This window comes from Musca domestica, unplaced genomic scaffold (assembly GCF_030504385.1).
Source record: "Musca domestica strain aabys unplaced genomic scaffold, Musca_domestica.polishedcontigs.V.1.1 19, whole genome shotgun sequence".
Classification (NCBI taxonomy): domain Eukaryota; kingdom Metazoa; phylum Arthropoda; class Insecta; order Diptera; family Muscidae; genus Musca; species Musca domestica.
Genome location: NW_026712245.1, coordinates 3,266,066 through 3,338,154, shown reverse-complemented (window position 1 = coordinate 3,338,154; position 72,089 = coordinate 3,266,066). Strand labels below are relative to the sequence as shown.

Below are 72,089 nucleotides of genomic sequence, written 5' to 3'. Positions count from 1 at the left end.
TTTTTAAAGAATATTCTTTCAAGGACCATCAGACCAATAAACGTGAATTTTTTAAAGAATATTTTTTCAAGGACCAACTGACCAACAAACGTGGATTTTTAAAGAATTTTTTTCATGGACCATCCCAACAATAAACATGGAGGTTTTAAAGAATATTTTGGAAAAGGACCAACAGAAACGTGGATTTTTTTAAAACATATTTTTTAAGAACCAGCAGAAACGTGGATTTTTTAAAAAAATATTTTTCAAGGACCAGCAGAAACGTGGATTTTTTAAAACATATTTTTTAAGAACCAGCAGAAACGTGGATTTTTTAAAAATTATTTTTTCAAGGACCAACAGAAACGTGGATTTTTTAAAAAAATAGTTTTTCAAGGACCAACAGAAACGTGGATTTTTTAAAAAAATAGTTTTTCAAGGACCAGCAGAAACGTGGATTTTTTAAAACATATTTTTTAAGAACCAGCAGTAACGTGGATTTTTTAAAAATTATTTTTTCAAGGACCAACAGAAACGTGGATTTTTTTAAAGAATATTTTTTCAAGGACCTACAGAAACGTGGATTTTTTAAAAATTATTTTTTCAAGGACCAACAGAAACGTGGATTTTTTTAAAGAATATTTTTTCAAGGACCTACAGAAACGTGGATTTTTTTAAAGAATATTTTTTCAAGGACCTACAGAAAGGTGGATTTTTTAAAAAATAGTTTTTCAAAGACCAACAAACACGTGGATTTTTTAAAGAATACTTTTTCAAGGACCATCAAAAACGTGGATTTTTTAAAGAATATTTTTTCAAGGACCAACAAACACGTGGATTTTTTAAAGAATATTTTTTCAAGGACCAACAAACACGTGGATTTTTTAAAGAATATTTTTCAAGGACCAACAAACACGTGGATTTTTTAAAGAATATTTTTTCAAGGACCAAAAGACACGTGGATTTTTTAAAGAATATTTTTTCAAGGACCAAAAGACACGTGGATTTTTTAAAGAATATTTTTTCAAGGACCAAAAAACACGTGGATTTTTTAAAGAATATTTTTTCAAGGACCAACAAACACGTGGATTTTTTAAAGAATATTTTTTCAAGGACCAACAAACACGTGGATTTTTTAAAGAATATTTTTTCAAGGACCAACAAACACGTGGATTTTTTAAAGAATATTTTTTGCAAGGACCAACAAACACGTGGATTTTTTAAAGAATATTTTTTCAAGGACCAACAAACACGTGGATTTTTTAAAGAATATTTTTTCAAGGACCAACAAACACGTGGATTTTTTAAAGAATATTTTTTCAAGGACCAACAAACACGTGGATTTTTTAAAGAATATTTTTTGCAAGGACCAACAAACACGTGGATTTTTTAAAGAATATTTTTTCAAGGACCAACAAACACGTGGATTTTTTAAAGAATATTTTTTCAAGGACCAACAAACACGTGGATTTTTTAAAGAATATTTTTTCAAGGACCAACAAACACGTGGATTTTTTAAAGAATATTTTTTCAAGGGCCAACAAACACGTGGATTTTTTAAAGAATATTTTTTCAAGGACCAACAAACACGTGGATTTTTTAAAGAATATTTTTTCAAGGACCAACAAACACGTGGATTTTTTAAAGAATATTTTTTCAAGGACCAACAAACACGTGGATTTTTTAAAGAATATTTTTTCAAGGACCAACAAACACGTGGATTTTTTAAAGAATATTTTTTCAAGGACCAACAAACACGTGGATTTTTTAAAGAATATTTTTTCAAGGACCAACAAACACGTGGATTTTTTAAAGAATATTTTTTCAAGGACCAACAAACACGTGGATTTTTTAAAGAATATTTTTTCAAGGACCAACAAACACGTGGATTTTTTAAAGAATATTTTTTCAAGGACCAACAAACACGTGGATTTTTTAAAGAATATTTTTTCAAGGACCAACAAACACGTGGATTTTTTAAAGAATATTTTTTCAAGGACCAACAAACACGTGGATTTTTTAAAGAATATTTTTTCAAGGACCAACAAACAGGTGGATTTTTTAAGAATATTTTTTCAAGGACCAACAAACAGGTGGATTTTTTTAAGAATATTTTTTCAAGTACCAGCAGAAACGTGGATTTTTTAAAAAATATTTTTCAAGGACCAACATACCAACAAACTTGGATTTTTAAAAAAATATTTTTCAAGGACCAACAAACACGTGGATTTTTTAAAGAATACTTTTTCAAGGACCATCAAAAACGTGGATTTTTTAAAGAATATTTTTTCAAGGACCAACAAACAGGTGGATTTTTTTAAGAATATTTTTTCAAGGATCAAAAGAAATGTGGATTTTTTAAGGAATATTTTTTCAAGGATCAAAAGAAATGTGGATTTTTTAAGGAATATTTTTTCAAGGATCAACAGAAACGTGGATTTTTTAAGGGTTTTTAAAAAATATTTTTCAAGGACCAACATACCAATAAACTTGGATTTTTTAAAAAATATTTTTCAAGTACCAGCAGAAACGTGGATTTTTTAAAAAATATTTTTCAAGGACCAACATACCAATAAACTTGGATTTTTTAAAAAATATTTTTCAAGTACCAGCAGAAACGTGGATTTTTTAAAAAATATTTTTCAAGTACCAATAGAAACGTGGATTTTGTAAAAAATATTTTCAAGGACCAGCAGAAACGTGGATTTTTTAATAAATATTTTTTCAAGGATCATCAGACCAATAATCGTGGATTTTTTAAAGAATATTTTTTCAAAGAACCATCAGACAATTAAACCTGGATTTTTTAAAGAATACTTTTTTAGGGACCTTAAGACCAATAATCGTGTATTTTTAAAGAATATTTTTTTAGAAGACGTTAAGACCAATAATCGTGGATTTTTTAAAGAAATAATTTGTTCAAGGACCTTCAGACCAATAAACATAGATTTTTAAAGAAATAATTTGTTCAAGGACCTTCAGACCAATAAACCTAGATTTTTAAAGGACCTTCAGACCGATAAACGTGGATTTTTTAAAGAATATTTTTGCAAGGAACAACATACCACCAAACTTGGATTTTTTCAAGGACCTTCAGACCGATAAACGTGGATTTTTTTAAAGAATATTTTTGCAAGGATCAACATACCACCAAACTTGGATTTTTTCAAGGACCTTCAGACCGATAAACGTGGATTTTTTAAAGAATATTTTTGCAAGGAACAACATACCACCAAACTTGGATTTTTTCAAGGACCTTCAGACCGATAAACGTGGATTTTTTTAAAGAATATTTTTTCAAGAACCATCCGACCAATTATTTATGATTATTTATTCTAGGAGCAACAGACTATTAGACCTGAGTTTGACTATGTTCTTTTTAAAGGATCGATAAAGTTATACCGAAAGTATTTTACAAATAGTGGTACTATTTAGTTTCATGCGGAGAGTTTTGGCGACAACGGCGTGGATTTTTTAAAATATTTCTTTAAGAATTTTTAGATTTTTACAGCCACCATCGTGGGACTTTTGTGGATTTCTTAAAAATACTTATATTAGGTATTTCGAAGAATTTTAAATCCATTATTGTGAAACTTTCCTGGATTTTTAAGAAATATTTTTTCAAGGGCCTTTGTGTATTTTTGAATATCAAGGCTTTCGCAGATTTTCTAAAAAACTATATTTTCAAGGATCAACGGAGTTAAAACCTGGACTTTTCAAGAATATTTTTCAAGGACCATTTGGGCTATACTTCCTCACGGAATATCTGAGCAATCAATGTGGACTGTTTAGAATATTTTTTTAGATATGTGCCAACAAAATGTTGTTTTAGAAAAAAGTTCAAGGAATTGAACCACAAAAATCTGCAGCCATACATTGAATAGCACCCAAATGCACCCAAAACAAGTCACTGTTAGGGGAGAATTTTGGTCAATAGGCAAATTGGGTCATTTTTCTTCCAAAAATCCGAAAGAAGTAACCGTTTCGTTATCGGACCATGTTGAAAAAATGTTTGTTCACGAAAATTGAAGAGGAGGATTTTGGCAACATTTGGTTTCAACAGAACGGCATTACGTACCACACACCCTATTTTTAAAACAAGGGTATAAAAACCTACACCAAAGTACAGGTCGCATTTATTGCCCGATCCAGATGAAATTTTGCACAGATCATATGTTTGGCCCAAGGACGAACCCTATTGAAATTGGAGATAATCGGTCAAAATGTATATATATTTTCGTCCGATTTGCCTTTTATTGTGCACCAAACGTGTAATATCAGCCTGAATTGTATAGAATTTTGCATATACACCATATATAACTTCGTCCGATTTACCTTTTATTGTGCACCAAACGTCTAATATTTGTCCAAATGGGATGAAATTTGGCGCTTACGACCGAATTGAGTCTAGAAGCTAGTATGTCAAATTTGGTGAAGATCGGTTCAGATATAGCTATAGCTTCCATATATATACTTCATCCGATTTGTTATATTTGTTACCCACAACCGTAATATGCATTCCGTAACAACGATATTCAGGGAAATATATCAAATACAGCTCAGAAATATCTTTGCCAAATTTTATCGAGATCGGTTCAGATTTGCATAAAGCTCCCATATGTATCTTTATCCGATTTCAAATTTATTGTGCACCAAATGGGCAATACAATTCCGAATTTAAAATATACAAATGCTTCGGCATATTTAGTCCTTTGAACTTTAAATTATAATTATAATCATAGCGTGTATGACTGAATTCTCCCATAAAAACTTTTAATTGTTATGTGGAGCTCTACTAAATTAGCAAAGTGGTGTAGGGTATCATAAAGTCGGCCCCGCCCGACTTTAAGACTTTCTTTACTGGTTAAAATGTAATGTAATGTATCAAAGCAGTGATCGTGGTGCTCTTCTTTCATTGCAAATATTATTCGTGGATTTTTGGAGTTTTTCCAAGATTTATTCGGGATTTTTATGAATATTTTTAAGGGCTTTTATACATTATTGAAAAGGTTTAATATTGGATTTTTAATATTTTTTGAAGTCCTTAATTGAGGTGTAATCGTTAATTTTTGAACATCTTCGTCGGACTTTTGGGATTATTTTTAAATAATTTTCAGAGGTTTGTTTCATGGACTATGAAAGTAATTTCTAAAAAAGTATTTTGAGGGATAACCAAAGTCTATGTTTTTATTTGTTCCCCCAAAAAACTAATGGGGCAGGAATTTTTAATTATAAGCCAGTCGGGCTCAACTTCATATTTGTCTCAAATATTTGGAAATATTTTTTTCTAAGGACTATTTTTTTCCTGGTGCCACTGTGCCCAGTTCCCCTCCTGATAATAATAAATATCAAAGTGACTTATGTTTTTATTGGTGGTGGTTAAGTCGATATTGATAATAGTTCTTGGTGCTGTTGTTGTTGTTCTTGTTTTAGTTGTCGTTTATTTATTCTTGCCGACATTGGTGTTAGTGTTTTGTAAGCCGTGTCATTATCAGGATGATGACGATGATTATTTTTGATTTGTTGGCTGGCTTTTTTGTTCGATAGCCATTCTTATGGATGCAAGTCTTAACAGGCGGCAACGATTGAAATTAAAAAAAAAAAAAACAGAACAGAGAAAAGGTGAAATTTATACCAATGCTTTGCCGCTGGTTGGTGCTCAGCAGGATAATTTTATACAAAACACTTGGATGAACAACAATGAACTACAAAAACGAAAAAAACAACAAACGTTCTTTTTTGTTCACCTTCACCATTGTCGCTCGTCATCATCACCAATGGCAATTGTTAGCGACCGTTTGCTCCTGGCAAACGGGGGAGGCGGCCCCTTTTGATTGCACCAAAATTGTATCCTGTTAAAAGTGTAAAACATGGCCTAAAAACAATGCAGATCAAATAATAAAAACATCAGAGAGCGAGAGAAGGAAAAAAACCTGAACAGTAGACGGGAGAAACAAAAAAGACACAAAACATATTTAGCCAGCATTGTTGGGTTACATGACAATAGCATAAACTGACACAATAAACGTCATCATCAGTATCCTTCGACCTAGAATGACGACATCATCCAACCGACAACCACAATGGGCTAACAAGAATACACGTGCAAAATATTGATCAGCTTTTCTTACATTGGCCGTCTTTTCTTGGTTCTTGGTCCAACGCCTGCTACTGCTGCTGCTGCCGCTGAAGAAAAGGAAGAAGAATGAGCTGCAAAAAAAGGTGTTAACCAACAACCGAATGCGGCTGCAATCAAAAAGTCAATATCGTCACCACAAAAGAATCTCAACGATCGGTTGGCTAACATCTTCATTTCGGGGTGTTGACTGACGACTTGTCCCACAATGGACAAGATGACACAATTGCTGAATAGAAACGATATTCCAAAATATGGACAAGATGTTTTTATATACCATCGTCTTTCTATTCAACTGAAGGAATTCATAATGAAATAAAGGCTGATTACAAAATATGTTGAAATAATTTTTATTAGAAAACCTGAAATTAATTTAAATGGCAAATGCCACAAACAGCTGTCAATGTGGCATCAATTGTGACCATGGCTCAGAGGTTCCGCCCAAAAACGACCAAAAAAGAAAAATCCATGTTTTTCATTGGCATGTGTTCTCCTTGGCTTTGATTAAGTTGGATGGCAGGAATATACTAAACAAATTTGCAGGAATATACAAAATATTAAATACTTTACAAAATCCAAGTTTATAAGTCTGATGGTTCATTAAAAAATCCACGTTTGGTGGCTGAAGGTCCTTGAAAAAAATATTTTTTAAAAAATCCACGTTTACAAGTCTGATGGTCCTTGAAAAAAATATTTTTTAAAAAATCCACGTTTACAAGTCTGATGGTCCTTGAAAAAAATATTTTTTAAAAAATCCACGTTTACAAGTCTGATGGTCCTTGAAAAAAATATTTTTTAAAAAATCCACGTTTACAAGTCTGATGGACCTTGAAAAAATATTCTTTAAAAAATCCACGTTATTCGTCTGATGGTCCTTAAAAAAATATTCTTTAAAAAATCCACGTTATTCGTCTGATGGTCCTTAAAAAAATATTCTTTAAAAAATCCACGTTTACAGGTCTGATGACCTTTGAAAAAATATTCTTTAAAAAATCCACGTTTACAGGTCTGATCGTCCTCGAAAAAAATATTCTTCAAAAAATCCACGTTTACAGGTCTGATGGTCCTTGAAAAAATATTCTTTAAAAAATCCACGTTTACAGGTCTGATGGTCCTTGAAAAAATATTCTTTAAAAAATCCACGTTTACAGGTCTGATGGTCCTTGAAAAAATATTCTTTAAAAAATCCACGTTTATTGGTCTGATGGCCCTTGAAAAAATATTATTTAAAAAATCCACGTTTATAGGTCTGATGGCCCTTGAAAAAATATTCTTTAATAAATCCACGTTTATAGGTCTGATGGCCCTTGAAAAAAATATTCTTTAATAAATCCACGTTTATAGCTCTGTTGGTCCTTGCACAAATATGTTCTTTAAAAAATCCACGTTTATAGGTCTGTTGGTCCTTGAAAAAATATTCTTAAAAAAATCCACGTTTATTGGTCCGATGGTCCTTGAAAAATATTTTTTAAAAAACCATGTTTATTGGTCCGATGGTCCTTGAAAAAATATTCTTTAAAAAATCCACGTTTATAGGTTTGATGGTCCTTGAAAAAATATTCTTTAAAAAATCCACGTTTATAGGTCTGTTGGTCCTTGCAAAAATATGTTCTTTAAAAAATCCACGTTTATAGGTCTGTTGGTCCTTGCAAAAATATGTTCTTTAAAAAATCCACGTTTACAGGTTTGATGTTCCTTGAAAAAATATTCTTTAAAAAATCCACGTTTATAGGTTTGATGGTCCTTGAAAAAATATTCTTTAAAAAATCCATGTTTATAGGTTTGATGGTCCTTGAAAAAATATTCTGTAAAAAATCCACGTTTATAGGTTTGATGGTCCTTGAAAAAATATTCTGTAAAAAATCCACGTTTATAGGTTTGATGGTCCTTGAAAAAATATTCTTTAAAAAATCCACGTTTATAGGTCTGATGGTCCTTGAAAAAATATTAAAAATCCACGTTTATTGGTATTTATTACTGGTCCTTGAAAAATATTATTTAAATACCCAAGTTTTTTGCCCTGTTGGTCCTTAAAAAATATTCATAAAAAATCCACGTTTATTGGTTTCAGGGTCCTTGAAAAAAATATTCTTAAAAAAATCCGCGTTTAATAGTACAAAAATATTCTATAAAAAATCCAAGTTCTATGAAAAAATATTCTTTGGTCCTTTAAAAAAACACGTTTATTGGTCCGATGGTCCTTGAAAAAATATTCTCTAAAAAATCCAGGTTCTATGAAAAAATATTCTTTGGTCCATTAAAAAAACACGTTTATTGGTCCGATGGTCCTTGAAAAAATATTCTCTAAAAAATCCACGTTTGAATAAATATTCTCCAAAAAAATCCACGTTTGAAAAAATATTCCTTAAAAAATCCACGTTTGAAAAAATATTCTTTAAAAAATCAACGTTTGAAAAAATATTTTTTAAAAAATCCACGTTATTCGTCTGATGGCCCTTGAAAAAATATTATTTAAAAAATCCACGTTTATAGGTCTGATGGCCCTTGAAAAAATATTATTTAAAAAATCCACGTTTATAGGTCTGATGGCCCTTGAAAAAATATTCTTTAATAAATCCACGTTTATAGGTCTGATGGTCCTTGCAAAAATATTCTTTAATAAATCCACGTTTATAGGTCTGATGGTCCTTAAAAATATATTCTTTAAAAAATCCACGTTTATAGGTTTGATGTTCCTTAAAAATATATTCTTTAAAAAATCCACGTTTATAGGTCTGTTGGTCCTTGCAAAAATATGTTCTTTAAAAAATCCACGTTTATAGGTCTGTTGGTCCTTGCAAAAATATGTTCTTTAAAAAATCCACGTTTATAGGTCTGTTGGTCCTTGCAAAAATATGTTCTTTAAAAAATCCACGTTTATAGGTCTGTTGGTCCTTGCAAAAATATGTTCTTTAAAAAATCCACGTTTATAGGTCTGTTGGTCCTTGCAAAAATATGTTCTTTAAAAAATCCACGTTTATAGGTCTGTTGGTCCTTGCAAAAATATGTTCTTTAAAAAATCCACGTTTATAGGTCTGTTGGTCATTGAAAAAATATTCTTAAAAAAATCCACGTTTATTGATCCGATGGTCCTTGAAAAATATTTTTTAAAAAACCATGTTTATTGGTCCGATGGTCCTTGAAAAAATATTCTTTAAAAAATCCACGTTTATAGGTTTGATGGTCCTTGAAAAAATATTCTTTAAAAAATCCACGTTTATAGGTTTGATGGTCCTTGAAAAAATATTCTTTAAAAATTCCACGTTTATAGGTTTGATGGTCCTTGAAAAAATATTCTTTAAAAAATCCACGTTTATAGGTTTGATGGTCCTTGAAAAAATATTCTTTAAAAAATCCACGTTTATAGGTTTGATGGTCCTTGAAAAAATATTCTTTAAAAAATCCACGTTTATAGGTTTGATGGTCCTTGAAAAAATATTCTTTAAAAAATCCACGTTTATAGGTTTGATGGTCCTTGAAAAAATATTCTTTAAAAAATCCACGTTTATAGGTTTGATGGTCCTTGAAAAAATATTCTTTAAAAAATCCACGTTTATAGGTTTGATGGTCCTTGAAAAAATATTCTTTAAAAAATCCACGTTTATAGGTTTGATGGTCCTTGAAAAAATATTCTTTAAAAAATCCACGTTTATAGGTTTGATGGTCCTTGAAAAAATATTCTTTAAAAAATCCACGTTTATAGGTTTGATGGTCCTTGAAAAAATATTCTGTAAAAAATCCACGTTTATAGGTTTGATGGTCCTTGAAAAAATATTCTTTAAAAAATCCACGTTTATAGGTTTGATGGTCCTTGAAAAAATATTAAAAATCCACGTTTATTGGTATTTATTACTGGTCCTTGAAAAATATTCTTTAAATACCCAAGTTTTTTGCCCTGTTGGTCCTTAAAAAATATTCATAAAAAATCCACGTTTATTGGTTTCAGGGTCCTTGAAAAAAATATTCTTAAAAAAATCCGCGTTTAATAGTACAAAAATATTCTATAAAAAATCCAAGTTCTATGAAAAAATATTCTTTGGTCCTTTAAAAAAACACGTTTATTGGTCCGATGGTCCTTGAAAAAATATTCTCTAAAAAATCCACGTTTGAAAAAATATTCTCCAAAAAATCCACGTTTGAAAAAATATTCTCCAAAAAAATCCACGTTTGAAAAAATATTCCTTAAAAAATCCACGTTTGAAAAAATATTCTTTAAAAAATCAACGTTTGAAAAAATATTTTTTAAAAAATCCACGTTATTCGTCTGATGGCCCTTGAAAAAATATTATTTAAAAAATCCACGTTTATAGGTCTGATGGCCCTTGAAAAAATATTCTTTAATAAATCCACGTTTATAGGTCTGATGGCCCTTGAAAAAATATTCTTTAATAAATCCACGTTTATAGGTCTGATGGTCCTTAAAAATATATTCTTTAAAAAATCCACGTTTATAGGTTTGATGTTCCTTAAAAATATATTCTTTAAAAAATCCACGTTTATAGGTCTGATGGCCCTTGAAAAAATATTCTTTAATAAATCCACGTTTATAGGTCTGATGGTCCTTAAAAATATATTCTTTAAAAAATCCACGTTTATAGGTTTGATGTTCCTTAAAAATATATTCTTTAAAAAATCCACGTTTATAGGTCTGTTGGTCCTTGCAAAAATATGTTCTTTAAAAAATCCACGTTTATAGGTCTGTTGGTCCTTGAAAAAAAAATTCTTAAAAAAATCCACGTTTATTGGTCCGATGGTCCTTGAAAAAATATTCTTTAAAAAATCCACGTTTATAGGTCTGTTGGTCCTTGCAAAAATATGTTCTTTAAAAAATCCACGTTTATAGGTTTGATGGTCCTTGAAAAAATATTCTTTAAAAAATCCACGTTTATAGGTTTGATGGTCCTTGAAAAAATATTCTTTAAAAAATCCACGTTTATAGGTTTGATGGTCCTTGAAAAAATATTCTTTAAAAAATCCACGTTTATAGGTTTGATGGTCCTTGAAAAAATATTCTTTAAAAAATCCACGTTTATAGGTTTGATGGTCCTTGAAAAAATATTCTTTAAAAAATCCACGTTTATAGGTTTGATGGTCCTTGAAAAAATATTCTTTAAAAAATCCACGTTTATAGGTTTGATGGTCCTTGAAAAAATATTCTTTAAAAAATCCACGTTTATAGGTTTGATGGTCCTTGAAAAAATATTCTGTAAAAAATCCACGTTTATAGGTTTGATGGTCCTTGAAAAAATATTCTTTAAAAAATCCACGTTTATAGGTCTGATGGTCCTTGAAAAAATATTAAAAATCCACGTTTATTGGTATTTATTACTGGTCCTTGAAAAATATTCTTTGAATACCCAAGTTTTTTGCCCTGTTGGTCCTTAAAAAATATTCATAAAAAATCCACGTTTATTGGTTTCAGGGTCCTTGAAAAAAATATTCTTAAAAAAATCCGCGTTTAATAGTACAAAAATATTCTATAAAAAATCCAAGTTCTATGAAAAAATATTCTTTGGTCCTTTAAAAAAACACGTTTATTGGTCCGATGGTCCTTGAAAAAATATTCTCTAAAAAATCCAGGTTCTATGAAAAAATATTCTTTGGTCCATTAAAAAAACACGTTTATTGGTCCGATGGTCCTTGAAAAAATATTCTCTAAAAAATCCACGTTTGAAAAAATATTCTCCAAAAAAATCCGCGTTTGAAAAAATATTCCTTAAAAAATCCACGTTTGAAAAAATATTCTTTAAAAAATCAACGTTTGAAAAAATATTTTTTAAAAAATCCACGTTTGGTGGTCTGATGATCCTTGAAAAAATATTAAAAATCCACATTTATTGGTTTGTTAGTCCTTAAAAAATATTCTTTATAAAATCCGAGTTTATTGGTCTTTTGGTCCTTGGAAAATATTCTTTAAAAATCCATATTTACTGGTCTGCTGCTCCTTAAAAAAATCCACATTTATTGGTCTGTTGGTCGTTGAAAAATATTCTTGAAAAAAATCAACGTTTATTGGTTTTGGGTTGAAATATTAAAATCATTGTAACTCTCAAAAACCCACAACGAATTCAGTCATTTTTTCCAAACAGGGCACATTTCAATATATTAGTTTCCGAAAAAAAATATTTTCCGAAATTTTTGTTCATTACTTCACTTAACATGATTTTGACCTAAGAAAATCCTATGATTGTAAATATATATTTTCTAGTTTTCAGCATTAGATCAGATTCAAATATTAATTTAATGGAAGCACATAAAGCAATAGCACGGGCTAATAACCTTCCCATGCAATGTATTTTAAAATGTTAAACTTCATTTCTCCAGCTTCTTTGGTGTCAAATTACACAACTTGCCTATATCTAAGCCATGCTGATCACTCAATCTTCATTACACGGTTATCTATACAAACATCGAAGTTAATTATGGACAATATGCTGCCGATATTCCCATTAATAATTATGGAATTTCCTTTATAATTAAATTAATATTATTTTTTTGAATATCTTTATTTTGTTGATAAATATTTCACACACACACACTCACACACAAAATTTAATAGGAAATTTACATAAATATTCACAATTTGTCTCAATTAGTTTGAAAATATTTAAGATAAACAAAAGATATGAAAATGAAAAGTTTTCATAAATTTATAACTCAGCCAGCCAGCTCATCACCAGTGGAGAACAACAAACAGTAGTCGTTGCGCTGTTTGAGTATATTGGGCATATTATTAACACTAAATCCAAAAAAAAAGATATAAACCGAAACTTAATGACTGGGGATTAATCATATTTAAGATTAAGATGTCGACGACAGCGGCAGCTGGTGTGAATATAAAAAAATATATGTTTTATGACGGAAGAGATTTCATTTGGGAAAATAATTTGTAGCATAGAGAGCCTACAAATACTAATACACATTCCACGCGGTTACTGGATTTGTTTTCTGGTCATATCCCCAGATATGTGATGTTTTAATTAGATTATTAGTTACTAGCAAGTGCCCGCGAAAAGTCCACCGTAAGGTTTTAGATTCGTTCCAAAATTTCGTGTTAGGACTTTTTAGTACGCAAAATGGACAATTTTTTTAGTTTTAAAGAAATGTTTTATTAAAATTTCATACATCGTACTAAATCTTCAGACTCTCAAGTTTTTATATATTATTCAAGTTTTTCCTTTCTTGCAAAAATGAGAAGAAAATATTTACCTTTTAGACAAAAAATATTTGAACATTTTTTCATTTTAAAGTTAACCGAGGAGGATATTAGTAAAACCATTGGAAAAAACAATGGAACCACTTCCAAAAATTCTTTCCAAGACTATATTAACGTGTCTATACAGGGTGAGATAAAAAACTGCAACAAAGTCAAAAATCATAATTTTTACTTTTTTTAAATTTTATTGAACGAAAGCAAAAAAATTTGAAATAACATCAATTTTTACAATAACTTTAAATTTGTTCGAATTGGTCACCTTTGGCACGAATTATGGCCTTCCAGCCAATGAAACCGTCACACGCTGCCCGAATGTTGCTCTGCGGTATTTTGGCCCATTCCCGGCGAAGCACTTGCTTGAGGTAATCGACACTTTGGTATTTTTTAGTGCCAACCTTGCTTTCCAAAATGCTCCAGACACAAAAGTCCAACGGATTGGTATCCGGAGACTTTGGTGGATTTTGGAACCTCATTTTGTAACCTTTCTTGGGTGGCGCGTGCTGAGTGCGATGGTGCTGAGTCCTGTTGGAATGTCCAAGGTCTGCGTCCAAAATGTTTGCGTGCTCAAGGCTTTATGCCACGGTCGATTAATACAAGCGGAGGTCGACCATCGGCTGTTATGGCGGCCCACGCCATCAGCATGGCCGACGCTTGAGTCCTGGTGGCCAACCGAAGCTGCACATTTTCAGCTGCCCTCTTTGGCAAGTAAACACGATAATTTTATTTGTTTACAAAATGCTGGACAACGAATGTTTTCTCATCGGAGACGTTGAAAAAAAAATCGGCAGTTCACCACTTTCGGCCAAGCGAAGCAAGTCTTAAGCTCTTCTGAGTCTATTTTCTTTCCGTTGCCATGGTACAAGACACAAAAGATTTATTCACATCTAAATGCTGGAGTGCTCTAACGATAGCCACTTCTGGTTTTCCAGCCAAATAAAAAGAAATCACACTATCACGCTTGAATTCCATCACGAATAACCTTTTTTTCTAGAAAATTCTCACCAAAATGTTTTTGTACGCTTGTAAACAATTTAATGAGCTTACACAGGAATAATTTTAACAGCTGTCGGACGAGTGGCTTGGAAATGACAGTAGTCTGAAGTTGGTTGCAGGTTTTTCATCTCACCCTGTATATACCCTATTATGTAGGGTATTATACCCTATACCACATAGTGGTAAGGACATTATGTCTTTGTGTATTTGTTTGTAACATGGAGAAGGAAGCGAGATAGACCCATAGTTACTTTTGAGGATCTTCCTAAAATCACTTTCTGAGTCGTTTTATGCATGTCAGTCCGTCCTGCCGTCCATCTGTCCATGTTTTTTTTTTTTTTGCTGACGAAAATGCAGGTCGCATTTATTATCCGATTGAGATGAAATTCTCCAAACAATATTTGTTTGGCGCAAGGACAAACCCTATTAAAATTTTCTGAGAATCGTTTCCAATTTAGATATAGCTTCCATATTTGTCTTTAACTGATTTCGGGTAACTGTGCGCCAAATGGCCAACATCAGGCCAACCGAATTCAGTCTAGAAGAAAGTACATTAAATTTGAAAATCAAAAATAATTTCCAAGTAATTCATGGACTTATTAAAAATTTACCTCCTGACAAAAACTCGTGAGTTTTTAAGTTTCTTTTTTGGGGTCCTGAAAATAAATCTTGGATATTTTAGGAATAATTTAGAGGACCTTTTTACTAAAAATTCTTTCATATTTTTCCCCATGAAAAATGGGGATTTTTATAGAAATTTCGAATCATGATTTCTTTGTGGATTTTTTAAGATTTTTTTAATAAGAGTATTTTTTTAAGGATGTCGCAGATAGACCGTAGTTTTTTTAGAACATTTTAAATGTGATATCCTGGGAAAAATGGATTTCTATTTATAAAAAAATTCTTATTAAAAAAACTCTGGCGCATTTGGTTAATATATACCCGTAAATAAATTGTCATAACCTAAGTATATGTAACTGGGGACGCACGTATTGCCCAAAGTGGACCTAGGATTAAAACTTTATGGAGTCTCAGAGGAGTATTTTGTGTTTTTTTTTTAAATAGAATGGAATTTTGATGGGAGCCTCAGAGGAGTATTTTGTGTTTTTTTTCCAAATAGAATGCAATTTTGAAGGGTGCAAAAAATAAGTTTTCAAAACATAGAGAGGGGTCCATACTTATTAACCCACACATAAAATACCCTTAAACATTTTACCAAAATATGAAATTTACTAGATTTGAAAATGTTGTTTTTCAAATTTCCCAGACAACTCACTTCATTCACTTCGTCATGGGTGTCTCAAATCCTTCATGGCTGGTGTTTGGACAACATAGGACTTTATTATTTTTAACAAATTAGCCCCCGAAAAACTATGAGTTTTGAAATATAGTTTCTATTTTTCTTTCAGATTTTATTCAGACTATTTGTTTTCCCCCACACTTTAACAACACACTTTTGCTGAATATTTTTCCAGAATATAAGGGGCTTATTTCGATTTCCATATTTTTTTCTCCATTGGCATTTCTCTATTTGTTTGTGTATCTGGGATGAAAAGAGAAGAATCTATCATAAAATATAAATATTTATTTTTAATTTTTATTATTTATATAACCCTCCCTCCCTCATATTGTGGTCAGCAGTATGGCAGTAATAGTGTAACGCAAATGCCAGCAACAAAAAGAAAAACAACAACAGCCCAACAGTATTTGTGAAAGAAAAGGCTACTAAAATCTCTACAAATCTCTTGAATAAATAATAACAAACGCAAGCAAAACTACCTGATTTCGAAGAAGATATCAAATGGACATGGGCCCAAAAGATCGATCATTCGCTCAGTCACTCGCTCACTCAGGCTCATGCATATTGGCTGGCCTATTATTAACTGCGTTGGCGTTGTTATTTTATGTGGTGATGGTGTTGCTGCTGCTATTGTTGTTGTTGTTTGTTAACACTACCAGCAAATGGCTTGTTTTGGAAACTGTTGTTTATACGTATTTTTATTTAAGTAGATATTTCCAAAATATTAAAGATTTAATTATAAAAATAACACATAATACCCACACACACACCGATTGATTTTTACATGGGTGTGTATGTTTGTTTTAGATGAAAAAGGGCCAAAAGTAATACCATAGAAAAATATTCCAATTTGTCATCCTTTGCATTGGCTGTCATGGTTTCATACAAAACTCATCCCTGTTTGAAAATTGTTTGGGATATTATAGATATATCTTGGGTAAAATATGTTTCCATAAATAAAAAAAACTTCGTGATGGTTATTATATAGAGAAGACCATCCAAATGTCTCCTTTAATTAAAGAATCCGAACTATTCAGGGTGAGATGAATAAACTGCAACAAACTTCAGACTGCCGTCATTTCTAAGCCACTCGTCCGACAACTGTTAAAATTATTCCAGTGACAGCTCATAATATTGTTTACAAGCATACAAAAGCATTTTGGTGAGAATTTTCCAGAAAAAAAGTTATTCGTGATGGAATTGAAGCGCGATAGTGTGATTTCTTTATATTTGGCTGGAAAACCACAACTGGCTATCGTTAGAGCACTCCAGCATTTAAATGTGAATAAGCCTTGTGTGCCTCGTACCATCGCTCGTTACCGTGATACTGGTAGCGTAGCCCGACGTCAAGGAAGTGGACAGAAGAAAACAGCAACATCAGCAGAAATGGTTCGAAAAGTAAAGAAGCGACTTGTTCGAAACCCGCGTCCCAGTGGCCGAAAAATGGCTCGTGAGCTGAACATATCACAATATTCCTTTCGGCAAATATTGAAAAATGAGCTCGGGGTAAAGCAATTGAAACTCCAATAAGTGCAAGAACTTAAACCGCAACAGAAAGAACATAGACTCAAAAAAGCTAAAGAGTTGCTTCGCTTGGCCGAAAGTGGTGAACTGACGAATTTGGTTTTCTCCGATGAGAAAACATTCGTTGTCCAGCAGTTTGTAAACAAACAAAATGATCGTGTTGACTTGCCAAAGATGTCAGCTGAAAATGTGCACCTTCGGTTGGCCACCAGAACTCAAGCGCCGGCCATTATTTATCGACCGTGGCATCAGAATAAATGAAGAATATTATCTCGAAAATATTCTGGAGGGTGTATTAAAGAATTGGGCTTGCAAACATTTTATCCGCAGACCTTGGATATTCCAGCAGGACTCAGCACCATCGCACTCAGCACGCGCCACCAAAGAATGAGGTTCCTCGCTTCATTTCCAGAGCATAATTTCCACCAAAATCTCCGGATACCAATCCGTTGGACTGTTGTGTCTGGACTATTTTGGAAAGCAAGGTTGGCTTTCGATTTTTGAAAGTAGAAGAAATATTTAGGTCTTTCTTAGCTAGAATTGGGGATTTTTTAAGAATTATTATACCCTTTGCCATATGGCTGCAGAGGATATATATCATTTGATACGGTTAAAACGTGTCTCATGATAATAACGGTTTTAGACCGTAGGTCTCTTTGGACCAAATCCGTTTCAGGTGGTACACGTAATATTATCGATTTCGGAGATGGGCAGATAATGCAGACAGTAAATAATTTACCGTACAGAACAAGAAATGATCATCTAACTTTATGTACATTTTGTAAATCCCAATATTTCTATCAGTGCTGTGTCATCCAATTTTATGTGAATTTTGTAAATCCCAACATTTCTATCGGTGCTGCGTCATGTGCAAAAATGGACAATATCGGCCCAGTCCATCATGTATCTCTCCCACAAAAGGCCAACGTTTTAAATAATTATAACTTTTATAATTTTTATATGAAATAAGAGTCCGATTCTCTTTTAATTTCACACATCCTTATATTGTTACTAACACAAAATCTGGCGTCAAGATGCTACATTTGATCAATACCTTCTGGTAACGCCTTCAAAATGGACAACATAACATGAAGCTTATAAAATGTGAAATGAGTATCTAATTACTTACTCGCAACATCGCAATATTTCTATCAACTCAAAACAAATGTGAAGTTGGAATATACCGGACAAGTCCTTTTTATACCTAGGACATAACGGGTCAAAATTTTCAATAACGATAACTCTAAAAAAATGCCAAATAAGCATCCGATTGTTTTCAAATTACACACAACACAGTATTTTTATTGACCCAAGGTATGGTGTAAAGATGGAATACTCCTCCTTTTGGTACCTCCCCCACAAAGGGTCAAAACTTTGAATATCCATGAAGCTCATACAACACGAAATTAACATCCAATTCCATTCGAATTTGGTACATCTAAATGTTTTCATCAACACAAGATTGGTTATAAAGATGATAGAGATCGGTCCATTTCTTCTGGTACCTCCCCCAAAGGTTCAAGATTTATGAAAAACAAAATGCTCAAAGAATGCCAGATAAACATCCAACTCTCTTCAAATTTCACACATCCAAGGTGATATATATCTGGCACTTCACGCGTATTTCCTAATTTTCATAAAATTTGCACTTATCTCATATAAAATATAGGAAGTAGTCGATATAGTCCAAATTTGGCCAGTTGTAATTCTTATAACAGTCTTAGGTCAAATACGAATTGGTCAATATTGGCCAACAGTTTGAGTAATCATAACTCAAGGCTGAAGGTATACATTTGTAAATTTTTGCCTAAATATTCAATTATTTTTTTTAAAGGAAGGAAGGTCAATCTGAATTTTCTCTATGAAGGACTTTTGAGGAATATTTTTGAAAGGACTGTCTGAGCTATAACCATAGATTTCTTTTGGAATCTCGATCATTTTTTATAGTAATCAGAAATTGAATAGTAATATATTAGATTTTAATAAAATAATCTAAAAAAACCTTCGAGAGCTTCAAGGGAAATTCTATAGATAAAAATCTTTCAAGGACAGGATATTTTGTGCATGGAATGTCTATAAAGTTCCTTTACACAAAATGCCTCAACATCTATACCAAAAAACTACAGTCCTTCAATATACAGAATATGTTCGGCGGGCTCATTAGAAATAGAATATTTTATTGGCACTTCATATTTAAAGTACTTTTATTCATCATACCGAAGGCTTCTATAGCTCAAAAGAACTCAAGGTGAAATATTTTTTTATACCCTACACCACAAGGCGGTCAGGGTATTATGTCTTTGTGCATTTGTTTGTAACAGGCAAAAGGAAACGAGATAGACCCATAGTTCCTTTTGATGATCTGCATAGAATCACATTCTGAGTAGATTTATGCATGCCCGTCCGTCCGTCTGTCCATGTATTTTTGTAAACAAAGTACAGTTCGCATTTATTGCCCTATCCAGATTGCACAAATCATTTGTTTGGCCCAAGGACGAACCCTATTGAAATTGGAGGTAATCGGTCAAAATTTACATATAGCTCCCATATATATATCTTCGTCCGATTTGCCTTTTATTGTGCACCAAACGTGTAATATCAGTCCGAATAGTATAGAATTTTGAACGTACGATCAAATTGGACCTGAAAATAATTATGTCAAATCGGTTCGGATAAAGCTCCCATATATATTGTTCATCCGATTTGTTATTTTTGCCCTCCGCAGCAGTAATATGTACTCTGTAACAACAATATTTGGGGAAATATATCAAATACGGCTCAGAAATACATTTGCTTAATTTTATCGAGATCGGTTCAGATTTGGTTATAGCTCCCATATATGACTTCGTCCGATTTACCTTTGATTGCACACCAAACGACTAATATTTGCCCAAATGGGATGAAATTTGGCACTTACGACCGAATTGAGTCTAGAAGCTAGTATGTCAAATTTGATGAAGACCGGTTCAGATATAGCTATAGCTCGCATATATACTGTTAATCCGATTTGTCATATTTGTTACCCACAGCCGTAATATGCACTCCGTAACAACGATGTTCAGGGAAATATATCAAATACAGCTTAGAAATATCTTTGCCAAATTTTATAGAGATCGGTTCCGATTTGGATGTAGCTCCCATATATATCTTTATCCGATTTCAAATTAATTGTGCACCAAATGGGCAATACAAGTTCGAATTTAAAAGATACAAATGCTTCGGCACATTGAACTTTAAATTATAATTATAATCATAGCGTGTATGATTGAATTCTCCCATAAAAACTTTTAATTATTATGCGGAGCTCTACTAAATTAGAAAAGTGGTGTAGGGTACCATAAAGTCGGCCTCGCCCGACTTTAAGACTTTCATTACGGGTTTATTATTATTATTTTTATTTTTTTTGTCTATATAAACGCATGATCTTTTCTAAGCTTTTAATAGGGTTCCAAAGCTAGTAGTCATCATATTTTGTCTTCTGAAAAAATCCAATAGAATTGCGATTATTCGAAATTCATGACCAAAATTTGGCTATGAGACCGAAGTTCAGGCAAATCGATAAAATGACGAAACGTCACCTTTTCCAATATGCATGAGTGTTATTCCATATACTACACATAGCAACCGACCAGCTCTTACCACAACTTGTCACCGCTGAATCATAGATAAACAATTCGGTACGAACATAATCTCGAATCAGGTTTTAAGGAATTCCTCTAATCTCTGAATTTATTTGGCAATAACGACGAGTGCTGAGTGACAATTTAGCAAATTTATGCTAAATATTTAATATTTTAATGCCGTTGTTGATGTTTGAGATGCGAAAGATATGGCAGCTACAAAATATGAGGGCAAAAGCTAAAGTGTCGATCGATCAGTCGGTAGCCAGCCACAAAGCACTGCACACGCCAACGCAAACACACGTCCGACCGCCCAAAAGAATTGGGAAACAATAACTGCCATGGCTGGGGGGGGAGGTATTCATGGTGAGTGCCATTCTTCAGTCATCTAGAAAGAAACACACACAGACACACCAACTCTCAGACACACAACAAAGCTATGAACATATGCTTGCAGGAATGCTTCGAAAAAACCTGCATCCTATTGACAGGATATTCGAGTATTGTTATCGTTTGTTGGTTTTTTATTGTTGTTGTTCTGTGGATAAATAAGTGCGCGAATCAAGACAAGAGAAACAATGAAATAAAAAAACAACAACAACAACAATGGTGATGACGAAGAAAAAACACAGCTCTCATCCATTCATCCGTATAAATCGAGGACTTCCTTCCTTCCCTCGACTCATTAGAAAAGTTTACTCAACAAAAGGCAACACTGTGTGACAACGACCGCTGTGTGTAGGTGTGTGTGTGCGGGCGTGTGTTCAGCATGCTTCCTCTTCGTATTTCGTGTGGCAACTTTATGCTGATGCCAAAGTTGCAACATTTCCTTATGAGGAGTTGTTTTTGTTTTTTCTTTGTGTTACATTCATTTAGTCCTTGAGTCCTTCGTGCTCGGTGCTCACTTTTTTAGCAACAAAAAAAAATTGTAACTTTAGTGAAGATATCCGAGTTGTTTTTTCCCTTGACTGTGGTCCACAGAGGTTTACAGGAGGTGGAGAAGCAGAAGGGTGGTGCATGAATCGCCTGGTTGGTTCGTGCTGGTTGTTGAATAAATGTTACAAAAGTGCCTTCTTTTGTTTTCTGTCACGTTCTGCGGTAGCATTCATTTTTGTTTTGTATAGCCAGCCAGCAATCCAGCAACGCAGCCAAGCCAAGCCATACACAAATTGTCCAAAAGCTGTTCGATGTCAACCCAAAGAATACGTGTTTTCACCAACATTTTGCAACAAACAGCACCATCCTGTTACAAAACAACATCCATTAGACATACATACATACTCACGCACAGGCAGAGAAGCTACGAGAAAAAATCAGCATTCTTCAAACTAGAGAGAAAGTAGGAAGACGACAGATGAGAAAAAAAAACAAAAGCAAACGCCCCGATACCAGCAACAGAAACTGTAACAAAACACTTGAATTGAATCGGTCTCTAAGTGTAGATATTGAACTTTTGACGAGGGGTGTAACACCAGAGTGAGGATTTACAATATTTCATATTTTAAGAGAGAATATAGAAGAACCGGATAAAGTCTTGTATCCATAGAAGACCTAGAGAAGTGTTTCTTTTTTTAAAGAAAACTTGAAGAAGTTCTGCTATCAATTGAAGACCTGGGGAAGCGTACTTAACCTATCCTTTGAAGACCAGGAGAAGGTCTTCCATCCATAGAAGACCTAGATAGAAGGGAACGTCTTCTATCCATAAAAAAAAACCTAGAAGGAAGGGAAGGTCTTCTATCCATAGAAGACCTTGAGAAAGTCTCCATAGAAGACTTGAAGAAGGTTTTCTATCCCTAGAAGACTTAAAGATGGTCTTCTATCCCTAGAAGACTTGAAGAAGGACTTATATCCCTAAAAGACCTTAAGAAGGTCTTCTTTTTATAGAAGACCTGGAGAAAATCTTCTATGCATAGAAGACCTTGAGAAAGTCTCCATAGAAGACTTGAAGAAGGTTTTCTATCCCAAGAAGACTTGAAGAAGGTCTTCTATCCCTAGAAGACTTGAAGAAGGTCTTCTATCCCTAAAAGACCTGAAGAAAGTCTTCTACCCATAAGAGACCTGGAGAAGGTTTTCTCTCCATAAAAGACCAGGAGAAGGTCTTCTGTCCGTAGAAGACCAGGAGAAGATCTTCTGGCCAGAGAATACCTGGAGAAGATCCTTAGAAGACTTGAAGAAGGTATTTTATCTTTAGAATACCTGGAGAAGGTGTTCTATCTTAAGAGGACTTGAAGAAGGTCTTCTTTTCTAGAAGATCTGAAGAAGGTATTTTTCCCATAGAAGACCTGTCTTTACTCCATAGAAGACCTGGAGAAGGTCTTTACTCCATAGAAGACCTGAAGAATGTCTTCTCTCCATACAAGACCTGGCGAAGGTCTTCCCTCCAGAGAAAACCTGGAGAAGGTCTTCTCTCCATAGAAGACCTGGAGAAGGTCTTCTATCCATGGAAGACCTGGAGAAGGTCTTCTCTCCATAGAAAAACTAGAGAAGGTATTCTCTCCATAGAAGTCTTGGAGAAGGTCTTTACTCCATAGAAGACCTGGAGAAGGTCTTTACTCCATAGAAGACCTGAGAAGGTCTTCTCTCCATAGAAGACCTGGATAAGGTCTTCTCTCCATTGAAGATCTGGAGAGGGTTTTCAGTTCATAGAAGTCATGGAGAATGTCTTTTCTCCATAGAAGACCTGGAGAAGTTCAGCTATCCTTACAAGACCTGGAGAAAATCTTAGAAGACTTGCCGAAGTTATTCTATCCTTAAAGAAGATATTATATCTATAAACTTCTGGAAAAGGCCTTTTACCCTTAGAAGACCTAAAGAAGGTCTTCTGTCCTTAGCAGATCTGAGGTAGGTCTCCTATCGATAAATTCCTGGAGAAGAGGGTATATTTACAGAAAACTGGAAAAAATCTTGGGCTGCATGGATAAGTTTTCAAGTGTATCTGAGCAGCAATAATTTTGAAGGACTCTCTGAGTCTGGATTTTTCTGAGTTACATATTTTTTTAATACTGTGACCTCTCTATTTCCCAAAATTTCCAAACATCCCTCATTGAATGCTCGCTTCCTTCTGCACTTCCGTTCCGTGCATATTCCTTGTGCCCATATTTGAAGAAAACAAATCAATTTCTCTATTTTTTTTTGTCAAGCTTTGCTTTGTGTTATTATAACAGTTTTTTTACGATTCTCTTCAAGAGTAGTTATTGCTTGTTAAGGACTTTAAGGCATAAAAATACAAACTGCTTGAGTTACGGCAAAAAGCTGAACAGACAAAAACAACAACAACAACAGCATCAGCAATACATTGAACAACAGTGGCAGCAATTTTCCAGTTGAAGTGATGCTGTTGAAAAAACCCCAATCACAGTTCGATACGATTGAATGCTAGAAAACAAGAACCAGCGAGACAACAACACCCCCACCCCATGGCTACAACCATAAAAGCAACAACAACAATACAAAACCGATGCCAGTCGTTGACAACAATGTCCTCGTTCAGTGTTCTTCGTTTCCTTTCTTTGTTGTCATCACATTTCTATGTTGAAATGCTCCCAAGAAGCCCTCTTGTACAGGTACTACGGTATGTGTGTCTCTGTCTGTGTGGGTTTGATTGGGAGCCCACAACTCACTTGGAAGACAGAAAGGGGCCATAGTGTTTACTGACACAAGCGAACCGAAAGGAAACAATGAAAAATACATCAGCAATAACAACAAAAACATATGCTTTTATGCTGGTTGGCTAAGCACGATTTGTTGAGGAGTTCGGGTGCGAATGCGAGAGGGGTGAACGGGTAGGAGGGTGAGTACGGGATCTCATGCATATTATCTAAATGCTGGCCACAGCACAAATAACCACCTCTTCTATTAATAGCATCAATGTTGGAGTTGCCACGAAATGTTCGAGAGAGAAGAAGAAGTGAATATCTGAGCTATCAGCGAGGAATTTTTAAGGACTATTTGAGCTAACATCATGGAACGTTAGAATATTTTTGAAGGCCTTTCTGAGCTATCAATATGGATTTTAAAAAAATATTTTTAAACGACTTTTCGGGCTTCTATTCCTGTCTACATAATTTTGTAGAATTTTTTTCAAGAACTATCGGAATTTTCACAATGGATTTTAAAAGAATATTTTATCAAGGACTTTCTGATCTATTAACTGTGATTTTTACGAATACTTCTGAAGAACTATATGAGCTATTGGGATGACAGATTAATGAATCTTTTTTCAGGACTTTTAAATCTGACAACGTGGAAAGGACTATCGAGCTACCAACGTGGATTTTTAGAGAATATTTTCTTTCGAGAACCTTCAAAAGCGCTGAACTTTCAACGTGTATTAAAAAAAAATCTGGTTTCTCGGAACGTTCACCGTGGATTTAAAATTTTTCTCCAGACCTATTTTAACTGGATTTTCTAATAAATCGTGAACATGCATTTTTATAAAGCATCTATCTATCTATTATTCAACATCTTTACATGCTATAAACGTGGATTTTTATAAACTATATTTTTTTAACGTGGATTTTTATAAAATATTTTTTCAACAACTTTACGAGCTATAAATGCGGATTTTTATAAAATATTTTTTCAACGTGGATTTTTATAAAATATTTTTCCAACGTGGATTTTCATAAAATATTTTTCCAACGTGGATTTTTATAAAATATTTTTCAAACGTGGATTTTTATAAAATATTTTTCCAACGTGGATTTTTATAAAATATTTTTCAAACGTGGATTTTTATAAAATATTTTTCCAACGTGGATTTTTATAAAATATTTTTCCAACGTGGATTTTTATAAAATATTTTCTCAACGTAGATTTTTATAAAATATTTTTTCAACGTGGATTTTTAAAAAATATTTTTTCAACATCTTTACGAGCTATAAACGCGGATTTTTATAAAATATTTTTTCAACCTGGATTTTTATAAAATATTTTTTCAACATCTTTACGATCTATAAACGTGGATTTTTATAAAATATTTTTTCAACGTAAATTTTTATAAAATATTTTTTCAAAGTGAATTTTTTTAAAATATTTTTTCAACGTGAATTTTTATAAAATATTTTTTTAACGTGGATTTTTATAAAATATTTTTTTCAACGTGGATTTTTATAAAATATTTTTTCAACATCTTTACAAGCTATAAACGCGGATTTTTATAAAATATTTTTTCAACGTGGATTTTTATAAAATATTTTTTCAACATCTTTACGAGCTATAAACGCGTATTTTTATAAAATATTTTTTCAACGTGGATTTTTATAAAATATTTTTCCAACGTGGATTTTTATAAAATATTTTTTTAACGTGGATTTTTATAAAATATTTTTTTAACGTGGATTTTTATAAAATATTTTTTTAACGAGGATTTTTATAAAATATTTTTTCAACATCTTTACAAGCTATAAACGCGGATTTTTATAAAATATTTTTTCAACGTGGATTTTTATAAAATATTTTTTCAACATCTTTACGAGCTATAAACGCGTATTTTTATAAAATATTTTTTCAACGTAAATTTTTATAAAATATTTTTTCAAAGTGATTTTTTTTTAAATATTTTTTCAACGTGAATTTTTATAAAATATTTTTCAACGTAGATTCTTATAAAATATTTTTCAACGTGGATTTTTATAAAATATTTTTTCAACTTAGATTTTTATAAATAATTTTTTCAACGTGAATTTTTATAAAATATTTTTAAACGTAGATTTTTATAAAATATTTTTTCAACGTGGATTTCACTAAAATATTTTTTTAACGTGGATTTCACTAAAATATTTTTTTAACGTGGATTTCACTAAAATATTTTTCAATGTGGTTTTTTCAACGCCATTCATCTTTACAAAACTTTGGACTTATTCTGTCAATAGAAAACCCCAAAAGCATTCTATCCAAAGGAGAGTCTCAAAATGTGTTCTGGGATTTAAAAACGTGGGAGTTATACTTCTAATAAAGGGCCTGTATGTATTTTCTTTACTCAAAGTCCTCATACGACAAACTCTCTCAATAAAAGACCTTAAATGAGCTCTACCAGCAGAAGGTACTCTGAAATTATTCCATTTATAAGAGACCCTCAATTGGGTATAAGGAGAAGACACTACCATAAAAAGCTTTCAAAAGATCCTCTATAAATAGAATATCCTTAAAAAGAGTCCATAAAAGGCCCTCAAGAAATCCAAAATGGATTAATTTTTTTTCAAAGGCTATAAAATTAGATTTTTGTAAAATATTTTTAGGGAATTGTTTGAGCTATCAACGTGGATTTTTGATATTTTTCATCAAGGATTTTAATCCGCAGTGGCAACCCTAATTGAGTATTTATATCCTGAAACAACAAAAAACTCATCTTTAATATATTGCAAAAATTCTAAAATCGATACAAGCAAAAAATAGACAAGGGAAACAGAAGGAAGCAACATAAGTGCGACAAGATAACCATGGAAATAATAAGAAGTATGGGACAATGAATAGGAACAAAGCTCTCAACAAGATTGAGACTGATTGATATACACTAGGATGGGGTGGATTTGGATGCGTAACATTATCCCAGATGATGATGATGCGATGTTGTTTAACAAATAAACACGTATTTATGTATTTACGGATAATTACGTGTTTTTGTTGTTACATTTTATTCCAATGTATATGCGTGTGTGAGTGTGAGTATACGTGTGTGTCCCATTATAAATGGTGACAAAATCGCTTCGTTATTGTTTGGGCTTTGATGGTCACGTGTCAGGGATTGCGACAAAGCTAAAAGCAACCGAAACAAACAATAACAAAACTAACAACACGGCAGTCAAGTGAAAAATTCGATTGAATCCTGTCAAATGTTTTAATCACACGAGCAAATTGTAAGCAGAGCGGAGCAGAGCAAAGCATTTGACACATTTCGTCATGCTTGTGAGATTTTATTCTATGTTTGGCAAAATACATTTTAGTCCCAGAAGCTTTCTTTTTTTTGTCATAGACAATCAGCACTCATTAGTCTGATTTAAAGAAAACCATCAAAACATACGTTTTTTTTTTGTTTTGTTGTTTCTTTTTTTTCCAGAACCGGAACCATCAAAACATAGGCTTTTATTGCCGGATGTGTTAGCAAAATTGTTTTTGTGGGTCATTATCTTGGCAGGTTTTCTTTTTGTGAGAAAAGAGGGAAAGGGTGTTTATTCCAAAAGAAAAACGCCACCGGATGAATAGATTTTTCTAACTAAGGTCCATTATAAAGACTTCTTCACATAAAGACCATCCAAAGGCTTAAATAAGAAAGATATCCACGAAGAAAAAATCTCATAAAATGCACTCAAAAAATACTTTCTTGAGCCCTTCTTTGTCTAGCGAATCATTAGACGGTTTTTAACGCAGAAAAGGCTCTCAGAAGTAACATTTTAGTTAAAGAAGGATCATTTTCTATGGAAAGATTTATGTATGGAATACCTCTAGGTCTTATTTCTGCAAAACATCGTCAAAAGTTATTTTATCGATACAAAACATTTGGAGTTATTATGTCAACAAAAGATCCCAAAGGCCATCTACCCATAAGAGATCGTCGAAATTTCTTCTGGCATAAATAATCTGGGAAGTTCACCTTACAAAAGGGTCCTTAAAGTATTTTATTTACCCTCAGAAAAAAATCTCTCAACAGAAGACCCCTAAGATGGGTTCTACCAATAGAAGATCCTCTAAAAGTCTCCTATATAGAGACTCTCAACTTCTTCTTACAAAAGACCTTCAGGAGGTCCTCTATCCAGAGAATACATTTTAAATGTATCCTATTCATAGCATATTACCAAATAATCTCCTTTTCTTAGAAGGCCCTCAAAACAAAATCTAATCAAAGAGTGTCTTCATAAGATCTCTTTTCTATAGAAGACCTTCGGAAAGTCCTCTGGCCATAGAAGAATTTTCATAGAAGAACTTTCTCAATATTTTAAAAAAGGACGTGGGTTTTTAAAAAGTATTTTTTCAAGGACAATGCTATGGTTTTTAGAAAAATGTTTTTTAAGGACGTGGATTTTTAAAAGGTATTTTTAAGGATCTTCTGTTTTTTTAAAGGATGTGGATTTTGGAAAAACTTTTGTTTCAAGGACTGTAAGAGGTTTTTAAGAAAAATGTTTTTTTAAGGACGTAGATTTTTAAAAGATATTTTTAAGGACTTTCTGAATATTTTTAAAAAGAACTTGGATTTTGGAAAAAAAATATTTCAAGGACTATCAATGTCTATTTAAAAAAAATATTTTTCAAGAACTACCTGAGCTACACAAGTGAAATGTTAAAAAACGATTTTACAAGGACATTCTGAGCTATCAGCTTGGATTTTGTAAAGTTTTTTCTTAAGGACTTTCGGAGCTACCAACGTGGATTTTTAAACATATTTTCTTGCGGACTTTCTAAGATACAAACGTGGATTTTTTTAAAAAAAAACATTTTTTCAATGACGATCTGAGCTATCAACGTGGATATTGAAAAAAATTATTTTTTTTCAAGGACTACGTAAGCTATCAATGTTGATTTTTAAAAAATATTTTTTTCAAGGACTATGTAAGCTATCAGTGTTGATTTTTAAAAAATATTGTTAAGGGCTATCAAAGCTATCAACGTGGATTTTTAAAAAAACATTTTTTTCAAGGACTATGTAAGCTATCAATGTTGATTTTTAAAAAATATTTTTTTCAAGGACTATGTAAGCTATCAATGTTGATTTTTAAAAAATATTTTTAAGGGCTATCTAAGCTATCAACGTGGATTTTAAAAAAAAATATTTTTTAAGAGGTTTTTAGAGGTTTTTTAAATTATTTTTCAGGGACTCTGAGAGGATTTTTATAAGGAAGGACATAGGTTTTGAACAAAACTACCAACGTGCATTTTGAAAAAACAAAATTGTTTAAGGACTATCAACGGGGATTTAAAAAATATTTTGTAAGGACTTTCTGAGCTACAAACCTGCAGTTTGAAAAACATTTGGATTTAAAAACAATATTTTCTAAGGACTTTCTGAGGTACCAACGTGTTTTTTTAATATTTTCTTAAAGACTTTCTGAAGGATTTTTTCAATATTTTCTTATAGACTTTTGTTTTGTAAAATATTTATTTAAAGGACACTTTGAGCCAATATACGTGGATTTTTTTAGTTATTCTCCACAGGACTTTTTGGGCTAATAAACATAGTTTTTTAGTTCGTCACGGATTTTAATACGGATTTTTATTGAATACATATATTTTTTTCAAAACCTAGCTGAGCCACACGTGAACTTTAAAAGAGAATATTTTTTGAAGGAATTTCCGATCAACGGGGATTTTAAAAGAAAACTGTTTAAAGACTAGTTTTTGAAGTTATTTGACTGTTTGGGCTACCACCTCAATTTTTTATAGAATTTTTGTCATGGACCATCTGAGCTACCAACGTGGACTTCAAAAGAACATTATTTGAGGAATTGTCAGGGCTACCATTATACATTTTTAAGGAATTGTTTCTGAACGTTAGCGGTAGAATAGATTTTGAAGTATTTTCAGATCAACTATCGTGGAATTAAAAAAAAATGTTTACAAGGACTTTCTAAGATATGAACGTGGATTTTCAAAAAAAAACCCTTTTTGCAGTATCTGAGCTAACAACGTGAATTTTTTAAGGACTGTTTGAGCTACTTTTTAAATTTTTCGAGATGTTTACTTGGCTTTCGACGTGAATATTGTTTGAAGAATCACGTCGATTTTGTTATTATTAACTTGGGTTGGACTAGATATTAATTTGGATTAAAAAAAAATATTTGTTTCAGAGATTTTCTGATTTTCTGGGGTTAAAACAAAAAATGCAAAGGACTACTGAGCTACTAAAGTAGATTTTTAACGAACTTTTCTTAAGAACCCTGTGCAAAAGACTTCAGGTAGCCATTTATTTATAGTATGCCTCTTTCTTCCTCGGTAGATTATTTACCTATAAAAGAGCCTCAAAATGTATTATACTCCTGAAAGAGAATCACAGGACCTCTAACCACAATAACCCACAAAAAGACTTTTATTTACAAAAGACCCTCAACACTGAATGGGCTCTTGGAATGTTAACGAAAAAGCTCTCAGGAGGTTATTTATCGATAGAAAACCCCCACTATTCATAAGACACCCTGAAACTAGTTTTCACTAAAATCTCCCTCAGGTATTTTCGACTGGGAACTTATGACTTAAACATTCATCGAGTATATATTTTATCAATAGAATTCCCTATGAAGACCCGCCTAAAAAGGTCATACATCCACAGAAGGCCCCAAAAAAACATTCACAACTCTTTGTGGTTAATTACATAGAATTCGTGGCCCATTTCACTTCCAACATTTACATTTTTCCATTTTCAAACGAAGAAATTGTTATGAATATCTACCAAATTTCCACGAAATTTCGATTGTTTACCGGACAAGCCTTTCTTTTTTGTGCTTCTTTGGTGGGAGAGAGATTCCGAAAATTGTATTCGTCTTTGGCGGGTTGTGATGTTGTGCCGACTTTTTGTGCGAAATGATATTTGTTTGACAGATGGATTCCAATCAATTTCTACATCTTCTGCTTCAAAATCTCGTTTCGAGTTTTTTGTTTGTGTGAATGCAACATTTTCAATGTTTATATGATGGATGGATGCACTTCAAAAATTTTTGATTTACAACTAACGAGGGCAGTCAGCCAACACTCCCACATGCAATGTTGAAAATCAGCGGAATGGAAATTGAATTGAGTTGTTTATGCTTCTTGTTGTTGGGGTTTTTTCTTGTTTGTTTCAATACGTTGTGAAGTAAATACTCAAAGAGACTTGTTCCCAATTCGTTTTTTTTTTTTGTTTATCAAAATTCACCCAAGCAACGACGACACTTGTTTTCAACGAATTTCTTCGATTTGAATTCCATTCGACTGCCGCCTTAACTTCTGGTTTTGTCGGCATTTCATCGCGCAGAGGTGATGGTGTTCTTCATTCTGCTAATTGTGCATTTGTTTGATGTCTAATTAAACAGATTTAATTCTGGGAAAACAACATTGTTTGAATGCTGCGCAGAGTATGTATGTGTATATGTATATTTATATAAATAAACATTGTTGTTTTATATACACAATTAATGTTATTGAGGAATTCAATTACTTTGTTTGAATATTTAAAGAATTGGTGATTATTTTAGTCCATAAAACTGTCCAAATTTGACTCGGTGGGAGTTTTTACAGAAAAAGACTTGATCTCTGTTAAGGGGTACATATATCTTCAAAAATCCACTTTCTTAGCTCAGTCGATCCTTGAAAAAATATCTTCAAAACTCCACGTTCTTAGCTCAGTCGATCCTTGAAAAAATATCTTCAAAAAATATATTCAAAAATCAACGTTCGGAGCTCAGTCGATCCTTGAAAAAAATATTCAAAAATCCACGTTCATAGCTCAGTCGATCCTTGAAAAAATAATTTTTTAAAAATCCACGTCTGTGTTGGTCCTTGAAAAAAATAATTTTTTAAAAATCCACGTCTGTGTTGGTCCTTGAAAAAAATAATTTTTTAAAAATCCACGTCTGTGTTGGTCCTTGAAAAAAATAATTTTTTAAAAATCCACGTCTGTGTTGGTCCTTGAAAAAATAATTTTTTAAAAATCCACGTCTGTGTTGGTCCTTGAAAAAATAATTTTTTAAAAATCCACGTCTGTGTTGGTCCTTGAAAAAATAATTTTTTAAAAATCCACGTCTGTGTTGGTCCTTGAAAAAATAATTTTTTAAAAATCCACGTCTGTGTTGGTCCTTGAAAAAATAATTTTTTAAAAATCCACGTCTGTGTTGGTCCTTGAAAAAATAATTTTTTAAAAATCCACGTCTGTGTTGGTCCTTGAAAAAATAATTTTTTAAAAATCCACGTCTGTGTTGGTCCTTGAAAAAATAATTTTTTAAAAATCCACGTCTGTGTTGGTCCTTGAAAAAATAATTTTTTAAAAATCCACGTCTGTGTTGGTCCTTGAAAAAATAATTTTTTAAAAATCCACGTCTGTGTTGGTCCTTGAAAAAATAATTTTTTAAAAATCCACGTCTGTGTTGGTCCTTGAAAAAATAATTTTTTAAAAATCCACGTCTGTGTTGGTCCTTGAAAAAATAATTTTTTAAAAATCCACGTCTGTGTTGGTCCTTGAAAAAATAATTTTTTAAAAATCCACGTCTGTGTTGGTCCTTGAAAAAATAATTTTTTAAAAATCCACGTCTGTGTTGGTCCTTGAAAAATAATTTTTTAAAAATCCACGTCTGTGTTGGTCCTTGAAAAAATAATTTTTTAAAAATCCACGTCTGTGTTGGTCCTTGAAAAAATAATTGTTGAAAATATGCAACACAATTGTTAAAGTAACGTAGTATGCGTTGTTTGAAAGTATGATGAAATGTTTATGTTTTTTCTCTGTTTGCAACTTAGTAGCCTTTGCCCAATACATATTTTCTGGTTTGATATTACATTGTAATTGTTTTTCCAATTTAGTCTCTATTGAATTTTCTTTCCGTCAACATTAATAAATATTCTATTTAAAGTTTGTCTGTGTGTTTGTTTTTCTGCCAGCTGCCTTAGAGGATTTCCAATAGGTTATGGGCCCAGGCAGGCCATGAGAAAAAATAATTCTGTGTGAATTGTCAATTTAATGAAAATTGGAGAAAAATCTTTCTGTGTGAAATAAGATTTTAAAAATGAATATTTCAATTGAGAAATTGAACGACGGAAATTACGTCACATGGAGCGTCCAGATGAAAAGTATCCTTATCCATTCGGATTTATGGGGAGTAACATGCGGAAGAGAAGAAAAGCCTGATGGACCTGGAGCAGCGGTTTTTGTAATCAAGGATGAAAAGGCTCTGGCGTTGATATTGCTCTACGTGAACGCAAGTCAAATTCATCACGTGAAGACGTGTACGTCGGCGGCTCAAGCATGGATCAAGTTAAAGGAAATACATCAACCAAGAGGACCGGCACGAAAGATAATGTTATTCAAAAAGCTAATAAATATAAAGATGCGAGATGATGGTAAGATGGTGGATCATCTTAACGAATTCAGTAATATCGTTGAAAGTCTCAATGAAGTTGATGTGCAATTGGGAGATGAGATTTTGGTTATCATCTTATTGTCAAGTTTGCCGAAATATTATGAAAACTTTGTGGTCGCAATAGAGGCTCGCGATGACTTACCTTCTTTCAGCACATTGAAGGTGAAATTATTAGAAGAAGGAGCGCGACAAGATGACACAGGAAATAATGGAAATGGTCAACAAGGTGAAACGCTCATGCAAGCAAAATCACGAATGAGAAGGAACCCGAAACATTTTCAAGGGAATAAGGAAAGCGGTAAGAAGCAAATTGTCAAGAAGTGCTACAAATGCGGTCAGCCAGGACATTTTGCGGCAAAGTGCACCCAACAAAAGAAGACGGAGAGGGATTCCTGCCTTATGACACAGCTGTTAGGAGCTAGAAGCAACACAGAGACCTTCAATAAGTGGAACTGGTGTATCGACAGTGGAGCTACCAGTCATTTTTGCTGTGTGCGAGAGTTATTTAAGACATATAGAGATTGTCAAGAAGTTGTTGTATTGCCGAACAATTCGATTGTGAAAGCATTGGGTCGCGGAGACGTTTTCCTGGAAAAATCGAATCTGACATTGAAAAATGTTTTACATGTGGCATCGATCCCGCATAATTTTATTTCGGTTTCGAAGGCTACAGATAATGGGGCACGAGTGATTTTTAACAAGGATTATGTGAAAATTTGGAATGATCAAAATAAGTGTTTGCTGACAGCTAGTAAGAAGAACGGACTGTATGTATACGAGGAAACAGAAGTGAAAAATAGGTGCAATTATGCTGCAAGAAGTAATGAAGAAACCATAAAATGGCATAACAGATTTGGCCACGTGAATTTCAGCTGTTTAAAAGATATGATAAAAGAAAAGGCAGTACGAGGAATCAAAATTAAGGATATTGGTGATCAGCTTGAGTGTGTAACGTGTGCAAAAGGGAAAATCTGTGTGAAACCCTTCCCTCAAATGACGGATAATTGCGCAAAAGAAGTGTTGGAAATAATACACAGCGACCTTTGTGGTCCAATTAATGTAAGTTCGAATGCTGGTTCTAGGTATTTTGCTACATTCATAGATGATTATTCGAGGTATATTGTCATTTATTTCCTAAAATCGAAAGATGAAGTTTTCAACGCATTTAAGAATTTTAAAGCGCAAATCGAAAAGCAAACTGGTAAGCGTATAAAATGCCTAAGAACAGATAATGGACGTGAGTATCTGAATCGAGAGTTTGACAACTTCTTACAAGAACATGGAATAAGGAGGCAGTTGACTGTTCCCTATACGCCACAACAAAACGGTGTCGCCGAAAGAGCTAATCGAACATTAGTTGAAATGGCAAGGACCATGTTGATACATTCGAATTTGGCAGAGTCTTTTTGGGCAGAAGCGGTAAGAACAGCTTCGTATATAAGGAACCGGACAACAACGAAATTTTTAAGAAGTAAGACACCATTTGAAGTCCTACATGGCTACAAACCCACGGTCGGACATTTTAAAATTTTCGGATCAAAGGCCATAGTACTTAACAAGAACAAATCACCAGGTAAATTTGCACCCAAAGGAATTGAATGTATAATGATTGGATACAGCGAAGAAAGTAAAGCCTATAGATTATATAATCCTAAAAATGGCAAGATTATCGTCGGAAGAGACGTGGTATTTTTTGAAAATACATTTAATGAACATTCAGATGTCAGTAGCGAACCCAGTGCGTTAATTTTTGGTTATGGTGGTGCAAATTTAGGGGAGTCAAGTGATTGTCAAGAAAGATATATTGATTTCCAAGAAGGGGAGGACGAGTTTATTAGAACTCAAATGGTACCAGAAGCCATTTCTCAAGAAGGAGAAAATGAAGAAATGCGTCCGGAAGAAACAGAAGTACTTCACGAGGAAAGTGAACCAATTGAAAGTGCCCAACCTGAAAGAAACATAGAAGCTCAGCCGGTAAGAAAAGGGCGTGGAAGACCGCGAATTTTACGCGATGGTGGTCGAGGAAGACCAAGGAAGCTTTACAATGAACTGAATGCATTGGGTAAGTGTGAAATTGAAACCCCAGAAAATGCAGAACAAGCTTTAAATGGGCCATTTGGAAAAGAATGGGAAGAATCTATGAAGGCAGAATTCGATTCTTTAATAAAAAACAATACGTGGGACTTAGTGGATTTGCCTAAAGGTCAGAAGACTATCGGTTGCAAATGGGTTTACGCCGTGAAACGAGACAAAGACGGAGGTATTGAAAAATTGAAATCTAGATTGGTGGCAAAGGGATGCAGTCAGAAATATGGGATTAATTACAAAGAAACATTCTCGCCAGTGGTTCGATATGCTAATATAAGATTGGTAATCGGGTTAGCTGTTGAACATGGAATGTACCTGCACCAGCTAGATGTGAAGTCGGCATACCTCAACGGGGATTTACACGATACGGTATTTATGAAGCAGCCACCTTATTTCGAGAATCAGAAATACCCTGATAAGGTATTGAAACTCAATAAGTCACTTTATGGTTTAAAGCAGAGCGGCCGAGAATGGAATGCGAAATTAGATAATGTGCTGAAAAGTTATGGATTTGCACCATGTTTATCTGAACCATGTATCTACACAAAACAACAACACGGAATTTATAACGTAATTGTAGTCTACGTTGATGATTTAATTGTTGGAAGTAACTCGCTGCATGAGTTGAGCAAGACAAAGAAAATGCTTGCTAGTGAATTTGAAATTGTTGATGGTGGCGAACTGTCATACTTTCTAGGCATGGAGTTTAACCGTGAAGGAGATCTTGGTCCAATAACAATATCACAAAAGCAATATATATTGGATATATTAGAACAATACAGTATGTTGGAATGTAAAGAAGCATCAACACCATTGGATCCTGGATTTAAAGTAAATTGCAATAATGAAGACTGCAGGCGAATAGAAAAACTAGATTATCAATCAGCCATAGGAACTCTTATGTATTTGGCATTGTCTACTCGCCCGGATATACTTTTTTCAGTAGTAAAGTTATCACAAATGAACTGTGATCCACATTCGGAGCACGAGACAGCTTATAGACATATTATCAGATATTTGAAAAAGACTATAAATTACAAGCTGTGCTACGAGAAAACAGGAAAGTTTTGTGGATGCTGATTGGGCTGGAGATGCGGTGGATAGAAAATCATTTTCTGGATACGTGTTTGTTATAGCAGGTTGTGTATTTGCTTGGAGTGCGAAAAAGCAAAATGTGGTATCGTTGAGCACAACCGAAGCCGAGTACATCGCCATGTCAGGAGCTGCAACTGAAGCTGTGTATATTCAAAAGGTGTTATCTGAGTTGAATTTTTCTCAAGAAGGTCCTATAGCAATGTACAACGACAATCAAAGCGCACAATGTCTTATCAGAAATCCTACATATCATGCAAAGAGCAAGCACATTGCAATCAAGTACCATCACATTCGGGACATGGTATCTAAAGGAGAAATTGATGTCAAATATATACCGACCAATGAAATGATGGCAGATATTCTTACTAAGAATTTGTGCAAAGTAAAACATTATAAGTTTGTTAATTCTATGGGGCTTCTTGAAATAATTTAATTATATAAAAAGAGAATAGAGTTAAAATTGTGTTGAGAAGGAGTGTTGAAAATATGCAACACAATTGTTAAAGTAACGTAGTATGCGTTGTTTGAAAGTATGATGAAATGTTTATGTTTTTTCTCTGTTTGCAACTTAGTAGCCTTTGCCCAATACATATTTTCTGGTTTGATATTACATTGTAATTGTTTTTCCAATTTAGTCTCTATTGAATTTTCTTTCCGTCAACATTAATAAATATTCTATTTAAAGTTTGTCTGTGTGTTTGTTTTTCTGCCAGCTGCCTTAGAGGATTTCCAATAATAATTTTTTAAAAATCCACGTCTGTGTTGGTCCTTGAAAAAATAATTTTTTAAAAATCCACGTCTGTGTTGGTCCTTGAAAAAATAATTTTTTAAAAATCCACGTCTGTGTTGGTCCTTGAAAAAATAATTTTTTAAAAATCCACGTCTGTGTTGGTCCTTGAAAAAATAATTTTTTAAAAATCCACGTCTGTGTTGGTCCTTGAAAAAATAATTTTTTAAAAATCCACGTCTGTGTTGGTCCTTGAAAAAATAATTTTTTAAAAATCCTCGTCTGTGTTGGTCCTTGAAAAAATAATTTTTTAAAAATCCACGTCTGTGTTGGTCCTTGAAAAAATAATTTTTTAAAAATCCACGTCTGTGTTGGTCCTTGAAAAAATAATTTTTTAAAAATCCACGTCTGTGTTGGTCCTTGAAAAAATAATTTTTTAAAAATCCACGTCGGTGTTGGTCCTTGAAAAAATAATTTTTTAAAAATCCACGTCTGTGTTGGTCCTTGAAAAAATAATTTTTTAAAAATCCACGTCGGTGTTGGTCCTTGAAAAAATAATTTTTTAAAAATCCACGTCTGTGTTGGTCCTTGAAAAAATATTTTTTAAAAAAATCCACGTTTGTGTTGGTCCTTGAAAAAATATTTTTTTAAAAAAATCCACGTTTGTGTTGGTCCTTGAAAAAAATATTCTTTAAAAAATCCTCGTTTCTGTTGGTTCTTAAAAAAATATTCTTTAAAAAATCCTCGTTTCTGTTGGTTCTTAAAAAAATATTCTTTAAAAAATCCTCGTTCCTGTTTGTTCTTAAGAAAAATATTCTTTAAAAAAATCCACGTTTGTGTTGGTCCTTGAAAAAATATTTTTAAAAAAAATCACGTTTGTGTTGGTCCTTGAAAAAATATTTTTTAAAAAAATCCACGTTTGTGTTGGTCCCTTTCAAAAATATTCTTTAAAAAATCCACGTTTCTGTTGGTCCTTTTCAAAAATATTATTTAAAAAAATCCACGTTTGTGTTGGTCCCTTTCAAAAATATTGTTTAAAAAATCCACGTTTCTGTTGGTCCTTTTCAAAAATATTGTTTAAAAAATACACGTTTCTGTTGGTCCTTTTCAAAAATATTCTTTAAAAAATCCAGGTTTCAGTTGGTCCTTTTCAAAAATATTCTTTAAAAAATACACGTTTCTGTTTGTCCTTTTCAAAAATATTCTTTAAAAATCCACATTTCAGTTGGTCCTTTTCATAAATATTCTTTAAAAAATCCACGTTTCTGTTGGTCCTTTTCAAAAGTATTCTTTAAAAAACACACGTTTCTGTTGGTCCTTTTCAAAAATATTCTTTAAAAAATCCAGGTTTCAGTTGGTCCTTTTCAAAAATATTCTTTAAAAAATCCCCGTTTCTGTTGGTCCTTAAAAAATATTTTTTAAAAAAATCCACGTTTCCGTTGGTTCTTTTCAAAAATATTCTTTAAAAAATCCACGTTTCCGTTGGTCCTTTTCAAGAATATTTTTTTAAAAAATCCACGTCTCAGTTGGTACTTGAAAAAATATTTTTTTTCTCAAAGTACGAAATACAGACATCTATCCCTTTATCCTCGCAATGTGTTGACATTTCCCACTCTTCTATTCACAACGATGTAATCTGAGGACGAAAGGAAGGACACATACAATAAATATTCCCCAAGACTCATTCGACTCCTCCGCTGTTGTCACCAACAAAACCAAACATACGGAAGGTCCAATAAAAATACAAATATATTTTCTGAACTAAGACACACAGACAGGCATATGAGAAAGAGATGAGGACTATATAAATTTATTTTACGACATAATACACAAGCAACAAAAAATGCACAAGAAGATCCAATGGCAGCAGTTAATTTTAAACCACTCCATATGGACACAGAACATCATCCCACCGCACAGCCAACAACAACTTCCCATAATTTCCCAATGATATTCACATTATGACACCATTCATTTTCACATCAATCGATCGAATGAGCGAACGATCGATGCCATGAGAAGGCGAAGATTGGTAGTGATAATCCTTGGCTATTTAAAATTTATTTCATGATTTTCCCCGTAAATGGATCACTAGCGGGACGGACGACCTACAGGCACAAGCTGCCTTCACTGCAGTCCCCCTTGAAATTTCTCTCGCCACACAAACCACTTTTCTTATGTTGTTGCCTTCGGGGTGGGGGCAGCGTATGGAGTGTGGATTTTTGATACATAACCGAATGCCAAACAGGCTGCCCAGATTTAGGCAGAAGGCAATTGAAGAGCTCATAAATTCTTGTTTTTGTCAAAAAAAAAAATTGAAGAACATTTGGTTGAATGGGTAGTCCCAACACTGCACTGACTGACTGCCTCGCAGTTGTAGTTGGGGTTGGAGGAAAGAACAGGGAAAAATTATGGTTTTGAGAGTTTTGAAGTGTTAATAGGCCACTAAATATGTTTGTAATGCTTCGTTGCATGCCCCCGGGTGCCAAGGAACAACTTGTAAAACATTGTGGATTACAACCGACGCCATCGCCCGCCCCTCTCATATTCATTGGAATTTTTATGAACTTCCAACGATGCTGGGAACTTCCCCCACTTTGTCTGCCAGTATCCGCATGGCAATGGGAAATATTGATTTTTTTCTGTATCTTTTTTGTTATTGTAATGTGGAAATGATAATCATAAATAAGGTTTTAAGAGATTCAAATTTGTTTAATAAACAATTATTACATCATAAAATGCCGATACAAATGATGATGAGTTAATGCCGCAATTCCAACGATTCAGAGGCGGAAAACTGCAGTCTACACCCAATGGGTGTAATAAACATTTTATTTGTTTATTGGGTAAATATAAAACAAATGAAAGATATTAAAACTTTCGTTGGATTTGTAAAATATTGAAAATATTTTATTATTGAAAGAAGATTGAAATCAATTTTTTATTTATTCCCTTTATGTTTTAGAAGTATGTGATTCCGTATGTATCATCCCGAAATATACACCCAGAGAAAAAATGACAACATCCGTGTATGAAATGACCACATCCGTGTATGATAGTGTATCAACCACGTTTGGTGTCAAAATGAGCACGCTGTTGTCATTTTGACACCGAGATTTTGGCAACGATTTCAACAACAGATGTGCATGAAATGAGCACATACGTGGTCATTTCGAGCACGCCCCGTTGTCAGATTGTCAACGCTTCGTTGTCAGATCGTCAACGCTTCGTTGTCAGATTGTCAACGCTCCGTTGTCGGATTGTCAACGCCCGTTGTCAGATTGAAATCAATGGTGGTCATTTTTTGATATCCGTTCCTTTTCCATTTTATACCCTTAGTAGAAGAAACGACATTTTTTGAAAAGTATTTTATTGAACGAAACCAATTACATAAATTCAATATAAATACATATTTGATTTAACAAAACAATTCGAATTACATATATTCAATGTATAGAAACAAATTAAATTAACTTAAATCTGAAATAAACTTTTCCATTCCTTTTTTTTCCAATTCTGAATGACGTAAATTTTGTAAATGTTTGCTTACAGTTGTCCTGAACGCATTGTACTTTTAAAAATTTAGTGGACATTAAATGGTCTGTTTTCAAATGAGCTATTAAAAGATTTGCCTTATCAAAATGCTTACGGCAACGAAAGCAAATATACATTTTGAATTGTACTTTAATTATTGTTGCAGAAATTAATAAGTGAAGTCAAATTAACTGATTTTATATCATATACAGTATTAATTTCATAAAAATATTTTTGGATAAAAATCCATGGAATTTGGCAGGCATTTGGATATTTTAAAGAAAGTGCATGAAAAATTTTAAAACATGTATCTAAACATTCGAGGAACGATTGAAATTTTAACAAATTGTGGTTAAAAAAAACATAAAAACCTTTTATATTGAAATCGGACAAACCCTCCACAATTATAAATGGCTGTATAGTTAATCCAGCATTGTAATACTTTTCAGTGACTGTATCAATTTGCCTTTTATAATCGTTAATTGTCGGTAGTCGCAGTACGAAACTTTCCTGCGAATCAGCTATTGTTACTTTTTTTCGTAATTTACCGTTTCCACATTTAAACCTAGCAGGTGATGGTAAAACTGAATTCAACAGTATTGCGTATATATAATCTTGAGCATCTGCAACCGAAATATAAAATAAATATTACTTTTAATGTTTATGATAAATCAGGAATTAAAATTTACCTATGCTGCTTGCCGTCAAAACATTTGCGAAGAGTTGTTTGCAATGTTCGTTATGAATATTTTTCCCATAATAATTGTAAATTTTTTTCTTAAATTGGTCCCATTTAGAAAGTAGAAGATTGCCTTTCTGTGGATACATAATATCGAAATCAATGTTGACCTAAAACGAAACATTAGTATCCATATACAAATAAATAGCTCATGGCTACTTACCAATTCTGAAGCTCTTGCATCGGACAACTTCGTCCATTCAAGGAGAAATGTATGGCTACTTAAATTTTTTATATCTCTTTGCCGTATGTTAAAAGATCTTTTCCATTTTTCGCAGATCGATCCCCAATCATTACATTCTCTTAGTAAGGAAGCTTTCAATGAATTTTCAACTGATTCATCAATTTCGGGAACATCTTTGTTACAAAAATTAGGAGATGTGTGAGTTGCTGCTTTGCTTGTGCTAGGCTCGGAAATCAAAAGCTTTATTCTTTTGGACTTCTTGTTTCTATACTTGGCATAAAGTTTTCCGCTTGCGTTGTTCTTTCCTTTTCTTGAAATGTAATAATAATCCTAAAAATAAAGACATATTATAAGTTAAGAAACTACATAATCAGATACGTTGTTTATATTGTTAATCTTACCCTCATTTCGTTTTCAAGAGGAAAAACGGAACAAATTTCATCCAATATGCGCATATAGTCTTGAGTGTAAAGAGTAACATTGTTGGTTAAAATATCTTCAATAATTATATTAATTATATCATCTCTTTGCTCGTCACTTAATTTCTTATTAACGCTACTACATTCAAGCGCTAGTTTCCCCTTCGAGGTATGTGTTAACAATTCCGTTAGATCCTATATTAAATAAAAAAACTACATTAACTATGCTTACACAAATATTACTCTTACCTTACCTCTGACAAAATTCCTTTGGCTTTTGAGCAGTTCGAACCTGTAGTGTCGGGAGTACCAGGAGTACTTGCAGGTGTCTCGTTGCGTTTCCACCATTCACCTATTTTAGATGGAACTGACATAGTTTCGTCATCAATCCCGAGCTATTGTTATGACAATATTAATACTGAGTTCAACTCTGTAAAACAAATAATACGTACCTTTCGTTTTTTCCAAGCAAAGAGCTTTTCTCTGAATTCAACACGCAGTCCCAATGGTGGCACTGCTTCCTTTAAATCTTCTTTTTTCAAGTACTGCAAGCTGCGAAATGTTACATGTGATGCTAAAAGAACAAAAAAGAAAATTCTTTGTTAATTACACTGATTAACTGAAAAATTCATTTTTATTTACTTACCTTTTAATTGTTCAAAAAGCGACTCCATATTTATTCCTTTTAAGAACTCCCTTAACATATAATCGTCCTCATTGTTTTCCGCATCTTGACTGCTGCAATGGTTTGTATCGCGAACCACAACAATATTGCCATCGATTTCTAACAACTCACCAATGATATTTTGAGGATCTTGCGAATTATTATTCATTTTCAATAAATTTTTTGCACAATGCGTCCTTTCTCTTTCAATAACACGGAAAAAAATGGTAAATATGCAGCCGATTGCACACGAGTAAAAAAAATGACAACGGTGGTGCATGATTCATACACGGTAGTTGCTAAAATGGCAACGATCGTGTACGATTCATGCACGTCGGTGTACAAAGTAACAACGGTGGTGCATCATTATGCAGGTGGTGGTGCATAATTCATACACGACCGGTGTCATATTGACAACGACCGTGTGTGAATCATGCACCACCGTTGTCATTTTTTACTCGTGTGTAATCGGCTGCAATTACCAATATTACAAATGGACAAATTAAGCACGGCTGTTGTTGGTACCGAAAGTTGACCACGTCTCGGTGTCAATTTGAGCACGTTCGTGCACAATTCACCAACAGCCGTTGTTGAAAAATATAACAACGGGTCGTTGCGAAAATGACAACATACGTGCTTGATTTCGCAACGGGATTTTTCCCTCAGTGTATTAGATACAGATTGCAATTATTGTCCGATTATCACGAAAATTTTCACAAGGGTAGGGTAAGGCTCAGAAGGGCTTGGCCTATTGTTTTCAAAGATGCCCGCAATATATTTAGAGGTTGAAATGGACCAACAACTAAAAATGTTCCTGATTTTGCAGCCGTTATAAAGGTCACAAATAGAAACAAAAGGACACGAAATCTCGCATGAAGCTAGAGTTTAGGACAGCGGGTAGAATGGACCACTACTTTTGTGTGCAAAAATACCAGCATTACTTACAGGCTATATTCGAAATATACAAAAAGCGAACTTCTGGCTTCTTTATTATTATTGGATTATATCTAGCTGTAAAATGGACCACAACAACTAACAGCACGACGGAGAGCGTAAATATTGGGCAAATATCCCTGTTAAAAATGCTAAGAGTAATATCTGGGCAGTGCTCCGTGACATAAATTTAAAAGCGAAATCTTCCAAAATGGATTCGGACATAAGGGCCTTCTAACATATTGCAGTATTGTAGGGTATCAAATTTTCGGCCCCGCACGGCTATATCCTTTGCTTACTTGTTTAACATATATATTTGAAGACAATTTTTACATTTTATTTTTAAGGCCTATGATAACCTTGAATCACCAAAAGGACTTTTTAGACCTTTTTTCAAAATATGGTTAAAAATGCCTTTAACGGGATCGTAGCAAATGAACCTGTTCTACAAATTTATTTGTCCTAAAATTCTAATATAGGTCCGAGAAGACACCATACATTTTATAGTTAATGCCGTACTTTATGTGAGCTTATGTAAAATTCTCTTAAAGATGGCAGAGATCGGGCGATTTCTCCTGGTACCTCCCCCACACAGGGTTCAAAATTAAAAAAAAAACGCTCAAAAAACGAAATAAGCATCCAACGTTCTTCAAATTTCACACATCCAAATATATTTGCTAACACAGGATCTGTTGTGAAGATGATATATACTTGTGAAACCCTTCTGGTACCTCACCCAGAAAGGGTCACAATTTTCAATACATGTATCTGTCATAATTTCTCTTAACCAGAAACCTAAGATGAATATGCAGTTTATTATTTCGCATATAATTGGTTCGATTTTCTTGCTATTTTGCACATACCAATATTTGTATCTGTATTAGACGAAACATGGAAATGAAATGCTTCGGTTGCCTATACATCGTACCACACGCTTATTTTGAATTTTTCTAAAAATTATCACATATCTCATACAAAGTGAAGGAAATAATTGATGTAGTCCAAACCTGGCACGTCGCAATTCGGAACCTACTCTATAAAGGGACAAACATTTGATTAATCACAACAGAAGTCAAAATATATTTAAATAATCGAACATTGGCTGTGGGTATACATCTGTCGGCAAAACCGACTGATACTTATTAACTTGTTTACTACTTATTTAACACGATTTTATTCTAAGTCAAATCTCATACTTCGTTTAATGGTCAATGTCAAAGGAGGAAATATTCTATATCGAATTTATTGCGAGTCTCTGAGCAAAAGAAATTTGTATATATATTAAGTATACCATAAAAATAGCATCTATTGTGAAACACAAATCTATCCAATTACATGTTTTTTAGGAGTAAAACCCAAAATTGGGAGTTGCCATTATATAGAAAGATAAAAAAATGGGTCTACCTTAAATATTTTGCCAAGGAGTTAAACTGCCAAATAAAAATCGGAAATGAAAAATGACAACAGATTTGGTTGAAAATTGGCACCATTCTTTAATATTCGAAATATCAGGATATACCGTTGTAAGGATGCTATATCTAAATACGCACCGATATAGTCCATTTCCAATACCATACATCTTAAGAGTAATAAAACCACATATATGTCAACTTTCATTCAATTAAGTTAAGAATTATAACATCATCTTGATATCAACAGGCCTATGGACTCGTTGCATCGAATTGTTAGCTTATCACAAATATAAGTACTATTTGGCAAGCAGTTCAATTTTATGATTTTCTTATATAGCGCCACCTAACGGACAATAGTAATTTTAAATGTAGTAAAGGCTCCAACAGTCAACTTGGCACTACTTTAACAGTTGTTACTGAATTGTTTAATAAATGTGAACATTATGACGATTTTTCGAATTAGTGATAGAGAACGCCACATTTGTGTATGCTCTCCTAATTTTGCCTAGGTTTTAGTGGAGTGGGGAAAGGTTTTCTGGTAATACAATACAGTACTATTTTGTAGGTTAATGGAGAAGGAAGCGAGATAGACCCATAGTTACTTTTGAGAAACTTCATAGAATCACTTTCTGAGTCCACTTATGCATGCCAGTCCGACCGTCCGTATATTATTGTGAACAAAATGCAGGTCGCATTTATTATCCGATTGACACGAAAATTTCCAAACAATATTTTTCTGGTCCAAGGACGAACCCTATTGAAATTGGCGAGAATCAGTTCAAATTTAGATATAGCTGTCATATATATCTTAAACCGATTTCGGGTTAATTGTGCACCAAATGGCAAATATCAGTCTAAATGACCTGAATTTTGATACATCCTACCGAATTCGATTTTGTGTTTAAGTCCCTCACATTCGTAATATGCACTCAATAAGAATAATATATGGTACCAGATATCAGATACAGCTCAGAAATACCTTTGGTACATTTTATCAAGATCGATTCAGATTTGGATATTGCTCCTATGAATATAGCTCCTAATATCACCCCAAATAGATTGAATTTCGGGACGTACGTTTCTATTTGGCGGAACTCGGCACCGATATATTTTAATATAATTTTACTCGAAGTGTTATCATGCAATGTTATTTGGTATAAAAGATTAGAATGTATCCGTCAAATTTTGTGAAAATCGATTCAGAATTGGACATGCCTCCCATCTGAAACCAAATTATAACTGCTCTAAAGCCAAATATTGATAGGTGGTATGATCCATGGTACAATGAAGAGAAGGTAGGCCAACTTTGAAAAGTTGAAGTGAAAGTTCAAAATTTCTTTTCAAAATAAACAAATAAAGATGACATATTAAGCCAAGAAAATAAAAAAATTAAAATCATATGGTATCATAGCTCTACCTTGATATCATTGTACCATGGTATGATCTACTTCAAATAAATTCGTTTGTTACGGGAGCTATAGTCGGTCCCGCTCGACTTTAGACTTTTCCCTACTGGTTTGAATTTTGATTTTATTTTTTAAAGCAATAAATACATACACAAAAAAGTTAGAAGTCAGGCACACTTAGGAAACAATTGGAATCAGCTGTTAACTTTAGCTTACCTAAAATTAAACATATAATTAAATAGGTTCTAAGCTTAAATATTGTGAAAAAATGCAAAATAAACAAATCAAACCTGTTAAATTTGTTATTAGTGTTTTTCAAGTTACAAGAATCGAGTTGTATTTTCTCATTTTGTCAGAATGTCCTACCTTGTAGTTGAACCACCACGTTTTGGTTTCTCCACAAATACAAATAGTTAATTTTAAAATAATAGTTAATTTTATGTAAACAATGTTATTAGTTATTGGTCCATCATCAGGGTTAATAGCACATATGACGCGATTGTTTACAAGAAACATAGTTGGCATCATGGTACAATGATTTCAAGGTAGGGCAGAACTACCATATGATTTAAATTTTTTTATTTTTCTGGCTTAATATGTCAACTTCATTTGCTTATGTGTGTGTCTTCTTTTCAATAATAAAAAATTGTTCAGAAAATATTCAAATTCGGGTGTTTTCAAAATGCTTATTGCAACGAATGCATCGACAAAATCTACAGTTTTTGTCGCGAAATAAACCATAAGAGATATATAGAACATGATATTAAAAAGAAATTTTGACCATTCATTCAGTTTTCGCGGTTTTAATTTATTTATTCAAAATCAATGCAACAAGTTGTTTGCTTTTTTATTGTTTTGATAGTAATTCTGACATTACAAGCCAAACAGGTAGACCTCTATACTTGCAATTTTTTCAAAGTTGACCTACCTTCTCTTCATTGTACCATGGTTGGCATTACTTTATTTACTAGAGTTGTATTTTTACGCAGAAGTAAAAATTAAATGAATGCGTAATTTAGTTAACATTTAAGGAAACAAGAAAGAACGGTGTGATAATTAATTTTTTTCCTGCTCACTTCTATGACACTAGTCCCTTCGTCCGTTAGTGAACATATGTTTGCACACACAATATTCCATATTCATAAACAGCTGTTATGTTGGGACAAAATTGTATTTCTAGAACCCTTTCGACCGAATTTTTCGATCTTCTATAACCCTTTAGCAATTGTTGTTTTTGCTTTGATTTCTGTCTTTATCACGATTTTTTGCTTTGTTTTTCATTCGGCATTCTTTGACAAGGGACACAAGGGACAAGCAAGCAGGTAAAAAATGGTAAAAGAAATAGAAATTGAAGAAAACACAAATTACCCGTGACACCTGAAAAGTTAATAGAAAATCGACAGATATATGGAGGACATTTAAATTTGTTACAAGCCAGAGGTCAATAAACATTTCCCAGAGTATTTGCATATCAAGGAAATTACAAATCTGCAATCTGTGGACACATTTGCACAACAAATCAGGAAAGATTTGAGGGAAGCATTCTCGCCCACCTCAAAAGCTTGTTTATTAGTCTCGTTTAATTTCGAATCAAGTGGCTGATGATTGCTCAATTGTCTCTGTGCTGGATCCTGTATCACCCAACAGCTGGAAGAATATCTTCATCCGTTTCATGAAACTTCAATAAACGTTGTGCCTGGCTTAACGCCACCACTTGGATTTTGAGAACTTTTTCTTCTTGAGATATTCGACCTAAAGTGGCTATAATTGGGAAAGCTGGTGACTGCGGAAATGGAATTAAATGATTACAATGGCTTCGAGGACCATTGTAAAGCAAATGAAATGGTAAGAGCAACTATAGATCGCAATGGAATATTAATTTTAATTACGTTTTATCATTTATTACAGGAGCTTCTTAAACGTAAATATATACACAAAGAGCCTCACAATAATATGGACCCCATCGATCACATGATGCAGCGCAAGGATCCGGAGTTTATGGATCATGTGAGTCATTAATTGTGTTATTAATCATGCACATTTTTTATTAATTTTTTTAAATTCATTCCTTTAGGCTGGCCTATTACCTCCAGATCATTTTATTATGGATTTAATGAATTTTCCAAAGGCAGTGGTGTCTAATGGTCCCCATAATGGTGCGGATGCACTTCCACCTGATTTACACTTTCACAATGCTCAGTTATTTCCTGTGGCCGCGGAAGATCATCATCACCACCATTCCAATGAACAACGTAAATCACCCACATTTCTGCCTTTAGACAGTGATTTTTTGATGCCCGTCACTAAGTCCTATACCACAGCCGATGGAGTGGGAAATGTGGAAGTTGGTGGCGACAAAGTTGTGCAAGAATTACTTTTAAATGGTACCGGTGTATCCATGGACGTAAGTCTTTTGAAAGGTATCACCAATAGATGTTTTGTTTATCTTTCAAATCGTCTTTTTCAGGATGGTTCCATTGTCGATGATGACTGTGACATATCACGTTTTGATTCACGCAAAGTGTTGCCCCACAAAAAACGTATATCCCGCAAATTGAAAATCAATCACTCGGATGTTGATGACCTACAATTGAATGTTCCTCTGGAGGAGCATAAATTACCTCAAATGGTGGTTAGCGGTGCAGTGCAACAATTTCGCTGTGAACTTTGTTGTCACGTTACTTGTTCACAATTGGATTTTTTCTCTCATCTTAAGCAGCACTATGAGCCATCAACGCCCGACAATATACTCGTAGCAATGAAAACTTCTCTCGATGCCTTGGGTCCGGAAAAAAGTGAGGCCGCCTCCAATCTTTGTACCATAGATAAAAAGGTAAATTATGTAGTTCCATTAGAAAAATTTGCCACGGATACACCTTGGGGTACTGCGTACATCCATGTAATTGTTTTCCTAAAGAAGTTCTGAGTTATGTGCTTCTAAAGTTCCGTTAGTATCTGTTATATATCCTGTGTTTGTAAGACCAAACAAGGCAATGCGGATATTATTGGTATTTGAAGCTCTAGTGCCCCTGATTATAATTACATTTAGAGAAGCGAATTAAAAAAAAAAAACGCACTAGCTTAACTTTTCTGGCCTTTGTTGGGAATTATGAATTTTCTCAAGAAAATTTTATATCGTAGTACTTAGGACTTGAGGTGTACCTGTGCTATTTTTAAAAGTATGTTTTCTTATGGATAGTAACATAGACAGCATCTATTTATGAATGAAATTTATGGAAGAACCTCGTTTAACCAATTAGGGTTTTAATAGGTCATTTGCGAGGCATGAATGTACATAGGGGCAGATAAAAACTCCACGATTTTCATATTATATTATAGTTAATATGTCAAAGTATATGTCTTCCATATAATGTATATTTCTTTGTAATTAATTAAAATCATTCACAAAATTTTTCCACTTATTTTCAGACTGATGGACTTGATCAAGTCTTCCAAGATGTGCACTTTCCATTTGAGAATTTCACACAAACCGATACAGTTGTTGATACCGATCGTAGGGTGGTGGTTGATATGAATATGCAGACGCATGTTGAACGTGTCGTCGATATGAAAGTGGTCTACAACACCACATATGATAATCACCCAACCCAAACATTGCAACAACAACAACATCAGCATCATCATCAACAACAACAACAACAACAACAGCACCACCATCAGTCACAGGTGCAAGTAATACAACAGCAACCTCAAACACATCAGCAGCCTTCACAAAACCTAGTGAATTCCGAAGAATTCAGTGATCCGGAAGATATGCTGGAGGGCATTAGGGATAAGGTACTCATTGAGGACACCTGCGATGCAATGGATTTAATGGCACCAAACTCAAATGGCGTGCGGCCACATTGGTATGTTGTCATATACATATGCGCTCTTCAGTTTTCTCATAAATACTTACCCCTTTTTCGTGTAGGTTCAATAATAACTGCTTCAATGGCATTGACACTAAGGGCAAACCTTTCTGTGATGTATTGTTTTCGGGGCAATTTGCTCCCATGTTGAATTCGGAACCAACAACGGTGGTGCCACAAGATAATCATCATATGGGAGTGGTGGTGGGGAAACTAATGCCAAAAGATTTGCTGGAGCCTACACAACAGGTTCTACATAATCCAACCGATTTAAGATTACAATTTCCCGAGACCAATGATGGTATGAACAGAAGTCATGAAACACCAGCACCACAGCCTTCAATTCCAGTAGTGCCGCCGCCGCAGCAATTAGCAATACCCCCACCACAGCAACAACAACAACCGCATATCCCTCACCATACACTTGGCAATAATATTGACCTGATACAATCTCAACACATAAAAATTGAAAATAATAATGCCGATATTCCACCTGCCTACCAAAGGGAAAATATCCAACTAGTGACTCATAATGTGATCGATGATCAGGATTATGATAACGGTAACAGTGATGATTTTCGATCTCTTTCACCTAATTCGAATAATGAAAACGAGCATCAAGCCAAGGGGGAGGGTGAGGAGGAAACTGATGATGGCAGCGAATTTGTGGCTGAAGGCAATGGCGAAGATGAGGATGGAGAAAGTGCAGAAGATGGTACAACTAAACGAAAACGTTATGTTTGCAATAAATGTCAACGGGTTTTTAACTCTTGTAATGCCCTCAAATATCATCATCGTACCCACTCGGGGTTGAGGCCCCATCAATGTGATATCTGTGGCAAATCATTTTTCGCTGTTGGGGCCCTAAAGGCCCATACTCGAACCCACACCGGTGACAAGCCATTCGAGTGTGAACACTGTAATCGAAAATTTCGACAATGGGGTGATCTCAAATACCATACCATATCGATACATAGCAATTTAAAGAATCATCAGTGTGAATTTTGCGGGAAGTCGTTTTCAAGAAAATATTCGTTGGTGGTGCATTTGCGTATTCACACCAGCGAGCGTAATTACAAGTGTGAATTTTGTACAAAAAGTTTTCGGGCATCAACATATTTACAAAATCATCGTAAAATTCATACAGGTAGGTTTGAGAAATTAATTAAAATTAAATTTTTTGTTGAATGTTGATTTTTCTTTTTTTTCTCAGGTGAAAAACCCTATGAGTGCGACATTTGTTCGAAAAAGTTCCGGGTTTATGGTGATTTACGACGCCATCTGCGCGTCCATGAACGCAATCAAAAGCAGAAAGAAAATGCTGTTGCAAAAGAATTGAATACTCCAGCGGCGCCTAACAAGACTATTATTACATCGCCTCCCACCACATAGTCATTTTCAGTTAACCATTTTAATTTTATTTTTTATTTTTATAGTTTTATTTTACATAGTTATGTATGTATGTTGTAGAAGTTTTTAATGTAGTATTAGCCTAAATCAACGCAACTAGGCCACTCATAATTGTATGATTTTATCATTAGTAGTGTAAGATGAGATAAAATTTTATATTTTATAAAGAAACTAAATAAATAATATTTATTTTTAGCATAATTTCGGAGACAAATTTTAAAGGGGATATTTTTTTTGAAATTGTTGAAAATAATTGTTTGAATTTTCCTCAAATCTGTGAGCATCAAAGGCATTATGATAATTAAAAATTAAATATTTAAAGCATATTTTGGGGCGCAAAAATGTTATTATGGTTTACAACACTGGCTAATTATCTATTCCAGCCATAGACTAATAAGTATACAAACGAAGGATTGCTCTCACAGTTTATCTTGGAAAAAATTCGCATCAGCAAATGTCGTCTATGTCGTTTCAGGAGTATGACTGAGAATACTGAAGTCACTCAAATCTAGAATATTAAAAAAAATTAACAGCAACAAGTAAACAAGTAAAAAAACAAAAATCAAAAATTCGGCCGAACCGAGGTTTTAATACCCTCACCCATTGGGTAAGGAAAACATTTTTATATAAAAGCATCTGAATTCAAACGTGTTTAATTAAAAATGCTAGTAAGACAGTCTGGATAATGCTGTTAAATTTGTTAAAGAGAAAAAGGCCATAAAGTGGGTGAGCCCGTTATATGGGGGTCATACTAAAACGGGAACCTCAATAGACTATTTTATAATTCAAGGTTTGTTATCTACCAAATCTTCTTAAATACCAAATTTGAAATAGTTTAGTGGGTATTATCAAAATATTAAAAATATTATCAAAATACCGAATATCGGTGGGTATCGCAATATGTGCGCTTTGCGAAAACGTGGTCCTAAATATTCGATGTTCTGCCACCGGAACTAGTATGCATTATGGCCAACAAATACCAATTTTTAGACAAATCGGTAAAATGAGCAAAAATCCTCAAAATACCGAATATCGGGAGGTAACCCATTCTGACCTACAAATACACTTTTTGGACAAATCCGTGAAAAAATGTGGCGAAAATCATCAGAATACCGAATATCGGGAGGTACCGTTATAAGGCGGCTATACCAAAACGTGGACCGATATATCTTATGTTCAATACCAATAATCCTAGACACAATACAAATTGTTCTGGAAAATTTTGAAGCTCTACGTCAAAAAATGTGGGCTGTATAGTGATTCGTCATACAGACAGAGAGACGGACATCGTTAAATCGACGTAGAATTTTGTGCTGATCAGGAATATATATACTTTATGGGGTCTACGGCGATTATTTAGGTTATATTTCAAACTGGAGGGTATAAACATAGTCCAATATTACATCTGGGTGTCTGACTACATGATGGCATCAAAAAATATCCCATCCCAAAAAATGTCTCAATCGACATGGTGAATACACAAAAGTGTGCTGAGAAACATCTGGATACAAAAAAAAAACAAAATCCCCATTTCGATATTCATTTTTTCATTCATTAGTCTATGACCCAGCGTCATTTATTGTCTCACCAAGTTCTAAAAATAGTTTTTTTTCTCACAACTTAAAATTTTTTAGGGACATTTACACGATATTGTTGCCTTAGGAAAGGTGGAAAATATTTGAAAAAAAAAAACGAAAATTTAGTTTAAAATACATTTTTTTTATTTAACCTGAAATGTGTTTTAAATGCGGGTTCATAATAACTATCAGAAGTTTGAATCTTTTGAGCTGTATTAGTTTTCTGACTAAACTTACTCAAACTTAATAGATCTTCAAAGATGGAAATCAAAAACTATTCTGCTGTCAGGAATAATTTCCATCAATAGATGGCGTTGTGGACATACTTTGAATCAGTGTTGTAAAACTGATCATTTTTGAACATATTCCTTCGGTTTTTAATTTTATCTAGCGTGTTTGAAGACATTTTATTAAATATTAGAAAAAAATTTTATCCTTTCTACAAATAAATAAAACAACTGTTTTTTTTTTTTTTTTGGATTTTTTTCGCTATTGCAGAGCTTCCTTTATTATTTGCACTTGTACTTAATTATATGTACAATGTAGATGAGAGTTTCCTTTTTGTTTTTCTTTTTTTATTTCAAATATTATTTTTTTTCTTCTTTTGTTTTTTTTCCTTTGTTTCACACATTATTTTTTGTTTGTTTTACAATTATTATAATTTATTATTATTTTTTATATATAATTTTTTGTTTGTTTTCTGTTTTTTTTCGCTTCTCATCATCCTTGTTTTATTTGTTTTGTTTTTCTTTTGTTAAGACTTAAAATCTACGTTTTAAACTTGTTGTTGGTTTCGTCTTTGTTTTTTAAATTTTTGTTGATTTTTTTATTATTTTTTTGTTAATTCAGTCAATGAAATTCAATGTTTTGTTGTTGTTGTTTTGTGGGCGTTTCATGTGTTTTTGTATTTTTGGTGTGTGGATGAAGAAAATGGGTTTTTGGTTGCCTGTTTTGTAGTTGTTTGTGGTGGTCAACTGAAATTTGAAAAAAATCGTTTTTTTCTGATTTTTCTTTTAAATATCTGTTTTATTAAAAATATCTTTTTTTTTTCTTATTAATTTGCAAATAATTATGCCTGGTTATTGTTAGAATATTGTTAGGTTAGGGGGGTTCTGCTGCTGCTGCTGACATATGGGATAATGTAATAATGTATAATAGTTTTTTGTGGTTGTTTTGGGATTTTCTTTAATATAGAGAGTCCTTGGTTTTATTTGGATTTTGTTCCGTTACACTTAAATTTAAAAATGTTACAATGATATACTCGTACTCTGGTGAGGGGATTTGATTTGTTGTTGATGTTGTTGTTTTTTATTTTTTTTTTGTTTAATATTTCTTTGGGTTTGCAAAAGGTGGTGGGTCTATGTGTGGGATTTCTTTTTGTTCTGCTGGGAAATGGATTTGTGACAAAGGTTATTTTTCTTTTGGCAAGTAATTGATTTAAAAATGTCAAAAAATATTATCGAGCAATGGTACAGCACAGTGGGTTCAGAGTTCACTGAAATTGAAAACAGAATCTTCAAATTATTTTGAAGCAACAAGGTATAGATTCCTGGGTTTTTATAAAACCAGAAAAAGGGTTTCCGTTAAAAATCAGTAAAATGCTAAATTACTAAAGAAAAAAATTTAAGGATCATATTAATAAGTTGTTTCCATAAAAGTTTTAAGGTTAGCCCCTTATCAAAGGAATAAATATGTATAAAAAATTAAAGGAAAAAAAAAACAAAAAAATAATTTAAGTGTCTAGAAGAAATTTTAGTATTGATAAAATGGAAAATTAGATAGGATATAAAAACTCGGAACATAAATGGAGTTGGAGCCCTCTCCAATTTCTTAACGAAATTATGTCAAAACAAGTGAAGAAATAAGTGGAGGCTTCTGGAGCTCGACTGGAGTTGAAATTCTTATTTTTATCGGAAATACTTTAAGGGCTGGAAAAAATATAGAAATCGAGAGAACGGGACAGTTTTTCGTCCTAACCATTTTTTACTCAAATTTTATTAACATTTCGAAAAGAAATCAAAACCCGACAGCTTATATTTGTGAAATGTTTTATATTCTTTGGATGAAATGGTAACAATTCAAGCCATCAACATGCATCGATTTCAAGAATTTGACCCCAGAACTGCCGGGAGCCTATGATAATAATCAGCCGGATATTCAAGTCACTGAATACCAAAATAAAATCCAACGCTAACTTGAAGAATTGTGTACCGCTAACTTGCTTGAGGCGTCTCGAGGAAGGAAACAGCTTGTTGCAGTACTGGTAACCTATCTATGAGCATAATCAGCAGGATATTCAATATAAAAATAAAATCTAACGCTACCTTGAAGATTTGTGTACCGGGTCACTGCAATAAAAATATTGGCGAACGTGAGAGAAATAGCTAACTGTCTTCAGAACTTTGAATTTTAGTGGCCTCTTCTTTAAAAAAGGGACAAGGTGGTCTTGAATAACGAACCTCTAACTTGGAGTGTCTCGAGGAAGGAAACAATTGCTTTTAGGGGAGTTTTATTAGGGGCATTTTATGTGGACTCGGGAATATTAAGAGTTAAAGGCTGAAAATGGCTTCTCTGACCACTCGAATTTAGGGGAGTGCGTGACATTTTGCCATACATTAGCATTTTCTCCAGTCTTAAAAAGGGGTGTTAAATTACATGGCCATTCTAGGCTTAAAAGGGCGCTAGAATTAGGCCATCTCCCCTCAACCGGTTCCATCAGCTGTCGCCGATTTTATCGCCTGTTTGATCACCCTAAAAGCGACAGGGCAGAGTGAAGTGTATTATATACCTAAGGACTCTGCGAGAAGTCCCAACGAATTTCTCCAAGGCGGAATTTCATTCTCTCTAAACGATATAGAGGTCTTAACTCAGAGAAATTTTCTCTTAGGTCTTAATTGCTATGGCACTGGATCAATACCAAAACATCCTTTATTGTCCCGTTTTAGGGGCTTTAAGGCTGTTTGGAACTCTTTTGCTTTTCAAACCCCGTTTTGATGGAGTAATATAATTAAAATTATAATTAAAAAGTCCAAGATTTTTGTGAGGAGGAAAGTTAAAATCTTTCCCCACAAAAATAGAAAAACTATGTCTGGGGTATGTCTTTCAACCTTTTTTCTTTAAATCCAAGATTTTTTAAAAGATGCTTGAAGTTTTTCTTTAAAAAATCCACGATTTTTGCACAGAAGTTATATTGCTAAAAAACTTCTTAAAAAGTCCACGATTTTCGGTGAGGAGGCAAGGTAAACCCTTTTCCCCACGAAAAAACCACATGTCTGGTCGGGATGTCTTTCATTTTTTTGACTAAAAATCCAAAATTTTTATTCAGAAGATACTTGAAGATTTTGCTTAAAACATTGACGATTTTTGCTCAGAAGATATATTTATCTGATATATTTGTACCCGGCATTGCATATTTGAAACAAGATAAACGGCTTCGTAAGTAAGTCAGCTAAATTGTCGCATTTGTTTATTTTTTGTTTCTTCCTTTTTGACAGATTCCAGGCAGAAAACTTGTCAGACTGTGGACTGAATTCTCCTCCTGTTCCACTTTATTAAATTTTTATAAATCAAATAATAATATACGGCTTTTGGATACCACTGTGCTTTACTCATGTAATTTGCAAATAATTCTAATTTAGGGGTTTAAAGGATTGTTGCCCAGAGTTATTGTTTTTATTTTTATGCCAAAAAAAGTTAACACAAGAGATAAAAAACTATAACCAATTTGATATAAGAGGGCTTTGGATTATTGTGTTATATTGTTTATATTTTCCTGTTAATAAATATAAATATTGTAAAGCTAATTGAAATACAGAACCGATAATTCAATGGGAGGAGGTATGGGAAAATGGGAATCTTGTTTGGTTTTAGAAAATATTAAAAGAACTCAATTGTTTCGTCTCTTTTCTTTTAATACAAATTAAAATTACATTGATTTTCTTGTGTGTTTGTTGTTTTTTTTTTTCATTCATTCTTTGTTTTTCCTTTATTGAATATTTATTTATTTCGATTTGTTTGTTTGTTTTTTTATTTTGTTTTCACAAATATTTACAACTACTTAAAATTTAAATATAATTTGTTATTTGTTTTTAATTCTTCCTCATAATTTTTTTCGGAGGGAATGGGCTGAGTCTTATGGCCCTCACCCTCCTTTTTCATCTTCAGTTTCTGGCATATTTATCATTTGTAATTTTTTTTGTTCATCAGCATGACACCACAGACTTTTTTGGTTTAGTGTGTTGTTTTTTTTTAAGTTTTGTTCTATAGAGGAGCAGGACAATTAAATATATTCTTTGGGGGAGTTGGTAAGGTTTTTTTACACTAACTGAATAGTTATGGATTGTCAGGATCCAATATAGGGAATAATGATACACATTTTGACAAATATTATAAAATTGTATTTTGACTTCAAAGGGTTCACATAAACATCTATTTCTGGCTCTGTTCCAGAACCTGTAAGAAACTATTATTTTTACATGTTTTTTCGATATCACAAAGGAATAATCGGCTGTCGCGGCAACATTTTAACATTCTTGCAGGTTTTGGAAAAGAGCATATTCTTAAATAATAATTACCCGATTAAGCAGGTAACATATTTTTTTGTCCTGGGTGGACACAATTAAAAAAAATAGACTTTAAGGGTAGAAAATAAATGTTCTTTTTGGTTTTGGATACCCTGCAATGCCCTTTAAGACTATTCAGCCAATGTTGTAAAAAATAAAAATTATTTTAAAACTGAAACTCTTGTGGCTCCTCTTGTTTTTTTTTTCTTTCAGGGATGGTCAAAAACATAAAGAGGACAAAATAGGATTTGTGTGTGTGTGAGTGTAAGTGTTTGGTTATTGATGATGATTTTGGATTTGGTTTATAATGATGATATTGTTGTATTTGTAATTATTTTTTTTTTTTGTTTTGTTTCTTATTTATTTTTTGAATATGGGTGGTGGTGGTCGGTATGTGAAATATATGTTTATTGTTATTGATTATATTTTGGTTTTTTTGTTGTTGTTGTTATTATTGTTATTCTGTTTTTTTATATAATGGTGAAAAAATATGTTTTTTGTTTTGTTATTTTAGTTTGTTGTTGTTGTTGGTATGAGTTATTTTATTTTTCTTCTTCTGTGTAAAAACAAATTTGTTGTTGTTGTCGTATTGTATGTTACTTTTGTTTTAGTATTTATTTTTGTTTTTAAATATTTTTATTTTATTTGTTTTGCATAATTTATTATTGATTTCATTTGTTGTTGTTATTATTGTTGTTGTAATTATGGTTTGTTTTGCATTCCTTGTTCCGTTAAATATCGGTTGGTTGGTTGGTTTTGGTTGTCGACTGTCTTCTCTAGAGTTTTGTTGGTTGATTTTGTTTTGTTTTTTTTTTTCTTTTTTTGTATTTAAATAATGATTTGTTTTCCATTTTTTATATTCATTCTTCCTTACTTCCTTCCTCATATCAGTTTTTATTTTCTGTATTGTTTTTTATAAAATTATTTGTTATTTTTATTTGTTGTTGTTTTTTTATGAATAGAGGTGTTTGGTTTTTTTATTTCTTACTTCATCTTGCTTCCTGCCTTCTTCCTTCATTCCTTATGCTTGCTTTCTTAAGTAAAAATGTGTTTTTTTTTTGTTGTTTTTTTTCTTTGTTTTATTTTAAAATGTTTCATTTTGAAAATATTTCATTCTTTTCGTTATTGGATTCGGTTTCCATATTTGTTTCCATTGTATGTATGTATGTTTTTTGTTTTGTTTTGGTTATCGGTTTAGATTTTGAATTTGTTTTATTGTTGCAGTTATAGTTGGCCAGTTCTGTTCAGTTGTATGTATTCTTTTTCTTTTTTTGGATGATTTTTGAATGCAAAGTGAATGTGGGGGAGCGTAATTTATGTGTATTTCCAGTGTCTTATGCAATTACTATTATCATTTACAAGTTATGTAGCATTAACCGAACTCATTCCGATGAAACACTATTCGAAAAAAAATATTGGAAAGGGGAAATTCTAAAAGAAAAACAGAATCAATTTTTATTTCGATTGTAGGACGATACTTTGTGATAAGCTTAAAGAATCCCGATGAACTTTAAAAGCAAGAAAATTAATCTTAGGCCAATATTACAGGCAGGACTATTCTACGATACAATAGAAGAAAAGAAAACAGGGGTGGGGTGTGAGGTTGTTATAAAGTTGATATGTGAGCTGGCTGCTGGTTGGATTATATCAATTTTTTTACAAACCAACCTCGGGAACCTTTTTTCTAAATACTACAATTACTTATAGTTTTTGGTGATTGTCCAACAATTGTTACCATATGATTACGATTAACACAGAATCTATAGGGCGCGTCGAACGCGAACGATACCCTTGTGGGAAAAATGGACATAAAGGAACTGTGAATCCATATTGATAACTCCTTGGGAAAGGCAGTTTCCAACTGACTGGCTTTTAGGATAACTATAACTGAAGCCCAAATAGAAGTGGTATCTGGTGGGTTAGAGATCTTGAGAGTAACACTACAAGCCCTGCGACCACATATATGTTGACCGACAAACTTCCCCTGAACAGGATGTTGTGGATAAAACATTGAGAGAAATTTCTGATTGCGGAAAGAACTAGTGGGAAGATTTCTCTCAAAGGTCTATCTGCTTTTGTGCTGATGTTTTTAAAATGGATGAAGGCTCTAGAGCAGGCCTCAACGGCTCTAACCTCCACATACAAAACTCATACAAATGAAGAGTTTTTTCAGGCTGAAATTCTCGCAATGAAGCAAGCTGCAGGATGTACATATCTAGATTGACAAGAAGTTATCAGTGCACTCCAGAGCTATGCATGAGCCTCTTAGAGATATGTGACACCATTAAGCTTTGTTCGAATCCCGGTCACAGTCACATTGCAGGTAAGGGAATGGCTGATTATTGAACTAGCTAGGGATGACTCACTAGAAGCTTGATCCACGGGTCGAAGAAAATAATTTTATGGCTGAAATTCTCGCAACAAGGAAATCAAGAAGGTAGTATTGCAGTACCGCACTCAAAAAAACACCTCCAACTCCAGAACATTGATTTTAGTGACTCAATTATACTTTTTTGGTCCCCGCCAACAGCCACATTGAAGGAAATTAAATCACTGATGAACCAGCTAGGGGTGACATACCAGTCGCATGATCCGGCGGTCTAAAATAAGAGTTTTCAGTCTGAAATTCTTGCTACAAGGTAGTTTTGCAGAAACTGTTACTCACTCAAGCACCATAAAATCCAGATCTATTCGTGAGACTTTTAGAGATACGTGACACAATTAAGTTTTAATGGGTCCCCAGACACAGTCGCATTGCAGAAAATGAAATGACTCATGAACTGGCTAGGTTGGCTCACAGTCACTTGATCCACCTCTCGAAGAGAAAAGTCTTCAGGCTAAAAATCATGCAACAAGGTAGTATTGTAGGATCCGCTACAATGTATGCAAAAGTCGAGGGGTTCTAAATGTACTCAAGTATAGCACCACAAAATCCAGAGCTATTCATGAAATTTTTAGAGATACGTGACACAATTTAGGATCCCCATACACAATCGCATTGCAGAGAATAAAATGACTCATGAACTGGCTAGGGTGGCTCACAGACACTTGATCTACCTCTAGAAGAGAAGAGTTTTCAGGCTGAAATTTCCGCAACAAGGAAAGCGAGAAGTTAGAGAGAAGAAGGCAAGAAGGTAGTACTGCACAGGACGTGTTACTATATACTAGCAAGGGTTGCTTTACAATACAACAGTCGAAGAGAACGTCAAATCGAAGATAAACTGCAGTCTGAAAAATGTCCTTTTGGGTCACGTGAAAGGTTTTAATCGTTTTCGAAGAATAAGTTTCAACTTTTTTCATTTTCATAAAATTGAAGCTTACATCGACTAAAGTTTGCATTCGAATAGTGTTTCATCTTGGTCATTGTCTTATGGGAAGTTCTTAAAACATTGAAACGTTTTGTACGCACAAACAAACATAAAAAAATCATTATTAAAATATAATATTATAAATTGAGATCAAATTGTGTTATTTGTTAAATGTTACTTAAAACAAACAAAGGCAATAAAATGTTATTTCAAAATCTCTTGGAGAATTTCACATCGAAAAATATCACAATTATTATTATTATAATAGCTTAAATCACATTTTGGCAATCAGATCAGCAGGATATTTTGTTGGAAATCGGTAAAAGACAAGATACATAAAGTGAGATTTCGAATGTGTTTTAAACTTAAAAAAAATCGACATCATTTAATTATACCAAACATATAGAGAAGGGCTTTTCTAGGCCACTGTTACCAATATTTCATAGTTCTGTGTTTTTAATATTTCCATATTCTGAGGATTTTATCTTCCCGGAAAGAATGTGTAAATTATAAAATGTTATAAACAAGACAACCCCGAAAGCTGTTAAATTCTTGGATTATTATTTACACATCATTTCACAGATGATATTCATAAATTCATAGCGTTATTAAAAATAGAAAAATACAAAAGAGAAATGAAACGTTTGCCATGTGAAACATTAGTAAAAAATTAACTATTCATATACATTTCATTAAATTATTTTAATTAATTATTAATATATATGTATTTTGAGTAGCTATGATATAAGGTTTGCAAAAAATAATTTACTGAAAAAAATTAAATGAAATAAATTCAATTTTCTTGACATTGAAAAGGGGATATTTATAAAATTTTCTTGTCCCGTCTAAATATTCCAACAAAATCTCCGAAAGTTTTCCATTCAAGTTTTTGCTTTCAAATCAAAAATTTGTCACATAGTAGTTGTAGATCACAGTGATTCGTTTATGCAACGTTCGTTTTGCTTTTGGAAATTCCCTTTTGTTTTTTAAATCAACATTTTAATGCCTTATTAGATGTAAGTGTATGTTTACACATATTAAAATTATTAGATTTGTAATTCATTTTATGCTTAAACATTGAAATAAGTATTACTTATTTTTAAACAATTCTTTAAAAAAATAACAATTAAAATTTCTTTTAGAGAAACAATTTTAAAGAGAATTCAAAGTGTTAAAGGATTTGCGAGAGATATGTGCAGTCGGGGCGGGGTTATAACGAAAATGTAATACAACCAATCATAATTTATAAGAGATCTTCGTTATAAACCCTATACGACTGTTCGTTAACGGAGCATCCAGTTTTTCCGGATTTCCTTATGTGTAGATACCCTAAGTTTTATACAAATTTAGGTTTGTAAAAATATGAACTAATATTATTTAGTAATATATTCCACATTAATGCAATGATCATCATCAATTTAACAACATAAAATCGAGGCATGATGCTAGACCAAGTATCTGGAACATTTTGAATTTTACCAATCATTGGTAATAATATCCAGTAAAACTGGAATGAATTTTGAAAAAGCCACTCTTTTAAAATACATGAATTGAGGTTATGCTACTTGCATTGGATCCTATTGTTGATTTGAATTGATATCAGTTATAAATGTGGACTTTCCTTCTAGCAGTTGTCAAACACCAACCTCTTCTGTGATTGCTCCAAAAAATGTTGCTGCTGCTGCTGGCGTTGTTGTTGTTGATGATGATGGTGGTGGTGGCAATGAAGACGGCGACGACGATGATGATGTTGTTGCATCCGTATGCATTTGCAGAATTTTAGGTACACATTCGCTTGCTGCTGTTGTGGTTTTTGCTATTGATATTTTATGGGTGGCCACAAATTGGGTTCCGGATGCTGCTGTTGCTCCTGCTGACGTTGTAGTATTGTAGAAATAGTAATAGTTGTGATTATAGTTGTTGTAGTTGGTATCCGGTACTATTGTTGTTGCTATCTCAGTATTATTGATATTAGCATGAAAAGTAGAAGAAGAAGACATTCTCCCGCTTGACATTGTTTGTTGTTGCTGCTGATAGTAATGCTGGTGGTAGTTGTTGTTATTGTTATTATTATTGTGGTTGTGATGATGATGATTGTGTTGGTGGTGGTGATGGTGGCGACGATGATGATAGTGATAGTTTTTGTTGTTACTGCTGCTGCTGCTGTTGTTGTGGTTGTTGCTGTTTTGAAATTTTGTCTTTGATTTGGCGCTACATTACAAACTAACCTGCTGCATTTTATCAAAATCTAAACATGGCCTGTGCGGTCTCTGCAGCCGCTGTGAATTGTGTGGTGTGCGCATGGGTCGGCGTCTAGGTGATATTGCACAATGGAAGAGTTTCGCCGGTGGACTAACCGACCGTACCTCAACATCGAGACCAGTCGTGGAGGCAGGACTACTGCGCGAACTATTAAAATGAAAATTATGCTTGGCTTGAGGTTGATAAATGTGATGACTGCTGGTCGAACCGCTCATTTTCATTTTGATAATGCTGCTGCTACCCTCATTGTTTTCGGCATTCTCCTCCTCGGTGCCCATGGCACAATTAGCCGAGGACGAGTCGCCATTGTTGCCAACGGCTGATCCACCGTTTTCATCATTAACACTATTATCACATAACTTAATATTTTCAATGCCGCAACGTGCCTCCTGCAGTATGAGTGGCGTTGTCGAACGATACATGTGGCTACGGTTCGGCTTGAAAGCCTCCAAAGGCGGTGATGTGCGAAAGTTGACAGGCGTTAAAATCGGTTCCAAGAAATTTCGTAACTAAGGAAGAGAAAACTGGAGATTAATACGTGATACAAAAAATGACCTCCATTTACTTACATCATCATCGGAACTGTGTGCCAGTGATCGTTTACGATTCTCTACTAATGTTGAACTGGACCTTTTCAAGGCCGCTGCTTCTCCCTGCAACTCATCGGGATCCAGTGATGAAGTCCCACGTTCTGATATCAGCGACGATGTGCCACGCACTGTCAACACATTGCTGGCGGCATGCGCCGCCTCAGCAGCCGCTACAGACGAGGGTCCATTGATAACTTCAAGTTCTTCTTCGGAACTGTGCTGATCGTACTGAAGGTGGGATTTACACATCATCGCAGAAGATTCTGATGAACAAATTGTATCGGTCGGAGAGTTTGCATCGGTGCAGGAACTAAAACCTAAGAATAAAAATAAAATCGATTAGTGAAATTATTAAGGAATCGGAGATTTATCAATGCAGAGGTTTGAGATAAGGAGATATATTGAAAAATTGAAAACAAATGCCGGAATATACTAGGGAAATTCCTCTGGTCTCTAATCAGACAGGCAATTTTATGAAAAAGAAGCGCGAGTTTAATGAAATGTAGTAAATTATAACCATTATAGAGCAACTTCGAAAACGTATTTTGTTCTCAGAAATATATATAAAGAATACGCGATTTTGGTTTCCAGAAAGCGCCAATAATACGAAAGAGATACATACTAAGTTAGTAAAGTAAATTTCTAAAAATAAAGGACATTTTGATATCCAATGTAAAAAGTTTTCTATGTACAGATAATATAGAAGACGTTGTTATAATTAAAATCAGACCGGCAAAGTTTACGGAAAAGAAAGTTCAGTTTTATATGTAAAATTTATTATAAATTCATTGTCCGCTGCAAAAACATGTTTTTTCGTCTAAATTGCTCAGTTATTTCTGATTTAGAAGAACCATCTCTCCGATATTTTATAATTCCTGTCGGAACTGAGATCAAACCTGTACCTCGTTATGGTCCGTTATGAAGACGTGTAAGGGGTTACTGCCACAGTGTAAGAGTATGACCTGACCTGACGAAACTAGCATTTTTAAAGTTCAAGCAATGTCCCCATTATCGTGCCTATTAACAGGGCAGACTAATTTTTAATATCTGAAAAGCAACACTTTAAAAAGGATCAGTCGGTTTTGCCGTAAGATGTATACCTTCATCAAAGATCCGATTATTGTGATTAGTCAAATTGTTGACTCTATTTGGAGTAGGTTCCGAAGGACTATTTTCGGTCCTGACTAAATATGATATTAACATTGCGACGTGCCAGGTTAAGGCTATATCGACTACTTCTTTCACTTTATATGAGATATGTTGTAATTTTAAGAAAATTTTACGATGTGCGTAATTTACCAGTTACAGTCGACCGAGGTATTCGATTTTGTAATTCATCTAATACAGATAAAAATATTGGTATGGGCAAAATTACAAGAAAATCTAACATTTATATCCAATTTTATGCGAAATCATAAATTCCCATAAATTCTATATTCATATCAGATTTCTGGTTGGGAGAAATATTTGGATATAGCAAGTTGTAAAGAATCGCTGATTTGTTTCCCAAGTTATGATAAATAAAAGTATTGAAAATTGTGACCTTTTGTCGGTCTTATCTTCACAACAGATATTTTGTTGGCAAAAATGTTTGTATGTGTGACATTTGAAGAATATTAGACGCTTATTTCGTTTTCAATGAGCGTTTTGTTTTAAAAAATCTTGAACCCTTTGTGGGGGAGGTACCAGAAGGAGTGGTCCGATGTATCCCATCTTCACAGCAGATCTTGTGTTAGTAGAAATAATGGAATGTGTGAATGTGAAGAGAACCGGAAGCTTATTTCGGATTTAATAATCATTTTGGTTATTCGAAGCTTTGACTCTTTGTGAGGGAGGTACCATAAGGAATGGTCCGATCCATACCATCTTTACAACATATCTTGTGTTTAGGGAAATGTTGCGATGTGCAAAGACAGAACGGAATCAGAGGTTATGACCTTATGAGCTTCATAGATACCAGAAGGAGTAGACATATATATTCCATTTTCACACCCGACCTTGGGATAATAAAAATATTGTGATGTATGTAATTTGAATTTGAATTCGGAATGGTACATCAGATTTTTGAGTTATAATTATTCAAAATTTTGACCCCTTGTGGGGGAGGTACTTAACCCTCTGCAACTGACGTGGTCTAATTGTAACAATGTGACTGACATGGGGTCTAGCAGACCTCATTTTTAAACCGATTTCCCATTCTCAAATTTTTGACTGGCGCCTTCTTGGCCTTATTTAACTACAACAGTAAACGATTGCTCTTTTCACACTGAGCGACGTAGGAGCATGAATAGAAAAGGTAACGAGAGCGTAGAGATCGTAACTTGTTATTTTACAAAGTTACGAACGATTGTTCTCTTTGCGGGGTCTGTCAGACCATACGTCAGTTGCAGAGGGTTAATTGAGTGGACCAAATCGGATACTCCCTTCAAGAGTTGTCGAGCGCACCAAGCAGTCAGATAAACAGACAGACGGCGGACATCGCTAGATCGACTCCAAATGTCCTGAAACAGATTTGATCCAAAGAGATCTAGGGTATATACCCATTATTTTGATGACGTTTGGCCGTATCAAATGATATATACCATCTCTAGCCATATGGTTGAGGGTAGGTCAACACGGAATCTCATTGGCAATGGGATGGGTCAAGAGAAGATTATTTAAACAAAGTCCTCAACTTATCATTAGCCATCCAAATAGCTATGGATAATAGACAAATGAATAGCGCCTAAATCTAAGCGAGAGTGTCAAAAATGTGGCTCATTCAGGCCGTATTCACTTTTGTCGCTATTAGTAAAGATCCTTGTGACATAACTCCTGACCAGTTTTAAAGAGTGATTTTTTGCGGGGCTATGTTAAAACTCATGTCTATAAAGACGAGCCCACTTCAAGTGACATTGAAGCATTTATTCGTAAGATACCGGCCAAAATATTTGAAAGGGTATGGCAAACTTGGACTAAGCGCATGGACCACTTGAGCCGCAGTCACGGTCAGTTGAAAGAAATAATATTAAAAAAAAAACTAATTAAACGGACCGTACTTTTTTAATCACCTTCAAATCTCTTTTTCAAAATTTAGCCCGTTGTGGGAAGGAATCAGAAGGGATGGTCTGTGCTACCCTATCTCCTTGCCAGATCTAGAGTTAAGGAATATTGGGATGTGCAAAATGTTAAGACAATCAGATCTTATTTCAAATTTTAGAGTTATGATTATTGAAAATGTTAAGCCTTTCTGTGGGAGATACTAGAAGGAGAGGGCCGATATTGTCCATTTTCGTACCTGATGCAAATTTTAGGATTTGAAGAATACTGGGTATAAGAATACTGGGTAAGTGGCACAAATGAATGACACTCTCTCGGTGAAATATTTCACCCGACGACGTCGAAGTGTAAGTGGCACAAATGAATGCCTAAATTCAAGATTTGTGGGAATATAGCTGAGTTCTCCTCAAAAATAATCTCTATCACTCTCGATACTGCTCCGCTATCACGGAGTCAGAGCCCTTTAAGGGACAACTCTCTTGCCAAATTTATCATCACACCAAAAGACAGTCTTGGTGTTCTTTACTATGATCAATAATAATCAGCTAAACCCCCTCTTGTCCCTCGTTATACAAAGCCCGAGGTTTTGGATACTGTAACCAATGAGAGACTTTAAACAGGAGATTGTTTTGTTTACATCTCGTCCCTAAAGAACAATGGGCCGGGTTATTAGCCCTGCATCCAATACCTCCTCAAGAAGATACGAATATGTTGATTGTTAAATTGAAGTTGTTTTGGAAAGTTAATTATGTATGAAGGATCTATTAATAGTCTTCTTTAGATCTGTATACGTATAGAAACCCCAAAGAAGACTCTTAGCATATAGAAGCCTTTAAGATGGTCAAATCCATATTTTGAAGGAATTGAAGTTTCTTCAAGTTCGGAAACATAAAATCGTAGTAAAAAAACACCGGCTATGACTACTGCATTCATACTTACTAGTTTCCATATCCAACTCTAAGTGTTGTTGATGATGTTTTGTATCCACATCTAAGATGTCGCCATCAGATTCAGTACCCGAGTCATTTGATTCGCCCTGCAAGAGAATGGAGAAAAGAACTTTGGTTAATAACGGAAATTATGAATTGAAGCAAATTCAAAAATTATGATAAAGGTGAGTTCGGGGGGAGGACGTATCGGAAAGGTATTAAACTGTTCATAAAACACAACCTTTTTCTTGAAAAAATTCTTGGCCGATTTATACGAGGAAGAGTACGACAAGATGGTGGAAGTGGACGACGACTCCTGGTGTTGTTGTTGTGACGAAATTAGTTGCGGGTCCTGATGCTGTCGTTGCTTAAGATAATACTGCTGCTGTTTGTGTTTGACAAACTTTATCATTATTGGCCAACGTCAAGGAAAATTTGATAAATAAATGGAATTTTTAGGTTTCCGGTTAGTGAGAGAGTGAGACAAACCTGTTTTGTTGTTGTTTTTTAGGAATATTTTTGATTTAGTTTTTGGATTAATAAATTTAATAATCGCCGGAATTTTTCCAAAAGCAAATTCTGTATTTTTTTCCTTAAATACACATCCTAGAAAAAGCCAGACACTTTTGTCTATGACAATTTCTTGTATCTCTATTTCGGCTTTTTCGCTTTTGCTGCTGCTGCTTCTTCTTCTTGTTTGTCGTCGTCGTTTTTTGGTTGATAGGTTGGTTGGTTGGCTGGCTGGCTGGCTGGTTAGTTGGATTATAATGACGACGATGTTGATGGTGATGATGTTGATATGAGGGCGATAACGATGATGACGATTAAGAAGAACAACAAGAAGAAGAGTTGAAGTAGAAATTAAAACCCAATACCGGGAGTAAATGTTGCCGACGATGTCCAATTGCCGATAGTAGTAACGGGCAATACGACACGGCGAGTAACAACAAAAACAGAGTACGTTGAGTGAGTATTCTTGTAGTATTTTTAGTTACGCTCCGGCACAATGAATTTTCCTCATTGTGTGGGCATCATAAATTAATCAACTCACACTCTCCTCTCTCTCGGTCTCACTCTCTTCCTTCAATGTGAATAATGATGATGATGATGATGGAAACAATAATCACTGACTTTGCCTTTGTTACTGTCAAGCAATGACTCTCTCTCTGTTTTTCCTCTTGCTCTCAATGTGAGTAACAATGAGAATAATCACATATCTCTCTGACACTTCTCCTCTCCCAAAGGCAAAACGAAACTAACAAGTGATGTTTGTGATGATGACAGTTATGTTTGTTGGCTGCTGTGTTGGTGATGAATGGCAAAGAGGTGCAGACGGCCAAAAGGCAACAAAATCCTTTAATACACCTCTCTTCTCTTTGCAGAATAAACAATTGGATGGATAACAAATCTCTCGCATAAACAGGATAATAGATGACAAAACTCACACGCACTCTCCCGAACACTCGGGACACCAATACACAGTAACTTGTCCAGCAGGAGGAACAAATCTTAAAAAAATACTAAACCGAGGCGGTTGGAACTACCGAAGCGAATGAGAGATACTACGACGAAGGCGACATGTTTTCCACAGCAATTTTTTTCGACAATGTTTACCGCCGTCGTATCGGGTTATAGGAGGTATGTATTGGTGCGTGTGTTGCTGTGATTGCTGCAGCTTGCTGTTGCTGCCGTCACTAATTGTTGTTGGTGGTGCTGGTTGTCGTAGAACCAACCAACCTCTCGTCCTCTCGTTTGGTCTGTGTTGAATGCAAGCTGGCTGGTTGGCTGGCTGGAAGGCAGCCTCAGATCACCTTTACCGTAAGATACAGTACTGAATTATCGATTTTCTTACTTGGCAGTCAAAATTCTACAACAACACAAACAAACAAAAAACACCAAATTTTCCGTTTTTCTTTAATGAAATCCGCAAAATCCACAATTAACGATACAAAGTCTACACTTACAATTTGGCAAGTTTTTTATGAAATCTTAGGCAGTATTTTTTATTTGTAGACATTTTTTTCCCACTTCCCAGTTGGAGGAATTCTAACTTTGGTCTCAATATCGAATCATATTCACAAACGTACGCATTTATCGACGAACGATAGCAAGGTAATAGTTAGCCGAAATCTTCACTTATTTCTTAAAATAATTTGATGCATTTTCCAGCAAATCCTTTCTGGATTCTTTCACTTGTATCCACAAAAATTCCTTTCCTGTTTCTTTGGCTTTTTTTCTGCTTTCTTCTTCTTCGTCGCGTTTTCGCTTGTCTAAAAATACTACAAAACTTCGCCTGTCACCGGCAAACGTTTCACACAAACTAATGACACTCTCTCGGTGAAATATTTCACACGACGACGTCGACGATGGTGAGTAAAAACGTCTCAATCACCAACAGTAGCAGCAGCAACGGCAACCAAATACACATGTGACAGTGATGGTACGTTGGTATTTGAGTGCTGGTACTGCTTAAAAGTACCACAGACGACGTAAAAAAAGCATATGTTTTAAGTTTTTTCTTACTTCAAGGTCCAAAGGAGATATAATTGTCGTATATACCAACATTTCGTATTTTTTAAGAAGGATTGGATTAGAGTTAGAGTCTCATATTTTTTTAATGTCTTTTAGGATATTTTTCGAAAGCGAGCTGTAATCGTGAATATTTAATCATAAATTTAGAAGAGAAATGTTTAAGGATTTAAAAAAATATTTTTTGAAGGGCCACCAGAGCTTCAATCTCTAATTTGTTAGGAATATTTCTGTAGGACTCTCTAATGTATTTTCGGTAGATTTTATTAAAGGATTATCAGAAGCGTGGATTTTAATAAGAATTTTTTTAAGCCAACACAGGATATGCTATTTGTTAATTATCATCAAAGGTCGAATGGTGTATTTTAATAATATAATCAAGCTAACTGTAATCGTAAATATTTCATCCTGGATTTTGAAGACAAATTTTCAAGGATTTTGAAAAAAAAAAATATTTTTTGAAGAACCACCAGAGCTACAATCTGTAATTTTTTTACCCTCCAAGCTAGCTGTAATTGTGAATATTTAATCCTGGATTTTGAAGACAAATTTTCAAGGATTTGAAAAGAAATATTTTTTTAAAAACCACCAGAGCTACAATCTGTAATTTTTTATACCCTCCACCATACATTGTGTGGAGGGTATATTAAGTTCGTCACTCCGTTTGTAACTCATCGAAATAATAATTTTAGACCCAACAAAGTACATATTTTCCTGATCAGCGTAAAATTCTAAGACGATTTAGCCAGGTCTGTCTGTTGGATTAGGAAGTTAATCTAATTTTGCACAGATCTGTCTTTTGTCTGCAGGCAGGTTAAGTTCAAAGGTCCACGATATCGTATAGCCTCCATATAACGATACCCTCCGATATTCCGTATTTTGATGATTTTAGCCACATTTTTCAATGGTATTGTCTGAAATTATACGCAAGGAGTTCTTCGTGACTTTTACCCCCTGCAAAATAATTTTGTATATCCACGAAATTGCATAGCACCCATACAATGGTGC

At 33.6% G+C, this 72,089-nt stretch overlaps 3 protein-coding genes across 4 annotated transcripts; 1 reads left to right on the top strand and 2 right to left on the bottom strand.

The window, feature by feature from the left end:
- Positions 1-41,267: 41,267 nt before the first annotated feature.
- On the bottom strand, positions 41,268-43,919 carry LOC131802050 (uncharacterized). 2 transcript variants are annotated; one of them, XM_059121395.1, is made up of 6 exons: positions 43,235-43,919; positions 43,041-43,162; positions 42,843-42,983; positions 42,571-42,783; positions 41,936-42,499; positions 41,268-41,869 (listed from the first exon to the last, which is right to left on the bottom strand). In XM_059121395.1, exons 1-5 carry the CDS (start codon positions 43,530-43,532, stop codon positions 41,951-41,953), a joined length of 1,323 nt encoding a protein of 440 aa, XP_058977378.1. In that variant the 5' UTR covers positions 43,533-43,919; the 3' UTR covers positions 41,268-41,869; positions 41,936-41,950. The 2 variants fall into 2 exon arrangements, with proteins under 2 accessions (XP_058977378.1, XP_058977379.1); XM_059121396.1 differs by having other exon boundaries at positions 41,936-42,783.
- Positions 43,920-48,221: 4,302 nt separating this feature from the next.
- On the top strand, positions 48,222-52,462 carry LOC131801969 (uncharacterized). Its single transcript, XM_059121141.1, has 7 exons — positions 48,222-48,848; positions 48,912-49,010; positions 49,078-49,407; positions 49,471-49,836; positions 50,433-50,872; positions 50,938-52,022; positions 52,089-52,462. Exons 1-7 carry the CDS (start codon positions 48,795-48,797, stop codon positions 52,265-52,267), a joined length of 2,553 nt encoding a protein of 850 aa, XP_058977124.1. The 5' UTR covers positions 48,222-48,794; the 3' UTR covers positions 52,268-52,462.
- Positions 52,463-54,591: 2,129 nt separating this feature from the next.
- LOC101892856 (uncharacterized) lies at positions 54,592-69,072 on the bottom strand. Its single transcript, XM_011294657.3, has 4 exons — positions 68,794-69,072; positions 68,563-68,659; positions 64,564-64,901; positions 54,592-64,503 (listed from the first exon to the last, which is right to left on the bottom strand). The coding sequence occupies exons 1-4, from the start codon at positions 68,962-68,964 to the stop codon at positions 63,949-63,951; spliced, it is 1,161 nt and encodes a 386-aa protein (XP_011292959.2). The 5' UTR covers positions 68,965-69,072; the 3' UTR covers positions 54,592-63,948.
- Between the last annotated feature and the right edge of the window lie 3,017 nt (positions 69,073-72,089).

Bases quoted from the DNA above. Each gene is read 5' to 3' on its own strand.
- LOC131802050 (XM_059121395.1), bottom strand. From the start codon at position 43,532: ATGCACCACCGTTGTCATTTTTTTTACTCGTGTGCAATCGGCTGCATA. The intron at 43,163-43,234 runs GTAAGTAAATAA...TTGTTCTTTTAG, and splicing joins GCTTTTTGAACAATTAAAAG to CATCACATGTAACATTTCGC. The intron at 42,984-43,040 runs GTACGTATTATT...TCATAACAATAG, and splicing joins TTGCTTGGAAAAAACGAAAG to CTCGGGATTGATGACGAAAC.
- LOC131801969 (XM_059121141.1), top strand. From the start codon at position 48,795: ATGGAATTAAATGATTACAATGGCTTCGAGGACCATTGTAAAGCAAAT. The intron at 49,837-50,432 runs GTAAATTATGTA...ACTTATTTTCAG, and splicing joins TTTGTACCATAGATAAAAAG to ACTGATGGACTTGATCAAGT. The intron at 50,873-50,937 runs GTATGTTGTCAT...TTTTTCGTGTAG, and splicing joins AATGGCGTGCGGCCACATTG to GTTCAATAATAACTGCTTCA.
- LOC101892856 (XM_011294657.3), bottom strand. From the start codon at position 68,964: ATGATAAAGTTTGTCAAACACAAACAGCAGCAGTATTATCTTAAGCAA. The intron at 68,660-68,793 runs GTTGTGTTTTAT...ATTCTCTTGCAG, and splicing joins AGAATTTTTTCAAGAAAAAG to GGCGAATCAAATGACTCGGG. The intron at 64,902-68,562 runs GTAAGTATGAAT...TTTTATTCTTAG, and splicing joins AGAGTTGGATATGGAAACTA to GTTTTAGTTCCTGCACCGAT.